The sequence below is a fragment of the Mercenaria mercenaria genome, unplaced genomic scaffold, assembly GCF_021730395.1.
Source record: "Mercenaria mercenaria strain notata unplaced genomic scaffold, MADL_Memer_1 contig_3190, whole genome shotgun sequence".
In the NCBI taxonomy this organism is placed as follows: Eukaryota; Metazoa; Mollusca; class Bivalvia; order Venerida; family Veneridae; genus Mercenaria; species Mercenaria mercenaria.
This window is the reverse complement of record NW_026461308.1, coordinates 1-69,503: the sequence shown is the minus strand read 5'-3', so window position 1 is coordinate 69,503 and position 69,503 is coordinate 1. Positions and strand designations below refer to the sequence as shown.

At 35.1% G+C, this 69,503-nt stretch overlaps 3 protein-coding genes, 1 long non-coding RNA gene and 1 pseudogene across 4 annotated transcripts; 1 reads left to right on the top strand and 4 right to left on the bottom strand.

Moving 5' to 3' along the window:
• Positions 1 to 290: 290 nt before the first annotated feature.
• LOC128552822 (flavin-containing monooxygenase 5-like) lies at positions 291 to 1,302 on the bottom strand. Its single transcript, XM_053533887.1, has one exon. It carries the CDS (start codon positions 1,078 to 1,080, stop codon positions 670 to 672), a length of 411 nt encoding a protein of 136 aa, XP_053389862.1. The 5' UTR covers positions 1,081 to 1,302; the 3' UTR covers positions 291 to 669.
• Positions 1,303 to 4,529: 3,227 nt separating this feature from the next.
• Positions 4,530 to 7,416, top strand: LOC128552819 (uncharacterized). The gene is made up of 2 exons (XR_008369176.1): positions 4,530 to 4,605; positions 6,451 to 7,416. It is a non-coding gene; the product is annotated as an uncharacterized LOC128552819 (long non-coding RNA).
• Positions 7,417 to 18,719: 11,303 nt separating this feature from the next.
• On the bottom strand, positions 18,720 to 35,420 carry LOC128552820 (flavin-containing monooxygenase 5-like; annotated as a pseudogene).
• Positions 35,421 to 40,101: 4,681 nt separating this feature from the next.
• Positions 40,102 to 49,157, bottom strand: LOC128552821 (flavin-containing monooxygenase 5-like). The gene is made up of 5 exons (XM_053533886.1): positions 48,467 to 49,157; positions 44,799 to 45,095; positions 43,838 to 44,386; positions 43,146 to 43,311; positions 40,102 to 42,669 (listed from the first exon to the last, which is right to left on the bottom strand). The coding sequence occupies exons 1-5, from the start codon at positions 48,788 to 48,790 to the stop codon at positions 42,422 to 42,424; spliced, it is 1,584 nt and encodes a 527-aa protein (XP_053389861.1). The 5' UTR covers positions 48,791 to 49,157; the 3' UTR covers positions 40,102 to 42,421.
• Positions 49,158 to 51,789: 2,632 nt separating this feature from the next.
• LOC128552818 (flavin-containing monooxygenase 5-like) lies at positions 51,790 to 63,041 on the bottom strand (the record flags this gene model as incomplete). Its single annotated transcript, XM_053533885.1, has 5 exons — positions 51,790 to 56,307; positions 56,715 to 56,880; positions 57,976 to 58,527; positions 59,195 to 59,491; positions 62,949 to 63,041. Coding segments are annotated over 5 exons (1,356 nt in total), but the record flags the coding sequence as incomplete, so codon positions are not given.
• Positions 63,042 to 69,503: the final 6,462 nt, after the last annotated feature.

Below are 69,503 nucleotides of genomic sequence, written 5' to 3'. Positions count from 1 at the left end.
CCAGGAGCACTGCCAGGTTAGCATAACTGCCCGCCGTTACGTAACTGCATTCTATTGGAAAACGATGCTTAACAAAAAAAAACAACAAAAAAACAGACACGCAAACAAACAAACATAATCTTTCAATGGCATATTCAATGCATCAATTTACCGCACAAATATGCGAGGGATATATCGATTTGATAGTACAGAGAATGGCAATATAAAATTCAGACACACGCAAGCTGTGACTGAATCATTAAACGGTACTATCTCGTTGAAATGAAATATTCAATGGACACTTAAATGATTTCTTTATGTATTTTTTTTTCTTTTAATTCCTATATTATACTGAGTCTGAGTAGTAGATCAACCTTGTTGCTTTTACATTACTTTAATATGCTAAGCAAAAGTACAGACAAAATACAGCCCGTGAATATATGGACAGGCTCAAGTAACATTTTCAGCCATTATTTGTTGCAGTATTTTACAACAAGGTGAAATAGATAACGTGCTACAAACCAATATATTGTTCCTCATTTTCATTCATAAATTGTCCTTCAGTTGGGACGTTTTCCCCCAGAGGATGGTATATAGGACAATGCTAAACTTACTTGCATTTTGACATAGTATCAGTCACTTTTGTGAAAATGCACTAAACATAAGGTCTTTTTTTATTTTCCCAAATATTCAATAACTATAGAAGAATGTCAAGGCATTTAACGCCCAAGGAACCCGTTCTAAATGCGGTACTATTAATGATTCCGTGTTACTTACCTCCGTATTGAAATGTATGTATTTCTGTAATCCAAATTTGTCAGCATACATATGTAAATACTGGTCAACATACTTATGGTGCATGAATATCGGGTAATCTGCCGGTGTAGGAAAATCACTGTAGCACATCATCTCCTTCGATGTGTTGATCACCGTGGATTTCATAACACATGCCTGACCCTCCTCCACCTCTTCTGTGTAATGCCATAATCCGCTGATATAGTTTGTCCTCTCAAAACACACGGGTTCAAGTTCCTCGTCAAGGCAACATTTTATAGCAGTTAGACCACTAGCACCAGCCCCAATTACTGCAATGCGTTTCATTTCTTTCGTTCCAGTTCTTTTCTTTACACTGTATAACAAACTTTTTAGAGAACCTTTATAAATTCAGTAAGTCTTCTTGGACAAGATTTGAAAAAAGTTATGAAGAGAACTGATAACGTCCAGGACTTTATACGCATTTCAAAATGTTTATATTATGCATTAGCACAAAATGCAAGGATACCACGCGACAGTGTTTATTTGCAAACTGCGTGCAAGGTTAACGATCTATAAATACTTCAGTAAATACACAATAACTTGTTTACAAATGCAATTTAAAAGGTAAAATAAACACAAAATATTTGAAAGAAACCGTGTGTTTATATTTGCCAGTAAGAGAAGTAGAGCATAGCATTGAAAGGGCATATTTGATTATAATTTTAATATACAAATCTAAATGTGTTGTTATATTTTAATGCGAGGAGCATAAATCTTGCTTAATCATCATTTCCGTTTACTTATTACTGAAAGAACTGTCTATATTTTGGAATCATGACCACCGTCTTCAAACAGTAACGCAAATTTACTGTAATGACGCCTACTAAGTAGCGCTAAATAGCAGTAAAGTAAATGGTAAAAACAGCACAAACAATGAGCAGGTAAGGAATCCTTTCAATATTGCAGTTACTTTTAACAGAATTGAAGAAAACACATATGTACATGCAGTGGAGAGACAATAATACAATGTTCATTTGTTCGATAAAAAGGCTGTTTGCTAAAGCATTCGTGAGAACCAGAAAACTTGAGACGGATTTAGTAATATTTAACATGTTTTATACAGAAATACCGCTTATGGCGACAAACCTTTAATGTTAAAAATGACTCTTCGGTACCCATCAGCCAAACGTTGGTATCAAAATTTATATATTTTTAATACCATGCATAGTTTTGCTTTCGTTTTATCCGTTTACAAAGCAATGTAAGCCTAGACTACATTGGAAAATACGAGACTGGCTTGATTCTGTAGTCGGAAAGCTTGCTTATTCATGACATAATGATACAAGAAATGTTTTATGACTGCTTCTTTTCTTGACAACATTTTTTTTATATTACAACTTTTTGAGACACATCTCATCTTTTGGAGTTCAGCACTTCTTTGGACTCAACCGTTCCTAACGAGGCAAGAAGAATGATTGACAGTTCTTTAAGTCCACTGAGACGACCTGCTTTGATACCTTTTTTCTTGCTTGTTTCGTCCTTAATGATGTTAATCTTCTTGCTCTGCTTTCTGCAAAGGCATTTAGTATATGCGTATTCGGTTCTTTAAGTTTTGTTTGATATATTATATATTCAGTTCACGAACTTTTACATTTTTTATACATTGTGTTGCCCGTATGTATGTAAGGAATTAACCTGGCAGTGATAACTTTTATTTACTCTGTCCTGGAACTTCCCAGTTGGAATATTGTGGGGATATGAAAGTCTGGAATCGGCATAAGCCTCTCTGTAATGGCCGTCCCAAGGTGCACCGCTGAGTTCCTTAAGTTATTTTCAAAAATTTAACTTTTCATTAAACCTCGTTTTTACAAACTTTCAGAATATACTTAGAAAAATTCGGCAAATAAAACAAGATAGGGTTGTGTGCATGATTTTTGCTAGGCTGTGTTGAAACATTTGGTCCTCACAAAAGTTTTCATAATGGGAGTCTATCCAAGATAGCAAGTAGAATTTTTATACAATGCAGTTTTTAATGCTTTTTCTCTCAGTAGTAAATAATTTTCTATTACATGGTGAAGTAAAATATAAAAAAAAATAAATATGTCCGCGTGCTTGTTTTGGCACAGGTGGTAAACGCGCAATCCAATTCCCGCCGGGAATACGCTTAAAATGGGTTGCGCAACGTCAGATGCTGGTGTTGCGCGTAAAAAAGACGAAATTGAGGTATGTGAAGTTATGATTTTGCTTAGTATAAGACAAGAATAAATTTTCTAGAAAAAAGCAAAATGCTATTCGACACAAATATGATAATACATCATATATATGTGTAAAATATCTGGCTTCTAATTTATGATTCGGCTCTATTATCACAAAAACTCGGGCGACACGAAGCGTGAAAAAAGTATGAAATCAACAAAAATGGAAGTTTCTGGCCTCATGTGCCTAATCTGTGGCCATCTGATGCTTTTTATGATAACTCAACTGTTATAAAGTAACCAATATCAAAATTATTACGGGGACATAGATGACAAAAAATCATCGGGAATGGGGTTGCGCACCGGGAATGGAGTTGCTCGTATACATCATAATGTATTAATGTATACGCGCAACTCCATTCCCGGGGCGCAACCCCATTCCCGATTTTTTTTTTTGCCAATCTTCCCCCCAAAAGCAACATTTCATTCAAGTGTATGTAATATTCATGACTGTTGTACACGTGTTTGATCATTAGAAGCGTCACATTTCCAGAAAGAAGGCACAAGAGTTAGAAAATTTTCATTTTTCATGATTCCATGCTTTTTTGACAGTTCGAGCCAGCAGAGCTTTCGTGATAACAGAGCTGATTCTTAAATTAATAAGTTGGTACTTCACACATATGATATTTATTCATTTTTGTGTCGAATAGCATTTTGCTTTTTTTCGAAGGCACTCGTAAATGTGTCATTATTTACAAAAACAAAAACCCACCTACCTCGATTTTGTATATATTGATGCGCAACACCAGCACTGGAAGTCGCGCAACCCATTTTTAGCGTATTCACAGTGGGAATTGGATTGCGCGTTTACCACCCGTGTTTGGAATATTTGAGCATGAGTAAAGAGATCCGCACATTTCAAACCGATTTTCAGACATTATTGGAATGATTTTACATTTCAGAACTTTGTTTATCATATTGTGTCTTTTTTTAGCTAAACCGTTGCCGAATTAAGTACCGGAATGCCAAGAACTCGTGCAAAGTATTTCGTTTCTTCAATAAACCGACTCCAGACTTTAATGTACGTTATCCTGATAAATGACGTTATGCCATTACAACCCAAACGTGCAAAACTGCATGCATGTGTTTTATTTTTCAAGTTATCTATTCGTTTTACTTTATTTATGTTATATATTTGTATCTCTATCGTTTACACATACATATCGACGCTGATGTGGGGTTTTGTTTACTTAATTGTGGCTACTGCTATTGCATCGTTGTTATAGCTTTTGTTGGCGTATACAAATAGCTAGCAATTAACTACAAACAACCTATCGCTATCAGATGTAAATTGTAAACAAACAAAACTATTTCATGTTTATTGTATTTTTTTGTAAATAATTAGGATAGCTTTGTATATTCAAAAATTATATTCACCCTGATGCTCATTTAAGCAAAGTATTGCATAATTGGCTTCGTTGACTTTTTCGCATCGTAACTGTTTTTTTTAAACAAAGATAGAAAGTAATATTCCTACATTTAACAGGGAATTATGTAAACCATACACTTGTCAAAATGATGTCTGGTCTTGGCCTTAGACACCCTTGTTACCCGGATAATACAAGATGATTTGATAACTCCAACATGCTACAAACTGGATGAACTGTCAAACTTGGTAAGGACATTGTTTATTTCAATATTTTCTAATTACTCATTCTGATCGTTTAAAGTGTTATAACTGATTCAAAATAGTTTACAAGCTGTACCATTTGCACTAAACAGTTTGCATATCGGACATATTTTTCACTTTGGAAACGCTTTAACAATGTTTATATTTTGCTTTTGAGAACGAGTTTGGCGATTTAAACCGTTGTCAACCTTATTTAATGGACTTTCGGTAATGAATGCTATTTTGTAATTTTTAGTTAATATATAAACAATGATATGAACATATTAGGAAGTTTTTATCTTAGATCAAATAACCCAAATTTACAAATATATAAGCATATGTGTAAGTCGATGGATACTGACCAAAGTGTTCGCAGAAATTTCGAAGATAAAGCCCAAAATGTTATATGGATAATAGTCAACATTGTAAAGTGACACGAAAAAGAAACGCAACAAGTACTGTAATAGTCAATATTTATAACCTACTGATGTTTAGCCATACAAATTTATATGTGTAATCAAAGTAAACATAACAGAAAAAAAATATCATCAAAAAATTAATATCGTCTGAGATCATATTTCTTTCCATGCTTCAACATCAGTGCAGTCAGTAACGCGTATAGCCACCATTTCTCTGTATGACAGACAATACAAGGGTGGTCTTGAAGGTGGAATTTATTGTTGTCCATACTATGACTCTGTCACCATTGTACGGATAAACCTCACGCACACAGTTATTTGCGAAACGTTCGTTGCGGCGTCCGTATATTCTGACCTATCCGTCAGCGTGATGGAGATTAAATCTTTATTCGTCGCTTAATACAACAGATCCCCACAGACGTCGTCGGTTAGTCAGAGCCCAGCGTTGCTTTTCTTGACGATGACAAGAGCCTTACATCGAGTTGGACGACGAAAATGAATCCCGCGTTTACGCAAACAATTTATGACTGTGTCACGGTGAATTGGTCGTCCGGGATTTCCAATTATAACATGTGACGTGGATTGCGACGTCACAAAGCTGTCACGTAAATGACGTTGACGTATCATATTATCTTGACGTATGCTTGTCAGACGCGGTGCAACTGAACGTTGACGGTCACCAGCTGTTACTGTAATGTTAACACGTCCAACTAACGTTCATTTTGAAACATTGTATCTGTGAAATTCCACCGGTTAAAAGTCCCAAAATTAGATTTCTCTCTGCCATATTTAGCCTTGGTATTTGAATAAGGAATTAAATCGGTGTTGAGTATACTCCTTGTAAATGAGGCAATGTATAGATCAACTTCATGCATCGAGGCGTGTCTGCACTTTAAGGTCATAACAATACTGCTGTAAACACCGAAAATAGCGGTTAAGTCACGCCTAATTGGCGTTGAATTATACACTGCAAAGTTTTATTGATTCGCCTCGTGGTATAATAGCACGAGGTTCACGAGCATTTTGTGCAGCGCCATTTAGATGGAAGCGGAATATGGAATGTAAGTATTGATGTATGCTCTTAAAACAAAATGGTGAGGAAATGTAATTGTTGCGTTTATTTTTCGTGTAAGTTTAGTTTGACATTTGCATATGCTATTCTTAAGGTACAATTTTGTATATTAGATAAGTATACGCATGAAATGTGGTAACTTATTGATGTAGCACGCTCAATGCAATGTATTATACAGGTGGTCAGTACCAGAAGTTCTTGAAACATTTCATTATCAGTCGTCGCACTTTTAACAGAATGTAACAATTTTGGTTTGTTTCAGTTTTTACCACGCTTAAAATTGCTCTTTGTAAATAATTGCTTGTCAACTAGTAAACAAGGTTCAGACTTCTTGAAACTTGTACACATCTTTAATTACAGGTATTCATTCCAGAATAGAGATGGATGAAATAGACAACATTGACGAACAGGTAGAGTTGGCTCCTTTGTTGAAGTTTCAACAACTGATGAGTACCCTCATAAATGTACGGTTTGTAGAAAGGCGTATAAGCACAGCCAGTCTCTCATCAGAGAGGTCTTGGTGTACCACTATGTACACCTAGATATTCAGAATGTGAACAGGGTTTGTGCTATTAGTGATTATAAAAGGTAGTTGACAATCAAATACATGTATGTACTTTATATGGAATATAGAGATCGTGGGGTAAAAAGGGACAGCGGGGGAAATAATACTTATGCACATGTGTACTTGAAACAAGGAAGGTGCAAGTTGCACACTGTGCCTGTTACCAGCATAAAAATGTTAACAGGCTGATATCATCATGTTTTTACAAAGTAATTTATCAAAACATGTCCACGCACACAAAAGTGGTCAAGCTGTTATGGGATGTCAATGAAAAAAAATCAATATTGGCTATTATCAACTTTCAAGGACAACACATGTAGGGTGTTATCCATGGTCATTTTTGGCTGTTATCCATTTTTCATACATAGATCAATATAAATGGTTTTGACATTAAAACGGCAAAAGTAAACAACTTACTGTAAACTATGACAGATAATGAAATGGTAGAGTCATACATACAGTGAATTACAAGCGGGTAAAACAATTCTAAATATTTTTTATGATTTTTCAAACTAAACTTACATGGTTTTTGTAAACTATTTAACATATTGTGTATTGTATTCACAAAAATACAGTAAAATAGTTTGAGTTCCATGGAAACAAATCGCCATTCGTTCTTTTTGCAACATCTGGGGGTTAAAATCACTTATCAAGCCACAGCAACTTACCGAAAAACGTGAAATTTTCAAAATAGTTGATCGGCCATTTTATAGCATGTTGGAGTTATCACATCATCTTGTATTATCCGGGTAACAAGGGTGTTAGATTCGACATGTTAACACCACTACTAAACTATGACACTGCATAAGTCAGAACACCCACTGTTTGAACTTTGGATAAGAGATCCGCATATGGATTGGTGCTTTACCCCTGACACGCCAAGGAACTAATGACACCTCCGAAATTGGGGCACCTACTATATCTTGTGCTTTCCTCCGACAAAAAATACTTCATTCGCCTGATGGGTGAATTTCGGTGCATACTAAGGCCTAACAAATTCTTTGTTTCCGGTAACATGCTAAAAAAATTAGGGTAGGTAGGTCGGTAATTTTTTTTTTTTTTTGATTTTATTTTTTTATTAAGGGAGACTTTTCGGAAATTATTTTTGTGTCAAAAAATGATTACAAATAAGGGGGTTATGCCTTTAGAGCATCAATAAGTTGATTTCTAACATCACTGGCCGTGTTTAAAGCATAAAAGGTGCAAGGTCATATTTAGGGTCGGGCAATTTAGGGTAGGTCGGGATACCGGAAACAAACATTTTTTACGCCTAATAAGCGTAGATACACTTCACATGCCAACTGGATGAATTCTTTTTACACCAGACCGAAATCAGAGGCAAAAGTATTAGGCGAATGATTCATTATGTTAATTACTTTCAACAACAGAATAAAGCCATTTTCTATTTTCCAGCTTAAACTACGCTTAGACTGTGTTTCGTACACGGATGAAACATTAAAGGTAAATATGCCAAATATATTAAACACATATGAACATGTTTACTCAAAAGTTTCAACGATGGGTACCGCACAGCCGAAGTTTCCATTAACCTGGTGTTTCTTTGTAAACATGTCAAATGTTTATAAACCCAGCAGTACCTAATAGTGTTTTAGTTACTGCTGATCGATTTTGCCGACAAAAAGCCTATTAATAAATAAGATCGTCGCAGACAATTGTGATATGCTATATTATTTTAAAAATACCACGTAAACACAATAACAACAATGTGAACACCTTTCAACAGCGGATCTTGAGTTTTTACAGGAAACAAAAAAAACAAAGACAAATATCAAACAGGGAATGCCACGCACCAAAAACGCAGCCTCTTCAAAACGAAACCCACAGCACGCAGACGCGTGCACCACACACACACACACACACACACACACACACAGCCAACACATTAGGACAAAACGAACAAACAATGGAACACACACACACACACACACACACACACACACACACACACACAAAGCCAACACATCAGGACAAAACGAACAAACAAAGGAACATAGTGGGGCACCGCCTTGGAACGGTCAGTGGCAAAAACACCATGGGGAGCTTAAACCGGTTTATGGTGCGCACCCAACCTCACTCTTACCCCCACCATGTTCCAAAGACACGGGACAGTGTAAATAAAAGACTGTTGTCCTCTATCTTCCGTGTGCACATAGGTTTTGCTTTCAGTTCTTACGTGCCTCTCGTTACGGGAGGATTTAGTACTTGCGTACAAGTTAGACCTACATTTTTTATGACATGATCTTTTTGTGTTTTGAGAATTGCCTTTAGATTTTTGATTTAAAAACAAACAAACAGCAAAAATAAACAAAGTAGAATGTTTCTTTAAACCAGATAAATCCAGTTTTGACCTTAAGGCAGTTCGCCGGTCATGTACCTGTCAGTGCTCGTGATATAAAACGTTACGCTACATGCCGCACGTAGCTTCTGTTTTAGATCTTTATTGGGAGAACTCAATGCACTACATTTTGGTCAATGGCCATGCTGAACTTGTTTATGTTTTCTACCCGTCTCATTAGACTGAATATCGGCCGTATTTCCAATGCCAATAAGGCTGCATTTTCCCATCCCAAATAGGAAGAAAATATTGCAAACCCAAAGACCAAAATCCTAACTGAAAGGTTTTTGTTATTAAACAAAAAATAAATGAATAAATAAACTAGCGTAGTGAATTATGTTGCTTATGAAATGAAACAAGTTCTTGAAAGGTCAACCCTTTACACTTTTAAGTAATTAAAAAAGACTGTCTGCATCACAATAAAAGAATGAGTATATAATTATCTGCTGGTATAGGTTTATACTGAGGAAAACAAAACATCGGACACAAAATATGTTTTAATTACCGTATATAAGCACATTTAAGTAAATATTTGATTTGCATACTTTTGAAACATTTTAAAATATATCAACAAATATTTGAAAACGTCACACATATATATACGCATGCTCGCCTAAAAGTATTGAGTATATCATGCAAATTACCTTTGTGACATTGTCTTACATTTATGTATTTGTATTTCTTTATGCGACGCCGTCCGTTCCTTTTTTTGTAATGTGAAAAGCGGACATTTACAACCAGCTTTCCTTCTTACCTAAAAATAAACGCCCTTGAACGTACCGAGCCTGTTTATGTTAGGCATGCAACAAATTATGAAGTGGAGTCTTTGAATGTAGTTTGGAGTGAGATTTTGGAGTTAACTTGGAGTGATACAAATAGAGTGAAAATCAAAGTTTTGCTTTTTCATATCATATATATTTATTACATGATGTAGATCATAAAAAAGACAAGTGGTGGAACGAGGATTTTGTTGGAAATGGAGCAGCTACTGATAATGATGATGACGATGTTCATGCAAAGTATGCTGATATAGCTTATGATAAAAATGCTACTGATGATGTTAATAGCACTGATGATTATGTTGTTATTTTGATAAATTGAGAAAGGGAGGGAAAATAATGACATGTAGTTATGACACTTCTTTATGATGATTTTGTTGTGCTTTGGTTTTGTGTTATTGCTGTTGCTGCTGATGATAATAATGATGATGATGATGTTGATGATTTTGATGACAGGATGATGATGTTCTTAGCGATGAAAATGTTTTCATGATAATGTTGTCAGTACAATAAGAATGACATGTACATATCAATGATGATGACTTTTGTTATTGATAATAATTATCGATGTTGGTGATGTTCTTAGCGAAGAAGATGTTTTCGTGATAATGTTGTCAGTGAAATAAGAATAACATGTATATATCAATGATGATGATTAATACTTTTGTTGTTGATGACAATTATTGACAGAATCGACATCATCACAATCACCATTGTCATCATCCTTATTATCAGTCATTGCATCATCATTATCATCGTTAGTTTTACTAATAACGGTTTGTTGTCTTATTGTTGATGATGAGGATTACAGTGATGGAGGTGCTTGTTTTGCTGTTAAAGATAATGATGATGATCCAAATTTAGAAAATTATTTTCCTTAGAACTTTTTAATGCTTTATCTGTCAAGGGTAATACATTGGTTGATAAATTGGTTTTCAGGATAAAATTGACGATGACAATGATAACAATAACATAATTGCTGATAAACATTTTCATTTCTTAAGACAAAAACAACAATTTATATATTTTTTGTTGTAAACATAAATATATAAAACAAATCCTTATATAACCCGTAATCATGAGTATAACTACTAAATATCTCATGCTACGTTGAATTTGATTCTTCATACCAACAATCACCGTACAACAACAGCAACAACACCATACATTAATCAATATTGTATTTCCTCTGATGGAATTTCACCAGTAATACCACTGCTTCTTATCGCAATAACTTTGAACGAATAACTATATTATATTAGACTCCAAAATCTCAGCCCAAAGTTAAATTCCAAGGTCACTCCAAAATCTCACTCCAGACCTCACTCCAAGACTCCACTCCATATTTTGTCGTATGCCTTTATTTAACATGATGTAAAGCAGATAAAATGTTTTCTCATTCCTTCACAAAGAGCGTCCTTCAATGCATGTATTTAAATTGTATACCTAGAAACAAGACGAGACTAGCGTCCTAGTTTTCCTCATTTGACGAAAGAGGAATGTCCTGGAAGATATCGCCTTACTTACCTTGACCTGCATGTTTACAACGTTTACATTATTGCATGATCAAATTAATTCGGTTATGAATCATCGAGACGGTACAACAGCAAATAGTTATAAACGAGGACATGTCCGGCTGAAAAAAGCCTGTGATAACACAAATGCCGATTCGTTCTTGTTACTTGCACCATTCTATTTTAGGAACCGATGACTTTTTAAAACTAATCCATATTGGATCGAACTAGAGAAACCTCGATTCATAATTTTTAGTTTAACCATGAATTCAACTGGATAACTTGGCATAATTTATGCACATATCACATTGGTTGAACATTAATTGTCAAAAATTAAACCTGCAAAAAAAAAAAAAAAAAATAAACGGAATTCTAAGTGACTCTGAAGTGTAATAATACGATAATGAGACTACTTCAGATGATAATGTTGACTACACTCCGCTCAGAAATAGCCAATACCATTAAGATCAAGTTATTTCCCATTAATTGAAATAAACGCCATTTGTAATACAGAATCAATGAACAAATCAAGTACTTAAAACATTGAATTATAGGTATATACGAGGAGTGTTCGATATGAATTGCTTATTGTCCTCTAGCTCGATATCCACGTGGGGCACGATAAAATCCAATACCTACCTGTATAGGGTTATTCAGTACCTACACAACGGTGTATAAATGTACATGTTAGACTAAGTGTAAGACATACAATTTGCCATTTGAATACACGCAATCATTGACTACTGTAGTAAAAATGGTTGGTAGAAGCGTCGACAAGAAAGATGAAATACGGGCTTACATCAAAGCTCGCTCAAAACTTGGTTGTTCTTTGAAGCAGCTGATGACTGAACTTTCTACTGCTTATGGACCTTCTTGTGTGTCTTATGACACAGTTCGGCGGTGGAAAAAGAAATTTGAGTCTGGTGTAGAGTCCATCAAAAATGCACCGAAATCAGGTAGGCCAAAATCTGCATCTCGTAAAGAAATCGTTTCCAAAATAAAGGAAATCATTGAAGGAGATGCCAGATTTACAGTTTGTGATACTGCACGAAAGGTAGGCATATCACTATCAACGGTTCACCTTATTTTGAAGAAGCATTTGAAAGTCAGAAAGATTTCTGCTAGATGGGTGCCACATCTGTTGACAGATGAGCAAAAGAGGCAACGGGTTAAAGTGGCCTAAAAGCTGCTTCAAATGTTTCCAAAATATGACAAAAAGCAGTTTGCCAATGTCGTCACAGGTGATGAAACCTGGGTCCATTATTTTAAGACCGTCAGAAAGGTTAGTAATAAGATCTGGGCCACTAAACACAGCAAACGCCCAATAATTGCCAAACGTTCTTTGAGTGCAAAGAAGGTTTTGTATGCAATCTTCTTCTCTGGTGAAGGAGTCGCAATAACAGTGCCGGTGAAAAAGGGCAAAAGCATCACCGGAAAGTACTACAAAGACGTAGTACTGAAGAAACCGAAAAAGTATTATCAGAAACGACGCCCTGCCATTGGTTTTAAACATGTCCGTCTTCTACATGACAATGCCCCCGCTCATACCTCCGAAATAGTTACGGCGTTTTTGAAGAAAGAAAAAGTAACTGTTTTGCCTCACCCCCGTATTCCCCAGACCTTGCCCCATGTGATTTCTTTTTGTTTCCGAAATTGAAATCATTCCTTGCTGGGCGGAAATACCAGTCCCGACAGGCACTTCGATCTGCCATTCATCAGTACCTTATTACTTTGCCCAAATCAGCGTACCGTGACGCCTTCAAGAAGTGGATACATCGGCTGAAACTTTGCATTTCTAGCCACGGGAAGTACTTCGAGGGCATGAAGTGAGCCCTTTTGGGCTAACTTGAAATTTGAAGTCTCCAGATAGAAATAAGCAATTCATTTCGAACATCCCTCGTACAAGGCAATTACCACGTCATATTTATATGTTAATTCACAAGTAATATTCATGTTCATCTTGCAATGTATAAATGCCCAGTTTATTCTGTATAGTATGTTAATTAGCTTCCTGTATGTTTTCAGACGTTGTTCATTGGTCAATAATGTACAGCTGAGCTCAATATCTAACTTTATATCATATAAAGATAAATTCCCTTTTAACACGCGAAATCCGATTGTTTCGTGACCGAGATATATGTTATAAAATTGGATTTTCCAATGGTCAAATTCGATAGATTGTGTTTATTAAATGAATTAGACTGTAAAATTAGTACTTTTTTGTTGTTTTATTAAAGTTATATTTATTTATGAAACCATACAAAAACAAATGTGTTAAGTCAAGAGAAACAACTCGTAACTGCGGATTAGACAAAAAAATAATGCACTCGTCTCACAATCTATGCATTGTTTCTTCTATGCATTCTTATTGAAGTTCACCGTGCAGTAAGAAATCAATTATTTTTGCGATCGATTGTCATTTGATGGTAATTATACCCGAATCACGCCGTTAAGTAAATAGCGACGTTGTCCTACCTGAGGATGTCTCTTTTCAAATTTTCAACCAGACGGATGCATCAAATTATGTCTGTCTCGGTGAACGATTCGGCGGGTTTTAAGTAGTGCAACATGTGGCCTAATTATTTTCTAGAATGGAAAAGTCGGGGAAGTACCCAGAGTCACAAGTTGAAACTAAGTGTTTAATAAAACTGATATAGGACGAAATTCCCGCTTTATATTACATAAAGGCACGAAATTATGTAATGTGCATTATTTAAGGCATGTGCAGACCGGATAAGGATTTTATGATATTTTAAATTTATTTCATATCAAAAATTCATTTGAGGCAATAAACCATATACATTCCCTCAGAATCCTTTCCCTAATAATCGAAATGCAGGCACTGCAAACAAATATTGGCAAAAGCGTAAATAGATGTAGAGGCTATCAGCCCAATGGTGTACTGAAATGTACTAATTGTGGACGTTTAGGACACAGTTTGTATTACTGTAGAAGCGGTAGGTCTAGTAACTGTGCTAGTGCAGCTACAGAGGTATATCAGGAGCAGGAGCAGGAGAGTAGTAAAGGAGAGAATAGAGATAGTAGGAAAAATAGAAGCAGGGTTAGAAGCCGTGACCGAACTAGGAGTTGAGGTAGAGGAAAAAATAGATATAGCAGATAGGAGTCGGTCAGGCAGTGAAAAGAGTATAATAGAACTCAGTGATGTTGAGGAGTTGCGTACGCTGAGTGTAAATTCATGTCCTACAAACGCTGGTACTTTTACTGGTAGGGATTTATGAGAGATACAGGTTGTACATGTGTGATAGTGAAACGAGACTTGTTAGAAACAAATCAGTTTTTAGGTACGGTTGAGGCGTTGTGTGTAGACAGCCCTACAAATGATGTTATAATCGACAATGTATAGGGAGCTGTAGAACCTCAACTTAGCAGCTTAGCGTCAGCAGTCGAAACTAGGGCATAGGCCAAAGTTAAGAAACAAGTTAAACTTAAAGTTCCGTCACAAATTCTAGCTATCTCTAGAGAGGAATTTCTGGAAAAGCAACAGAAAGATTATAGCACTTTAGATTTGTGTAGAAAGAAGGCTGGGGAAAGTACGGGTAAAAGGTGTATAGGTAGTGGGGTAGTAAAGTTTGAAGTAAGAAATATACTGTTGTTTAGAGAATATACCGCCCGGAATGCAGAAAGAAGTAGACAGTTAATTGTACCAAAATATCTCAGGGAGACCGTGCTGAAAGTTGCGCATGATTCGTTATTGTCAGGTCATTAAGAAGTAAGTAAGACAAGTGATGCAGGCTAAGGTGAATTTTACTGGCCAGGGGTAATGTCAGATGTAAGGAGATATTGTTAGTCATGTGGTATATGTGAGCGTACTTTAGCTAAAGGCAAAATGAGCAAAGTTCCTTTAGGAAGGATGCCTATGATTGATACTCCGTTTAAAGGAGTTGCTGTTGACATTATTGGCCCGGCTGAACCTATGACTGAAAGGGCAAACAGATACATTTTGACTATGGTAGATTATGCTACTAGATATCCGGAAGCTACAGCGTTACCTAGTATTGAAACTGAGAGAGTAGCAGAGACACTGGTAGATATGAATAGTACATTGGGAGTTCCAAAGGAAATGCTTATCGACTGTGGAACACAGTTTACATCAGACCTTATGGCAGAAGTTAGTAGGTTATTGTACCTAAGGCAGCTGACAAAGTTAAGTTTCAGTTTCCGTTTAAAGTCAAGATATATGTCGTTTTTTTTTTCAAAAGTAACCAGCTTTAAAACATTAAGCAAACATCTGCGTCTCCTCTCCTTACCTCAAATTTGCATGGGGCGGGTCCTCAGGGAAATACTGCGCATGCGTATTACGCCATTTCCTACTTCCCTCGACATGTAAACTTGCTTCGTGAGTGCAGACGAAATGAAATGTAGCATTTATTGTAAAATATTTAAATTTGACCGTTGTAACTTCGCTGTGTTGCTGATAAGCAAGCGTCCAATTGATCGTAAACAGATGAGCAAGGTTAAAGAGCGAAATAAAGCATTTAAGGGTCTGTCCGGTTTGCTGATCGTCCGGATTTGGTGGTCTCTAACCAGTACAATAAACTTGTTAATGTTGCGTTTATATAGATACTACGAAGAAATTGTTCATGTTTTCAAACATGAATTTGGGTAATTTATGTTTAAGGCCTGTTTGATTATAGTCGAACGACGACAAAGTAATAAATAACACAAAGAGAATGCATATGGAAATTCTATTTATTTAAATATAAAGCCAAATTAAGATTCCGTAGACGAGCAAGCATAATTTTGTAATCAGATCTATTTAAAAAAAAGGCGCTCCGCAGCCGAGCGGATTGGGACTTTGGATGACCCCTCACCGATGCTGGTCCAAGTATCACTTATGGCGTAGACTTCTTCATGTGAGGAAGCATACGGTCAGTGGTTCTACCCGGCGCCCGCCCGCGATGAACCAATGTCCAGAAAAGATTTTGGGCCTTCCTCCACCATCAAAATTTTGAAAGTCACCAGAAGGCCAATAACTGTGTCGGTGTAATGTTTAACCCAACACAAAGAAAAATACAAAACAGCTATTATAATTAATTTTGTTTCGTTAACTCATTGCCTATGCTTAATATTGGACACTTAGTCGTGAAAAAGATAAAGGTAAGGGTAGATTTCTAAGAAGCACAGAACACCACAAACACAGCCTCAGTGCCACGCATTTGCAAAGTAGGCCCACAACAAAAGGAAGCTGTAATGACGAGTTGCTTCAAAAATCCAACACGTACATTTTAATTTTATGCAAAATATATAAAGAGGGGGCGTGGGGGGTGGGGGGGGGGGAGGGGTAAGGGGTAGAAAGAGGGTGGAGGTTGAAGGGGAATGTAGAACAAGGATGATATTCAAAAGGGAATGCTACATGTACAAAAGACACACACACACGCGAACGCACACACACGCACACACACCAACGCACACGCGCACATACGCACACACACCCACACACACACGCACACGCACGCGCACACACACACCCACACATAACTAACTTACATAGATATACAGACAAGTAAGGGCAAACTGTAGGGCACCGCCCATGACACACAGACGCACAAGCACACAAACGCACACACATAAGCAGGGAAAAGCAACAATCGGCCACCGCCTTAGGATTCCGGCAGATAAAATTAAAATGGGCACGATAACTTACTCATAGTTAAAGTAGAGGGGATGCCAAAGCAAGGGAGTGCAACTGCAAAGGGAAAGGATGGGTGTGATAGGGGAGTGAGGAGAAAGAGGAAAGAAACGCTAACAACAAACAAGACAACATACGCAACACAAAATACAAGACAGGCAGAAAAAAAGTTCAAAATAGGGGCACCGCCTGGGAACGGTCAAAAACTTATATAAAGGAAACAGAGGGTTTAAACGCGTTTAGGGCATGCCAACCTCGCATTTACCCTTTTTCCAACAAGTTAGACTAAACAATGTAAATAAAATCATTCCCCGCTGAGAAAGGCTGGCTCTAAAATTAGTGAAAAAAATACCAGATCATATTAAGTAAACCATAAAATTATGGTAAATATAAGAGTTTTAGTTGCAATGAAGTGTTTCCTAAACATGAACTAGTAAGCACAACTGTTGTAAAGCTCGCGGTAATATTTATTTTTGAAAATCAGTTTTCTTTTGTAAGGATACACATCACGGCGAAACATGTAAATCAATCAGACACTATAAACATGTAAGCATATAATGCAAATGTGGCATTATGTAGACGTTTTGGGGATTCCATGCAGATGTTTAGATAACATGTTTGAGATTTCACAATTCAAAATTTACTTTCGATCAATCTGTTAATCTGAAATAAACGCAAAATCTGATTAAGTAACCACAAATACTCGGGAAACAAATATCTCTCAAATCAATTAAGGAAAGAAATAACATATTTCCTAATTCATAAATGACACACTTTTGTAAGTGCCCAAAATTGTACGCATAATTATTCCTCAAATAGTCCACTACTAGTGAAAAGAACTGCGTAATTTGCTACAGAATAAAGTAGATCAGTACAGCTAAGGCAAGCACTATCCACACGTATATTGTCCAAAACCCATTGCGTGTTCCATTTTCACAGGGTCTGGTCTGCAGTGGTTTATAGTTGCGTTCCCATTGTGTCATGATGGCCTGCCTAGCACCTTTCCAGTGTCCAGGTCCCATTAAGCGATACTGGTATGGTGTACAAGGTCCAAAGTAAACTTCAATCGCCAGTTTTGGGTCTGTCAAAAGTTTCCCTATATTTCAAAGGATAATCATATTTTGATTGAGTGATTAACGCAAATTAATTTGCAGAAGATCAAACAATGTACGGTAAAAGATAGCATCTGTGAGATTAAATTGTATTAGCGAATACTTTTTTCCAACTGGAGGCAATGTGGATATTATTTGACAGAACCTTTTCGATACGGAGTTGCGCGATAGTGTTCAAACCAGGGACAATCTGGTTTGAGCTACATTCGTGGTTCCAGCATTCTTGCGTTTATAGGTTTCATTCGAATTCATTTATTTATTAGTGTGAACATCCCGACAATATCAAATCTTGTTCAGCGGAACAAAGTCCTAACTTATTTATATAGCTTTCCAGTTCAGGGATTATATGTGACTGGATTTTAGGCACATCAGTTGTTTGCCTTTTGTCAGTCTAAGGGCACTGTGTGCGTTTAAATTATTTACCCTTCTAATGTACTGGTATTTTCCTATTTATATACATTTAACAGTTTCATCACGAATCGCGGAGCATGCAAATGAAGTTTTCAGTCTTAGTTTAAGCATATTTATTTCGAAAATACATAAATTTAAATTTTTACAGGTAAACATATTTAACACAAATACGAAAGGGATAAGAACGAAAGTCTTGCTTCATGTTTTGTCACACATCTAAGAATGAATGTGTGATATATAATTCAATACTTGCACAAAGTTGGTTTACAGCCTACTAATTCTGCTAACTCATCCGTAAATGGAAACCAATCTACTTGAATGGTATGACGCATTGATTTCTTATATCTCGAAGCCATGGCCCGTTGTTTAGTTTTGATGTCTTTCCACATCTCGTTGCTATTTGGGAAGGCCTTTAACCTCTGGGAATATACAAGATGCTTGTTTGAATCAGTGCAATTCACCAAGTGAATACAAAATGAATTATATTCATGGGTGCAGTCAACAATGCAAATGTAAAATAGTGTAGTGGATAAAACTGGCTACATGCCTTTTCAGGGAATAGTAATAATAAGCAACGGATATAACGTCATAGTACGTTACGTAAAAATTGCGGGAAACTGACAGCAGCATAATAGACGCAACGTCATACCTGATATATGCAATAGTACATTTGAATAAGAAAGAATTTAAATATTAAAACATAAATCAGCGAAGACGTGACGTATATTGTAAAAAAGCATCGAATCAAACTGATACAAAAGTGGCTACGAAAATAAGGAAAAAAGACGAAAAGGAACACACGATACTAATTAATGTTCATGTTAACAAATTTTCAACAAACACATGTCTGCTTCCAGGATAACGTTTAGTTGTTCCAAAGTTTACCTACCATAAATACCCGTGTAGCAAGACGACACTGCATTTCCATGATAGGTATGAACGCCCCAAGAGGTTGGAAACATCCAATAATTGTTATGGTATTCTTTCGCAGATCCGGTGGGAACATGTATTTGTACAGGTTTACCTTGTTCTCCCTCACTTCTAGAACCTTCTTATCGAGAAACGGGAAGCCAAAGATGTATCCTGTAGCGAGTACTACAGCGTCCAGATTATCGACTTTGGTACCATCTTCAAATATTGCTCCAGTTTCAGTGAACTGTGCTACATTGGCTTTTACAATAACACCCCCGGAAAGTATTCTGTTTGGAAGTTCGTCGCTCAGTGTTGGGTGAGCAGAAAAGAAACCATGTTTCGGCTGAAGGCAGTATTTTTCATGATCGAATCGTTGGTTGGCCTTTTTTGTTGCCGCGTTTGCTAATAATTCAGGAAATCTTTTCATTAGTTCTGTGTTGAATCGCGTCGAAAGGACCATGTCCCACGGAACCCCGTTGTCAGCTATACGATTTAGTATCCATGATCCGGAACGGGTGCTCAAATATACCTATAAATAAAAGATTATGACGATCTTATATCGAGTTCAAAGAGATATATCAAGGAACATTACTGCAAAATTACTTTGAAAACTGGCCGGCTGGTGTAGAGGATCACTTAATCAAGACGATGAGCAAAACTCATGAGTCGCCTCATGTTCTAGGTCACAACTCATGGTCAAAGGTATGAGCTTTTCGTTTTGTGTAAGCTCTGTATCTCCTCAACCCCTTTTCATGAAACATGGGTCAAATGATGACTGTAGGAAATAGCACGAAATTACATTTACGTTATTTTGATGCCAACTTATGCGTGACGTTAGACGTCACTTACGATGTATTGTTTTGTAACGGATATAGTTCACAGAATAGATTTGTATGAATCAGACCTGAGTTTGTTTCATTAAATACAGAGTTTACCCGCAACCTCCCCCCCCCCCCCCCCCCCCCCCCCCCACACCCCCCATGTTGGTGCCGTGACCAAAGCAGCAATGAAGATAAACAAACTACGATCGATCTGAGAGGGACAACGCAAATCGAATGCAAAAGATAGTTCGTCGATGTCGGAATTTCGTGCGATATTAGAATCTGTGACTGGCAAATTCGAGAATCTTGTATCATTGAATGAAAAAATACTTGAACAGGCAGAAATCGGGGAGATTGAAGAAGAAATCATTAACAGTGAAGAATATTCATTAGCGATACAGAACAAACTTCGTGAATTCCAAGAATTCAGTGAAAGTTGTGAAAAATCGTCAAAAAATCAAAGTCAGAGGGGTTGAATGCACTTTAGCGGTCCCCGAAAGTTTACAATGCACATGCGGGGGTGTGGGGGCGGCAGCCCCTAAACATATTCATCTCTTGATAAGGTTACCCCTTTCAACCTTTAATATTTAAGAAATTATTATACTACTATTATTATAGGGACCGCTAAAGTGCAAGTGTTCCAGTCAGAGAAATAATTCATCAACACCTGGCGAACAGCAGATGATAACTGTACAGGATAGAAATAGTGCGAGTTCGACGCAATATTCCCGCCTTTCAAAGTTCTCATTACCTACCTTCAACGGAAACAAGCTTTTTGGGATTCATTCAGTTCAGCAGTGCATTCAAACCAGAATTAAACGGATGTGCAAAAATTTAATTATTTACGTTCACAACTGGAGGATGAAGCTGCTCGGAAAATAGATGGAATTGCTCTAACGAACGCTAACTACAGTAATGCAGTTGAATTATTACATGAACAATACGGACAGAAACATATTAAGATAGTACAGGCTTACATACAGTCTCTTCTACATCTTCCGTCACATATCAACACACTTCCAAGTCTGAGAGGTTATTACGACAAGCTAGAAATATACATCAGTGGACTTGAGTCACTTGATCAGCATGAGGATTCATTTGGGACGTTCTTCGTGCCTGTGATATTTGACAAACCTCCGGCAGAAATACGCAAAAACTTGGCACGTGAACATAAAGGCAGAAATCTAAAATTACAAGAGATGCGCCGCGCGATCTACGAAGAAATCAACGTATTACAAGCAGGAAGGTCAATAGTCACTTGTACGAGCATGAAACACCAGCCACTATGTCATTGTCAACTGGTTCAGTTCAAGACCAAATGCACGACAGGACAGGGATAAGAAACACGTGCATCCAGATCAACGTGAATAACAACAGCAACAACGTTTTACAAGCGTTAAGGTATGTGTTTTTTGTTCAAGCAATGCTCACTTTGCTAATGATTGTAACATTATGAGGGACAATGAAGCTTGAATCGCAGCGATGAAGAACAAACGTCTATGTTTTAACTGTTTAGGAAAACACCAAGTGTCTAGATATAAGTCTCAGAAAAGATGCAGAAACTGTCAGAAAAGACACCATACCAGTATATGTCAGAACTCATCTCAAGCTCAACCGCCAATACAGACGCCTTCAGCATTTGCAGTCAGATACAACTAGCTACAACATCAGACTACAACGTTGCATACTTACGATCATATTACATTTGAGCAGACGACATGTGGGCAACAAATGCCACACGTGTTACTTAAGACAGCGATATCTCCCGTAACATGCGGTATCATTTCAGCAGATACTAACATTATTTTTGATGAGGGTTCTCAAAGATTATTTATCACAAGAGCATGCAGACAAACTTAGACTTACATCCACAGGAACTGACACTTTACTCTTGGCGAGTTTTGGAAATTCGAAGAATGAAGTGCGCCACCTAGACACTGCCAGTGTTTTTGATTACGTCCACCAAAAAGAAAAGACCGATTAATGTGCTGATAGTACCAACTATTACAGTACCGTTTCAGAAATACAACAAAAATGTTTGCCACTTACAGCACTTGAAAGGTTTCAAATTAGCGCATCTGCTGACAGACGACACAACGTTCGAGGTCCAGCTTCTCATTGGTGCAGATAAGTTGAATACGAAATCATCCGAGGTCGAGGACCTACATCAGTCACTTCCTAGATGGGCTATCTTCTGTCCGGTCCCGTCCCTTTTCATGCGTCATCTAGCAGAGCCACGACTAGTTTAACATTGGATGTTATTACGCAGTCACCCCAAGATATTGACCTAGAAATTGTTTGGAAACTTGAGAGCCTTGGTATTCAACAGAGCGAAGATGAAATCCCATAGAGGAGTTACATGGCAGAGTATCAAGACACGTCAATTACGTTTACTGGAGACAAGTATGTAGCGAAATTACCCTGGAAATTAGACCACCCCGCCCTTCCCACTAACTACGACATTGTGAAACGCCGAACTGAGACATTGGTCAGTAGATTACGTCAAGACCCTGTGACATTGAAATATTATGGAGATATTATCGAGGTTTCATAGAAGAAGTTCCAGATACAGACCAACCCCGCAACAGTGTCGACTACATTCCACATCACACTGTGAAGAAAGAATCATCTACAACACCTGTACGCATTGTCTACGACTGTAGTTGCCGCATGTAGCGGAATCATCCGAGTTTGAACGATTGTTTGCAGTCGACACCCCCAGACCTCAACGATATTACAGCCATACTAGCAAGATTCAGACTCAAACAGTACGCCGTAATCACAGACATAGAGAAGGCTATTCTTCACGTTGAATTACACGAAAATGACCCAGACATGACGAGATTTCTTTGGCTTTCAGACCCAACCAATCCAGAGAGTGCACTAAAGACATATCTTGGCGCGGCATGTTCTCCATTCATTTTGAACGCAACGCTCTTGAAACATCTACAGATAAACGCAAAGACATGGGTCAGTGATAGACTACAGAGTGACTTATATGTAGACAACTTCTTATCCAGCCTTGACAAAGAAACATGTCATCAGTTACTTCCATCAAACACGTGATCTCATGTCAGAAGCAGGATTCACACTTAGGTCATGGAATTCTAACCGTCACAAACTGAGAGATACAGCGAGACAACTTAACGTTCTAGACAAAGACGAAGTTACCAAACTGTTAGGATTGCGCTGGGAACCAGAGACAGATATCATGAAATACCCAGAAAGACCAATAGAGACAACCGCAATTACGACCAAGAGATACATACTGCAAAGCACATCCCGGATTAACGATCCACTTAGTTTTCTAACCCCAATTACAGTGAAAGCCAAGATACTACTTCAAGATATTTGGAAAGACACAATGCTACCAAGATCCTACCAACAGAGGTGGTTACAGATAGCAACAGACTTGAACACAGCAATGAAAACCCAATTGCAGAGATATGTCTTTGCCGAAACAGACGACAATCAAGATGCAGCAGACGACACAAGACTTCATATATTCGTCGACGCAATTTTTCAGTCCTACGGTGCAACAGCCTATATTTGCAGAAGAAATCACTCATCATTAATAATGGCTAAGAACAGAGTTGCACCATTGAAACCCCTCACCCTACCAAAACTTGAACTTATGGCAGCTGTAATAGGAGCTCGACTTTCCCAACATCTACGAAAAGCAGTAGGAATAGAAAAGATAGATTACTGGTCAGATAGCCAGATTGTTTTACACTGGTTGAGTAACCCGGAAAAAACCAACCGATTTATACGGAGACGAGTTGAAGAAATCAGAAATCAGACCGGAACCGCAAGTTGGCGATATTTTCCCACACAGAACAATCCCGCAGATCTACTTACCTGTGGAATATCGGTAAGCCAATACCAAGACAACAAACTATGGTTTACAGGTCCGCCTTGGTTAACCGACGAGATAAAGTGGCCAAAATGTAAAGTTCAAGACACACCTGTGCTATCTACAATATAACCCGAAGGTGACCAGCATACTCTTATTTCCCGACAACCAACGCCCCAGATTCCAGCTACGATTGACGTAAGCAGATTCAACAATCTTCAGAAGCTACTTCGAGTTACGGTCTACGTCCGGACATTTATTGACAACTGTAGAACACAACACAAAGATAGAATGGTTGACGCTAGTCTACAGTCTACAATGAAGTTATTGAGAACCTTCGACCTGGAAAATCACGACTACCGGTGGTACGACAATTACGACTTTACATTGATAGAGAAGGCTACATCAAATGTGGAGGTCGTATACACAACGCACCCTTTGATGAGTACACCCGATTTCCCATCTTATTACCAGCGAAACACCCACTTACGCGACTTATCGTACTTGATGCACATCAGAAACAGCTGCATTCGGGTATCAGTGCAACTATATGCCACTTACGACAACGTTATTGGATACCGGCGATACGACAATGTGTCAAATCTCTACTACGGAGATGTATTACATGCCGGAAGATCAACTCACCACCTAACAGTGCTCCAGACCCAGCACCGTTACCAGCTTACAGAGTAGAAAGTTCGCCACCATTTACTATCACAGGGGTCGACTTCAGTGGTGCGCTGTTTGTGAAATCAGAAACCGGAAAAGAATCGAAGGCTTACGTATGTTTGTTTACCTGTGCAGCTACCAGAGCTATTCATCTTGAACTTGTGCATGACCTCACCGAAAATTCATTTCTACAAGGCTTTAGACGCTTTGTCAGCAGACGTTCACTACCTAGAATGATCATATCAGACAACGCTGCAACATTCCACGCAGCATCTAACACATTGAAAACCATGTTCCAGTCCCAAACCTTGAGAGACCATATAAACAGATCCGGAACCGAGTGGAAATTCATTCCAACGCGAGCACCATGGTTTGGAGGATGGTGGGAGAGAATGGTTGGGCTCGTAAACACATCCCTAAAGAAACTGTTAGGTCGAGCGTTCGTTACCTTTGAGGCGTTACAGACGGCACTTACTGAGGTAGAAGCTATCCTCAACGATAGACCTCTCACATACGTCACATCAGAAAACACAGATCCAGAGCCGATTACCCCATCACACTTATAACTGGCCGGAGAATTACAGCGATCCCAGATGCGACAGATCCTAGCACCATAATCAGCAATCAACATATAATAACGAAACGAGTTCGAGTCCAGCGTGAGCTGATTAATCGTTGGTGGGCGAGATGGAAGTCAGATTACCTTACATCACTACGTGAACGTCATACACAAAGTGGTCGCAACGAGCAGACGATACGTGTTGGAGATATCGTGCAGGTGCACGATGACAGTTCTCGGTTGCTATGGAAACTGGCTGTGGTGGAGGAACCCGGACGAGACGGACTGATCAGGGCAGCAGAAATCCGTACCGGAAGTGGACATACTACCCGACCAATCGTGAGACTTTACCCTTTAGAGATCAACGAAAACGAGATACTTTAAATAAGATACGAGATCGATGAAATATGAACAATGCTTTAATCTAAGAGTGTTCTTCAATTTCGTGAAATTTGTGATTTAGAGACAATGACCAGAAATATTCAATCGGGAAAAGAACGGTATACATTGTTAAGTGTTCTATAATTGTTTTCATATATTTTAGAAATGAAACTTTCAGTACTTCCACTTTTTGCGGGCCCCAGAATGTCGGAAATAGCGCGAAATTACATTTACGTTATTTTGACGCCAACTTATGCGTGACGTTAGACGTCACTTGCGATGTATTGTTTTATAACGGATATCGTTCACAGAATAGATTTGTATGAATCAGACGTGAGTTTGTTTCCCCGCAACCCCCACAATGACCTCATCAAGACGATGACTTGTGCAGAACTTATGAGTTAGCTATGTCGGCTCAAGGTCAAGGTCACAACTCAAGGTAAAAGGTTTGAGTCTTCCATTATGTATTCGCTCAGTATCTCCCAAACCCATTAAAGGATTGTCATGAAACTTGGGCCAAATGATTACCTCATCAAGACGATGTGCAGAACTTATAAGTCAGCCATGTAGGCTCAAGATCAAGATCACAACTCAAGGACAAAGGTTTAAACTTTCCATTTTGTGTCCGCTCTGTATCTCCTAAACCTAAACCCCTTTAAGGATATAGATATGGCATGGCTGTAATATTTCCCTTATCAAGACGATGTGCAAAACTCAAATGCCAGCTCAAGGTCAAGGTCATAGCTCAAATGTTTGAGCCTTCAATATCCTTTCCCCTCTTTTTCCGCTAAACCACTTGAAAGATTGTCTTGAACCTTTGGTCAAGTGTTCACCTTATTGAGATGGTTTGCAAAACCAATGCGTCAGTCATGCAGGCTCAAGGGCAAGTTCACAACTTAAGGTAATGATGTCGTAATAAATGGACTATAAAATATGCTTAACAACGTCCATGCTTCCATGCAATACCATCAACCCTTTCACTATCCATAACAGCGACGGGGGATATAGCTGTCTTTTAGACTGCCTTATATCATTTTTGCTGCTACTTGAATCTGTATTTATTCCGATTTTAAATTGATACGTGGTCAGTTTTTATAACAGTTTCACACAGTATACACCGTACCAAAACTAATCATATTTGCGGTAAAATCAGGAAAGTACCATTGTTAAGGAAATGATTGGAAACAACAGATATAAAATATAAAAGGGTATTCTGCCTATTCGGTCCCAATTTAAGGGCGTATAGATGATGTCGTTCGCACAATGTTATTGGTGAAACCATGTTTCGTTAAGCTATGAATGATTGCAACTGTTGCGATTTGTCGCTGTTACCATATGAAATGCACCATTGCTTGAACTCCTATGTCAGAAGTTTCGGCGATAATCATTTATCGTTTTAGGAGACTGAATATTATAACTTGATGCTTATGAAGTCTTCGCCTGAAATAACATCGAATTGTCCGCATAAAAGCAATTGAAATAACTGAATGAAAGATTAACAGTATAAAACCCTAACACAATGACAGGTGTGCTACTGAACGTTGAGAGAACCGCATTTACAGGATTGACTCGTTTTGATACATGTTCTATCCTTTGGTTCTTCGTGTTTTTTCCTCTTGCTCTGCCTTCAGCAAAGGCATTGAAAAAATTAGTACATGTATATGATTTCTTTTCTAACTGTTTTACTTAAATTGTCTATGTATATTTGTGCGAATATAATTAATTTAACTTTGCAAACATAAACTGATGTATTGTATTGTTTCGGGTTGGTTTTGTTCTTTTGGATCATTATCCTTTCTTGGTATAATTTGTATTACCTAAATGGTCCTAAGAAACTTAACTGTAAACTGACTAGAAATATGTTTGAATAAATGAAAAAGTTGAAAATACCTGCGACGATATGCGGATAAGATCCATTGCTACATCACCACCAGAATTTCCAATACCGATGATTAAAACATTTTTGTCCTCGTAACCACGGTAATCCCTGTAATCATGGGTATGCGTAACCTTGCCCTTGAACTTTTCTAATCCGTTGAAGTATGGAATATTCTTTTCGGCAAGATGTCCTGTACGGATAAGAACACCATCAAATATTTGTTGTTCTTCTTTCCCATCAGAATTTTTTATTTTAATTTCCACTTGCCGTCAGTGTTAAAACTTTCTGCTTGTTTCACAGACAACACCTGTAATTATTTATTAGGCATCAAAATTGACTATAGCAAATATCACATCAATCGACATTGACATTAAACATACGACAAAAATTGGAGCCAGTGTAACATTAAATATTGATCCCGTTGAAAAGTGACCCCATGGGTCCTTTTACAATGTTGAGAATGGACCCCGCCAACATTTCAACATTAAATTTTGATCAAAAGGTCGTCGAAAAAAAGATCAGTCGTAAAAATGTGATCAGTCATTTCTTAACGGTTAGTTAAATCCAAGATAAACGTCGGAGATCGTCTGTTTGTAGAAGAGAAACACACTGGAAAGAACCAGAAACTATCGCAGGCTTTCTATATAGCTTCTTTAAACATAATTTCACAAGGCCGTGCCCGGGCTCAAACTGACAACTTCCCAGTGGTAGGCGGGTGGGTATGGTGTGGTCGGACTTCGACAGGCACATCGAGACTTCCACACAGGAAGTATCTTTTCCGATCATAACAAGATATTTATAAGGGATGTCTCTGTAAATTATAGTGATACTTATCCCCAATGATAACGTGATTAAAACTAGAAATATTTAGATATTAACATGTTAGAATGATGTTGAATTCCCTCCCTATGTTCCATTTTAATCTATTTATAGTCATGTTTGTAAACATCAAGTTATCGTTGGGGCATAGTATCTCTTTGACACAAAGAGATGGTTTTTTTATGTTTTCAAGATATATCTTTGTGTTAAAGTATGGACGCATCCTAGTGCCAGATTTGAAAATTTTTTATCTCATAATAAGGAGTTACTAAGTCCTAATTACAAGATACTAGAACTTCTAATTAATAAGATAAAATTATTATAATATCATAATTTTTCTAACCTTTTATTAGTTTTATTTTTTGTATAATAACAAACAATATACACCAAATATTCTTGTAAATACTTATTATAGGCCATTTTACGAATGTATATAATCCACTGTTTTACATTCATTTACCAAATGTACAGATATGGCTTTTAGATGTAGTTTCTTATAATTCTGTTTAGAATGACCACATGTTCCGAATCTTTGACACAATCGAATTAACTATTACAATAAAACAAGGACCGTACTTTGTATTATATTCAAGCACAGGTTGTCTAACTTCATTGCTTTAATAGGTTTGATCTCTGGGAAGACCATCCATTGGTTAATGAGATATGGCCTTGATAGTATTTGCACGCAAAACCTCAACCAGAAATTTTAAGACGAACAAGGGTCATAATTTGAATTATATTCAAGCAAGAGTTGTCTTAACTTGATTATTTTAATAAGGTTGATCACTGGAAGGGCTCGTGTGATGTTTTAATCCAGTACATCAATATGGCCTTGATAGCAACTTGCACGTTAATCCTCAACCAAGGTGTGACACAGACGGCGACGCCGACGCCAGGGCCAGTGGAATAGCTCTCCATATTCTTAAAAATAGTCGAGCTTATAAAATGTATGACTGTATGAGCATATTTCAACTGGTTATTTTTAATTCATAAAATGTATCTTCATACGACACTAGGAATGGATGAGCTGAAGGGCCTCAAATTTAGATACTTTAATGATTACAATAACAGGATTTTAACAGCTAACGGTGCCCAATCGGATTTGACCTTCTTTTCTCAAAGTGTAGATTTACACATAATTGTATCCCTCGTGTATATCTGATTATAATCAGACAAAAGGAAAGTATTTGTTTTCATATTTAATAAGAGAAATTGCCTAGTGTATTTACTATAGACATATAGGAAAATCATTTCGTTCTTAGAACACTATCTCAGTCAAGTTTTCATCTTTTGGTGAGCAATTTTGGCAAAATGTTTGGAAAATATTTCTCTAGTTCCTCGCCAAAAAATAACTGTTTTCCTTTATATTTCAATGATGGTATTTATTCATGATTTGCTGTATTATACCAGCTCACGTACGAAGAAAAATTAGGTCACTAGGTTGTGGTGGATATTTAAAGAGGCACCACAAAATAACTGTATTCTTTTGTATTTTCATGATGGTAATAGCACATGCTTTGCATGAAGAAAATAAGAAATGACAGGTATCTAGTTACAAATTGACAGTGATATAAGTATCTAGTTACAAACTGACAGTGATATATATTAGGCCAAGACAATGTGTGTAATGTCTTAACATTTTATTGAATTGCTGTAGCAATATGTACAGAAATCAGTGTATTTAGTTAAATTTTAATCACATTTTGTTTTTACAGTGTAAGATAGTTATCCACCTATATGTTTGAAACTATGCTGAAAAGCGATTGACTGAATAAATTTGCAGATGAAATTGTCAAAACACATTTATTCAGGAAAGGCCTAAACTGTTCACCTGAAAACTTGTAGTATAGCTGTATATTACCTGCATTTTAAGAATGATTTAGGTAGTAGGTCACTAGGTCATGGTGGGTCTTTAAGTCAAATGAAACAGAAAATGACTTCAGTCATCAGAATGTTTCAGATTTGAAGAAATTATCCGATTGGGCACCTTTAATCCCCATGCTTTTCCCATGCAATGACCATACATTCCTTTTAGCGGAAAGTAGGACATTTTATGTCTTTAAGCAGTGATAAGGCCAGCGACATAAGCGATCTCGCTAGAAAAAGGCATGTCAAATAGGTCAAAGTTAGTGGTAACATGTAGAAGATTTGGATGTACGATTTCCACAGTATATTATTCTGAAAGTTTCGTAATGTGCGCAATACTATCTCATTTCACCGAGTCTCAACTGCGAATGGTTTGACTTGCTCCACCCATAACATATTAGGCATTCGTATCCGTTTTTGTTTTATTTTCGATCATGTAAAGATGGTGTAACGTTATATTTAGACCCCGCCAGTAATTTACAAGGGGGTCATTTTACGACGTTGAAAATTGACTTCATGGGCCATTTTAACGTTATACCACCATTACACAAGAGACCCATAAAACAGAAACAAACAGGTCAGTACTCCGATTTAAACAAACGGCTCTAAATCGATGAGAGCTTTTGAATTTAACGTTGAAATATGACCCGGCTGAAGTTGATCAGTTTTCAGACATCCCGTCCATGGGTACATGACACGTATAGTCACCAATTTTACATATAGACGTTAATAATCATCTAAAGGTGTATAGCTGGGATTTAATAAGATGAATGAATTGGCAAATAATTAGATGTGGCACGCTCGAATGTATAACTAAACGTTTATTACTTACAGTCCTGAAAAATACAGAAATGTTAATCTGTGCTGTATCCTAACAGGCAAATTGCATAAGATTATTGGGACCAGTTTTCAACGTTGAAATATGATCTGACTTTAGGCGATCAGTTTTCAACGAGGTTTATTTCACGCGTGTATGGATCATTAAATAAGGGGCGGGGTCAATTTTCAACGTTGAAAATTGATAAGTCATCCGTTGAAAAAGGACCCATGGGGTTTATTTTCAACGGGGTCAATATTTAATGTTACATCGGCCGTACTAGAGGGGGTGGGTGTAACGTTTTCTCACTCAACGGTGAGATATATTCCTTATACACAAAAAAAAACAAGCATATTTTCTTTTTTACATACTCAATTTACCATGACATACACAGTTCACAATATTTCAATCTGAGCGCGGGAAACTCAAGCGAGAAAACGAAAATGTTGTCAGACGTGTTGTGACCTTACAAAGTTATTAATATCCCAAAAAGTGATTTGTCGTTGAATGAAATTATTATTTGGAGTTCAGTTGCAAATAAAATCACTGTTTGAGATATACAAATAATTATGAGGAACAAACTGTGATTCTGATGCATAAAACACAATTTCAGTCTTCTTTGTGTTTTACGGAAAAAAATCGGATCGTGTTAGAATTATCACTAAGTAACGTTAACATAACAGAGAAATATACACTATAAAGAACAAAGTGCATCTACAGTTCTATTCCGCTATTAACGCCGAAAATTTGGTATTAATTAAGAAATAATAAGTTCCCAAACATGGTTTATTGTAGAATAACCCGAGTTTTGAGTTCTTATGCGTAAGAATATATCACGAAGGTCGTAGGCCTGAGTGATATATTGTTTCGCATAAGAACGAAAAACACGGGTTATTCTAAGATAAATCACACTTGGGAACTTATTATTTCGATTCTAACACGACATACTAGTGTCAAAAGTGTTAGAAAAAATGGTAACTACTTTTTACGACGGTGCTACGCACCTGGATCGGATGACGTCATTGCACGCGAGTGGTTTATTGCAGAATAACCAGAGATAGATTTTGCTCTACATGTATGTAGGTTATTTGGTTTAAACAATATTTATTCATATATATTTACAACATGAAACGTTACATAGTTACAGCATGAAGGATTGAGTAGAAAGCCAAGCTTATTTGAAACTCTCTCCTTATGTAGGTTATTTGCCGGTCGTGTTAGAATATACAGTATACTTGCAAATCGGCAGAGCTTTAGTACACGCAGTAAATTACTTTTCACTGATAAGTCAAAGTATTTCATAGTTTATTTTAATAAAAGTATAAATTCAATCAAACAAAAACAATACAACAAAGGAACTGGTTTTGTCGTCTGTTAAAATGCAACCTTTAATCAGTCATCTAAACATTTCTTAGAGTCTACGCTTATTTTGATTATTATGTTTTCTAAATTCATTTCGATAGATGCCTTAATGATTTTCCATAACATATCTTAACAAGATACAGAGTATACCAAGCGTAGTCATGGACGAGTTGCATGATATGCCACTAATGACCAATGGCAAAGATATAGGTCAAATATTGTCGTAACATTTAAGGAATGTTTACCTTGTCCCGTTATCATTTAGTTTAAACAATTTTAATGTAATCACAATAACCTTTCTGCAGAATAATCAGATAAACTTGATCTTTAAACGGGGCCCGCCAACACAGCTCAATAGATAAAGCGCAGGTCTTCGGATCGCAGGTTCGTGTGATCGAGCCCTGGGCAAGGCGTATTGTCTACGTGACGATATGATAAAAAAGAGATTGTATGAAATCTTTCGTCCTCGTACTCTGAGTCATGAGGAGAAGCGGAGAATACGTTTGTACTGGTACAGAATCCAGGAGTACTGGTTAGCTTAACTGTCCGCCGTCACGTTACTGCATTATGTTGAAAAACGATGCTTAACAAAAAAAAACAGACAAGCAAACAAACGAACATAATATTTCAAGGGCATATTCAATGCATAAATTTACAGCAAAATGATGCGAGGGATACCTGTACGAAAATAGGACTTGTTTTACAGCTGTAAAACGTCTGTAAAAGACCTGTATTTTGAAATTACAGCTGTAAAAGACCTGTAAGTGGAGAATTACCAGAAATACAGTTGAAATGTACAGGTGTAAAATAATTGCAGGTCTCAAAAATACAGCTGTAAAAAATTTTAGTTGAAAGTTACAGCTGTAAAATAATCATGTCTCAAAATATCAGCTGCACCTTTTTTTGCAGGGAAACATGAGTACTGTCAGCCATCTTTAATGCATTTTGGCGGGATATAACTGAAATTCACAGAGACACCACATCATCTAAAATGTTGGAATATTAGCCATTATGGAGTAAGTGCAAATGTTTAATTATCTAATACTGTTGTAAAAGGACACATGTAAGCACATGCATTAACAATTTACTCTTTATGTGAAAATGAAGAAAGTTTTATAAACAAGATATGATGCATAGTTTCTACTTGGTCTCCTACTCTTTAACTTTGCAATTGCTATACTAGAAACATATTTCATATTGTTCTTTACTTACTAGATCATTTTTTTTTGCCATTTATGTAGTAATTGCTACCCTTTCTAGAGAAATACAATTCATCCTAAAACTCTTTGTACTTCTGATTTCGTCCCGTAAAATAATGTACTCTTTTTCAACGCCTGTTATATTTCTACAGCTGTAACTTTTAGGCATATTTACAGCTTTAACTTTTTTACAGCTGTATCTCATTTGCATAATTCGACCTGTTTTACAGTCGTTTAACAGCTGTAAATTGAAATCTTCAGCTGTAAAATGAATGTTGTTATATAAAATATACAGGTGTCAAACTGAGATAATCATGACTGTAATTTTGAACAAAAATACAGGTGATTTACAGCTGTAAAATTTCGTACAGGTATATCTATGTGATAGTACGAGAATGGCAATATAAAATGCAGACAAGCACATGCTGTGACTGAATCTTTGAACGGTACTGTATCGTTGAAATAAAATATTCAGTGGACACTTAAATGATTTCTTTATGTATGTTTTTTTTTCTTTTCATTCCCAAATTGTATTGAATAGTAGACTGCTAATACAAATTACAGGAAATACAGCCTGAGTGATTATATAGACAGTAAGACAATAAATCGCTCAAGTAACCTTTTCTGCCATTATTTGCAGCAGTGCTTTACAAAAGAAGAAAGTAAAATATATAACGTACTACAACCCCATATGTAAAATGTTTTCCTTAGTTACTGCTAAAGAAAACTTTTCCTTCTTTAAATCAAATTTCTTATTCTTAAGTTTTGTATTTTTTGCAGAACTGCATTTGAGTATAATTAACTTTATGGAATAGTTGACTTCTATATGAGTCCTTACTGTAACTCATCAATTGTCCTCTTCCCCAGATAGCATATAGAGCAATGCGAAACTTACTTGCATTTTGACTTATTTATCAGTTGCTTTTGTGACAGTGCACTAAAAATAAGTTAGTTTTTATTTTCCCAACAATTCAATAACTGTAAGAATGTAATGACATTTAACGCTCAAGGAACCCGTTCTAAGTACGGTGTTAATAATTATTCCGTGTTACTTACCTCCGTAATGAAATGTATGTATTTCCGTAATCCAGATCTGTCAGCATACATATGTAAATACTGGTCAACATACTTATGGTGCATGAATACCGGGAAATCTGCCGGTATAGGAAAATCACTGTAGCACATCATCTCCTTCGATGTGTTGATCACCGTGGATTTCATAACGCATGCCTGACCCTCCTCCGCCTCTTCTGTGTAATGCCATAATCCGCTGATATAGTTTGTCCTTTCAAAAAACACAGGTTCAAGTTCCTCGTCAAGGCAACATTTTATAGCCATCAGACCACCAGCACCAGCACCAATTACTGCAATGCGTTTCATTTCTTTCGTTCCAGTTGTTTACACTCTATAACAAACTTCGTAGAGAACCTTTTAAAATTCAGTAAGTCTGCTTAGGCAAGTTTCGAATAAGGTTATGAAGATAACTGATAACTTCCAGAACTTCATACGCATTTCAAACGGTTTATATTATGCATTTAAGCTGTTTTGGAAGCAAAAAATTCAAGGCAACAAGGTGACAGTGTTTATGTGCACACTGCGCGCAAGGTTCATTGCCAAACGATCTATAATTCTAACACGACCAGCAAATAACCTACATACATGTAGAGCAAAATCCATCTCTGGTTATTCTGCAATATACCACTCGCGTGCAATGACGTCATCCGATCCAGGTGAGTGGCACGGTCGTAAAAAGTAGTTACCATTTTTCCTATCACTGTTGATACTAGTATGTCGTGTTAGAATCGAAGTAATAAGTTCCCAAGTATGATTTATTGTAGAATAACCCGTGTTTTTCGTTCTTATGCGAAACAAATATATCACTCAGGCCTACGGCCTTCGTGATATATTCTTACGCATAAGAACTCAAAACTCGGGTTATTCTACGCTAAACCACTTTTGGGAACTTTTATTTCTTAAATAATATAAGATTCTTTCACTGGTTGTAGGTGCAGATGGAAATTTCCGGTCTCGAGGGTAACTGTTTAGGCAGTATAGAGGCTCCTGCCGAGTTACCGCGTAAACAGTTGCCCGACAGCCGGATATTCCCATCTGCACCTACAGCCAGTGATATAATCTTTTACTTGCATACCATATTCAACAAATAATAGTAACAAATAAATTGAAACAAATGATTTTCTTGCAGCACTTTTTTCTAATAGTAGCGTATTAACAAAGCTCGGGAACTTTACGTCCGTAAACAGGAAGTACGTCATGACGTTACAAAGACGAAAACAACGTAATAGTTCCGTTTTTTGTTTTATCATCTGTAGCGAAACGTTATGTTATTTCCGTAAAATGACGTTTTTTGAATCGAGAAATATGTTACAAGGAACAAAGAGAAACTATCAAAGGTATTTGATTTTTGTCCTGTTTTACGTAAAACATTATTATTACTACCCACAACTTCTGTACATATGTAGTTCGTTATACGTCATTTACAGCACGAGAGTCATCTGTGTAAGATGGAGTTATCCAGCACCGGTGAAATCACCAGAAATCCCAGTGTGGTATGCAAGAATTCAGTAAAGATGCAATAACCTATTTACAACTGCACTTTAAAAGGTAAAATAAAAACAACTGAAAGAAACCGTGTGTTAATATTTGCCAGCATTGAAAGGGCATATCTGATTATAATTTGAATATTGTTAAAAAAATAGAAAAGTTTTATTTTTTAATGCGAGGAGCATAAATCTTGCTTAATCACCATAATTTCCGTTTACTTATTACTGAAAGAACTGTCTTAATTTTGGAATCATGACCACCGTCTTCAAAAGGTTACGCCGATTTACTGTAATGACGCCTAGTAAGTAGTACTAAATAGCAGTAAATTAAATGGCGAAAACAGCACGAACAATAAGCAGGTAAGGAATCCTTTCAATAGTGCAGTTTTTTTTACAGAATTGAAGGAAACACCTACGTACATGCAGCGGATATACGATAACAGTTCGTTTGTTTGATAAAAAGGCTGTTTGCTCAAGCATTCGTGCGAACCAGAAAACTTGAGACGGATTTAGTAATATTTAACATGTTTGATACAGACATACCGCTTGTGGCCACCAACCTTTAATGTTAAAAATGACTCTTCGGTACCTATCAGCCAAACGTTGGTATAAAAAGTTATATATTTATAATACCATTCATTTTATCCGTTTACAAAGAAATGTAAGCCTAGACTACATTGAGAAATACGAGAATGACCTGATTCTATTGTCGGAAAGATTGCTTATTTATTTGGATTATTGAAGACATAATGATACAAGAAAATTTTTATGACTGCTTCTTTTCTTGACAGCATTATATCATATAACAAATGTTTGAGATGGTGTTCAGTCCTTTATCAGTTGGATGCAACCTTTCCCGGCGAGGAAAGAATAATGATTGACAGTTCTTTAAGTCCACTGAGACCTGCTTTGATACTAATAAAATCTGGAAAGTAGATCCCTTTCTTGCTTTCCTGCCTGTTTCGTCCGTAATGATGTTTAACTTCTTGCTCTGTTTTCTGCAAAGGCATTAAAACATATGCGTATTCGGTTCTTTAAGCTTTTTTTGATGTATTCTATATTCAGTTCACGAACATTTACATGTTTTATATACTGTGGTATCTGTATGTATGTAAGGGATTAACCTGGCAGTGATAACTTTTATTTACTCTGTCCTGGAACTTCCCAGTTGGAACATGGTGGGGATATGAAAGTCTGGAATCGGCATGAAGTTGTTTTCTAAAATGTAACTTTTCAGTAAACCTTGTTTTTACAAACCTATACAAATATACTTATAAAATTTGGCAGCAGAAACGAAAGTAGTTGCATATTCATATTAGAAATTATTTTTACTATAATTTCACCAGTTATTCCAAGTCAGGTAAATCGCAGGTGTTCAGAACGTGACTGTGTATAATTTGTTTTGGACACAGCGTTCTTCAGAGATCTTCCATTGTGTCATTAATTAAGTCCAATATGCAGTTATGTACTGTAACTACTAATCTTACGATGCAGTAAGACATTTACTATATTCATTTTGTAGTGTTATGGATTCTCACAGTGTGTTAAATTTCAACTATAACCAGCTCAAGTTCATCTATAGGTCATTTGGTAGGTCTAACGAATGTGTGTATGAACTAAATGAGGTTATCATGTGGGCGGCAGGACCAAAAATATTGTTTATTTTGGTTTTAAGTTTGAAAGTGAAGGTCATATGAGATTCAAGGTCCTTCATATATTGGTCAGTTTGTAGGTCTTGCCACAAGGAGTTGAGTGTGAATATGAACTAAATCGGGTCATTAATGTGGGTTGTTTGCGAAACTGTAAAATATTGGATAGACTTACGGACAAATCATTAGCTACATGCCCAGGGACATAAACAGCAATCAGTGTTTTGCAGTAATATAAGATACCAATAGGACCGAATTTTGAAAAGTTTTTTCAAAACGTCATTTAGAAAAAATCAATTGCCATATATATATATATATCTTGATACCAAATGCGCAAAAATGTAAAAAAAAAATCTTTAAACATCTTGACAGTGTCGTACGGTAGAAGACAAGTAACATTGAAAAAGGCTCAACTGGATACGTCCATTTATTTATTTACGCTCTTCCAACTAATGAATCCAGTTTTGGCCACCGGCTTAGTGTAGTTTAAAGCCAGTCTAAATTCCGGGTTCACCGTCCATAAACCTGCCAGTGCTCGTAATATAAAAGCTACGCTACAAGCCGTACGTAGCTTCTCTTTATGACCTTTATTTGGAGAACACAATGCTTGTTGTTCAGTAGTCATGAGATGACCTTGTTAATGTTTAACCCTAAGACTGGCAGAGGGCCACTTTTGTGACCCGGCTTATGTACTAAAATTGCCAGAAGGCCACTTTTGTGGCCTAAAACCTGCTTAATTTAGGATCGATGTGGAACGTTTAATTCAGTTTTATATTGCTAAAAAGAAGGTTTGACGAAATGTAAATAGTTGTTGTTCTGAACAGTATTGACGTCATTTCCGCCGTGACGCCGTCTACGTGATATTTCGCCGCCGTAAAGTTTCAATTACGTTGGTAATTGAATTTGTTTGTAGTTTTATCTGATACTGTATTTCTATAAAAATTGCGTGGAAACAAAATGTTCGATGCACTGGGCCCTTGCAAGAAATATGTAATGGTTAATCCTGTAATTTGTAGGATACATATTGTACGAAACGATTAATTCATCCTTCGTTCTGAGTGAGCTCTGTGCCAATGCAGACAGTTTACTGAGCTTCATCGTTGAATCTAGACAGTGAAGTTTGTATAAATATGAAATATTTTCTACCCTACAATTGTATTACACACGTGTGAACGTTTCAGTTTGCGCAGTCTAAAAGCAGTTTTTCTTGTATGTTCGTTGTCTAGTAATTTTTCTCCGTCCAGGAAAGACAATTTCACGTGTAACTCATCTATCTTCGATTACTTTTTAACTCCCCTTTCGGATATATGAACAGACGCACAGCCAGTGGAAGAGAAATATTTTTACAAAAGTATTGGCGGGAGATGTCAAAGTGATATTGAAACAGTTAAAAATGTTAGATAGAGTAGACGATAGAATAATTTGGTTGATAGCACACTTTGTTACAACTAACTGCATGTATGGCAGAACAAGATGGAAGATTGTTCCATATGACGAGAGTATTTGGAAAAAGGAAAATTTATAATTATTGAAATGTATGTGGGAGACGTTACACACGTGGACATTTATATTATCATAAGCGTCACTTTTCCAAAATGGCGAACATATGAATGGATGTGTTTCCACCGGAGCAAAATAATAACGTCAACGTTGTTCCAGATGAGAGTGGCTCCAAACATATGCCACATCGTTATGCCAAGCCTGTAGTTTCTTTCATGTTCATTTTCGCAAATAATTTGATGAGAAAAATTGTGACAGAGACGAAGAAGTAACACACTGATATTATTTTAATGACATGATGGTGGACGGATAGCTCAGTGGTTTGCACACTGGCCTTCCAATCCTGAGGTCGGGGGTTCGATCCCCGGCAGCTACTCGGGAATTTTCAGAAACGCTTTTCAGTGTTTCCCACCCAACTAGAGGTGTACTGGTCAGGAACCCAGGCAATCCTTGCGTGTATCAATGCTATACACTGGGCACGTTAAAGAACCAGGCTGTCTATTCGCAACGAGCTAGGCTAAGTTAGCCGGACAAGCCTGTATCTGATTTCTGATCTCTCTGTCGTGGGGGCTTTGTCTCACTCTGTCCCTCTGGTCAGGTCGCTCTGTGTCTGTACTAGTAGAGGATGAATTATGCGCCCTGTGTGGCTGCATTTGAACTATGTAAAGCGCCTTTGAACGTGAAATTGGTCATGAAAAGGGCGCTATATAAATCTGGTATAATAATAATAATAATAATAATAATAATGAAATAAGTTATGTTTATACCAGCTGAACTATTACTTCCACGTTTATGTTTGCCAAGTTCAAAATGAATAATTCTGTTACGGGTTGTAACCAGTACCCCGAATATCAGCGCATAGGGTTTGTGACAATATGGGGAAGGGGAAGGGGCAGTATACAGCAAAATAGGTTATAGCATAACAATCATCGGTTAATAACGACTTCTCATTCTCTGAATTAGCTCATCTTTAACTTGTGATTAGCGAACTTCGAAGCATCGAAAAATGTGTTAAATAAGGAATGACAATTTTAGCAGATAAATAATGAGTTCTAACGTACAGTTTCTATTTGAGTTCCGTCAACCATTACATTAAAATTGCATTAAAAGCATGGTAACAAGAACATAAAAGAGGGAAAATAAACTTTGTAATGTAGGCAAGCACAATGTTTTAGCGACTTTTAAAACCACATAATAACAAATTATTTCCAACACACATACACACACGCACGCACGCACACAGGCACACGCACACATACGCGAGCACGCACACACGCACACGCATTTACTTCCTGTATATTATCAAAAATAGTCCAAATTTTGATAAAAATGGTTGCGAGTTTGTGCAGTGATTAAAAAACCGACACTAATGTAGAACAGATGGTTTTAAAATGCAAATTGTCTAATATAATGAGTTTTTGAACGCTTGTGATAACATACTGCCTATACTAGTATAGCTCTAGTTCATTCGTACACAATCCCAGGCTTCGGCACACAGGCGCTATTCAAATGTCCATTGGTTGACAGAACTAATGAAAAATCGGAACTGAAAGGATTCATTTCCGTGGTACATTGGACTGATCAATAAGCCCAGAAGGAACAGTACTGGCGTAAACGAGATAGCCAGAGTACTTCGTGGTTTAGAAATATGTTTACCCACACTATAATCCAAAACGTTTTGAAATCATTTTGTAACCGTTGAACAAGGAACCTTATTAAACAGATTTTATCATATATATTGTGAGGTTTTTCACATCCCCATTAGATAAGCCCGTGAACCTTTCAAAATATTTTGACGGGAACATTACGTCAAATAGTATGATGCCAAATGCAATCAAAAGCGCAAAGCTACGAAACCAAGGATCAAAATTTATGAGAAATGGCACCGTTTTTGCATTGCATTCAAGGAAAAATAACAAAAACAAAAAACAAAAAAGTAAACATGTTGAGTACATTCCACGCTGCCAACTTGGGAAAGCCAATATCATACCAAATATAATAAATACATAGGTGGTGTGGACCGCAGTGATATGCTTTCAAAATTTTATTCAGAGCTTTTTTGTTTCTGTTTTGTGGGACCTTATATCGGCCCTATTTCCAATACCAATTAAGTTGCCTTTTTCAAAATATGAAGCATAATTTGCCAATCTAAAGACAACAATCCGATTTGAACTGTTTTATTATCCAAAATATACTAGCAAAGTAAGTTTTGTTGCTTATGAAAGGGAAATGACGTCAGAGTGATAAAACAACGCTGATATTCCCGCGCATTTCCCGGAAATTCAATGACGTTGATGCACAATGTATTCATTTCTTAGATTGTTATCACGTTTTATGTTAGGATAGCGTTGGCGCATATTCATTTAAAGCTATATTCTAACATGACTCGATTTGATTTCCAATTAAACAAAGAAGGAAATCAACCTCTGTATATTCTGCGATAAACAATGGTTGACGCGCGAACCGGTTAGAGAGCATTATGACGTCAAATATGACGTCAAATTACCGCATGAAGTCCGATACATTACTCCTCGAGTAAATGAAGTCCAGCATAATATTTATTAAAATTTGTCACTGTGCATGTCAGAATGAAAACAATCAAGGCATTCTTGTGATTTATCGTTTAGTTTACCACGGTTCATCGTTCAGATGCTTCAGTATTTAACCATTCGGGCTAACGCCCTCGTGGTTCAGTTCCTACGCATCTAAACTCTGAACCGTGGTAAACTAGGCGATAAACCACTCGAAGGCCTTGATTATTTGTTAAACATCATTCTGTAATGTTTTAACACGAAAAAATACATGCGTTATCCCTATATTCATTTTATTTTTACCAGTTAAACTTGAAAAATAAAGCAGACTACTAAACTGTTATAATTAAGTATCCCAAAAAGTTATGTCAGAAAAAATGATTGAAAAAGCGACAACTTTTAAGTTAGTATAATACAGATGTCTAAAAAATACTGAAGTACCCAAATGGGAAGAGAGCGTTTCAAATGGCAAAAATATAGACATTAAACAAGGTCAGTCGCACTCATGTTTCTGTGTAAAATGAAATATAATATGTTCAAACTAAAATTTGTTGAATGATGCAAGGCTACAAAATAAGGTAAAGCAGTACAGCTAAGGCCACAACTAACAACATATATGTTGCTCCAACGCCCATGCTCTCTTTTACAACACAAGGTCTGGTCTGCAGCGGCTTATACACTCGTTCCCACTGTGTCATGATGGCATGTCGAGCACCATTCCAGGGTCCCGGTCCCATTAATCGGTACTGGTAAGGTGTACAAGGTCCAAAGTAAACTTCGATCGCAAGTTTGGGATCAGTCCAAATGAGTTTACCTGAATTTCAAATACATGAAATATTGTTAAATCTTTAGATTATGATAATAAATGTTACTGAGTTTGCAACTGGCTCTTTGACGAATATGCTTAATCTGTTGCATTTTTTAGTTTTTTAAATCGATAAATAGTACATTATGACTGGCTAAACACAAATTTTAGCAATTTACAGATCTTCAACGACAACAATTTCTGTTCAGGCATAACTATACAATTTAACTAATGATAATATTAACATTATTCCATTGTATTTGCATAGTCATAGTGATTACAAAAAGAATAAATCATAAACAATGGACTGGACCACGAGTTATTTCAACTCCAGCTAAAAGAATTAACTAGAGGATGATCAAACATGACATATATTATCTATTTAAAAATTTCGATTATCAAATTGTCAATACTTCTAGTTTTTAGGGTATTTCAAATATATAATGAATATATCTATATGATTTTAGTAATTGCAACTTAGTTACTTAGGTCTGGTTTACAGCCGATCATTTCTGCTAGTTCATCCATAAATGGGACGTAATCAACTTGTATAGTATGTCTCATTGATTTCTTGTATCTCAACGCCATGGCTGTCTGTTTATCTTTGATGTCATTCCACATACCATTACTATCGGGCAAATTCTTTAAACCCTGAAAATATAGCAAACACACGTATCTATTTCCATTTTGTTTAATTTGCTATTTAAAGATATGTTCAAGGACATTTATTTATTACCGAAATCGGATATTAAAATAGTTCAAAACAAACATCCCATTAAACTTCGTAATAAATCATGAAGCTCGGTTTTGTTAAGATGTTCACAAAATGAAAACGTTTTACGTAAACTACAAAAATAACACCATGTATACTGAAATGATGGCATCAATTATTGTAAAATATAATCACTTGAATGTCCAAAACAATGACAGAAGTTGCCTTGGTCACAACAAATACTGATTAACGAACAATAAATTCTCGTAAATCATAAATAGAATACAAAAGATATCTGTTATAACAAGAAAAGAGCGATGGCTTCGATGCCTCAGATAGAACCTTAGATGAAGAATCGCAAATGCACGCCCAGTAAGAAGTTCTAATATAAGATGTAAAATTTAACAAACTGAATATTATACACGTGTCATCCAAAGCAAACTTCCAAATATAAGTTCAACATACCTTAAATACTCTAGTAGCTAGTCGGCATTGCATTTCACATATTGGCATTATTGCTCCAATCGGTTGGAAACACCCAATAATCGCCAGAGTAGTCCTACAGAGATCAGGTGGAAACATATATTTATACAGATTTACTTTATTCTCTTTCACCTCTAAAACTTCCTTGTCGAGAAACGGAAAACCAAATATGTATCCAGTAGCAAGTACTACAGCGTCCAAATTATCAATTTTAGTACCATCTTCAAAGATCGCTCCGGTTTCAGTAAACTCAGCTACATTGGCTTTCACAATAACACCCCCTGAAATGATTCTGTTTGGAAGCTCGTCATTTACTGTGGGATGAGCAGCAAAAAGACCGTGTTTCGGCTTCAGGCAATATTTTTCATGATCAAATCTGTGGTTTAATTTCTTTTCTGCCAGCGTCAGTAATAATCGAGGAAATTTCTTCAAAATATTGACACTGAAACGGGTGGCCAACATGTCCCCAGGAACCCCTTTGTCGCCGACACGGTTGAATATCCATGATCCCGATCTTGTGCTCAAATATACCTGAAACACAGCTTATAACTTTAATTTCCATGCAGTTGTTTTCTTGAAATAAAGCGTAAAATGCAAGCAATTTAGTATGTTTCATATTTTTGCTAGTTAATAGTGACCCTGTTTACGTTTTTGTTTTTATCCTAAACGAGTTCTTTTTTAATTATACAAATGTTTTGACTCAACCAGAATTTATCAAAGGTATCTTTTACCGAGTAACCAATTTGAGATCTTAAAATGGTACGAAAGTACTCGCGTTGACTTATTTTGGCCACTAGTTATGACAATTATAGTATCAAATATGCATTACTTATACTATTACTATGCTAAGTAATTGCAAGAACGTTAAATGTTTATTTCAACCATTGGCACTCAATATAAACTATCTAAGTTTTTATTTCTCAAGGGCAATCTACATTCAAACCTGAGAAGATATACGACTAAGCTCTGTAGCAATATCCCCACCAGAGTTTCCAATACCAATGATCAACACTCTTTTGTCCTCGTAACCATGGTAATCCTTGTAATCGTGTGTGTGAGTCACCTTGCCTTTGAAGGTATCTAACCCGGGGAATTTAGGTATATTCTTTTCTGCATGATGTCCGGTACAGATAAGAACACCATCAAATATATGTTTTTGTTCCTTGTTCTCGGAGTTCTTTGTTTTAATTTCCCACTTACCATCTGTCTTGAAATTTTCTGTCGGTTTCACAGACAAAACCTGGAAATGTATGACTTTTGCTGGTATTAAAGACACAAAAACCCTAATCATAGGTCATATGGTGACCTTCTATGTTTTCTTGGTAGAGGAACCCTAAGTGCCAATATCGGGGCATTATGTCGTCACTGGCGGGCACCTGGATAGAACCACTGACGTTCGTTAAACCAGATGGATGGCTTCTTCATGCAAGATTATTCCACTACTTCTGTTATTTATCGCATACTTTTGAGACATATTGATTAGTGATGGACATATGTAAGGTTAACTGGTATGACATCCGACATATACCTGATAATTTCGAAAAATCTTAAGTTACTACTTTGTTGTGCTTACTTTCATATTATTTTATAAATTTGCTGACTTACGATTGAATATAGAAATGTTTGTAATAAATAAATATTTTAATAGTATCAGAATGTTGTTGATGTTATTTAAATGAAAACATATTGATGTATAGTAGCACTGCAATATCATGCAATGGGAGAAATGATGAAAAAACATTCTTGCGTGCACCATGTGCTGACAAGGATACATTTTTCACTGACCTTCTCGAACGTATTAGAAATGTTTATAATTAAAGCCATTCTTTTTCATCGGAGACCGTTCACACAAGACATTTGACAGTAATGGACACAAAAATTTCATCTCCAATTATTTGGACTTAATTTCACAAAGTGCTTCGTAATGTTTATTTTGTTTCACTGCCTACGATTATAGTATGATGTTTGCAGGTACAATGGGCGTATACCGTAAAAAAAATCATTAATGACCTTCATTTCTGTACTGGCAGCTTTGTCCCTGTTTCCTTCGCTATTGCGATAGATATTTCTCACTGAATTAGCTATTGACTATAATATTACCAAATCAGGCGACAACTATAGGTTAGAGACCACAAATTGTTTTCTCATAGATTATGGCGTGTACGGCTTTCCATACATCGAAACATGTACGAGGGGCGTTCAATAAATAATGATACTCCGTGTATAGTTCCGTAACTGGTGGTTATTTTCAAATGCGGTTTTCAGCACATTATAGAGCAATTTATTGGAAACAAAACGCCATAAGAATGATAAAATCGGTAGATCGTAAGTAAAAATATAATCATTTGAGTGAGCTGTACTAAGGTATACTGGTCCATTTTGTGTCCAAAATTATTGAAATTGTAATATGCAATTCCTTGATTATACTATTCAACAACTAGAAATGTAGTTCCATTTTTAGTTTAAACAGTTAAAACAAATCATCATCTTTACATAAACATTTGAAAACTAAAATACAAAAAAAAAAAAAAAAAAGATAACAGTATTAAATGGAGTGTGTATATTGTTTTTTCTCGAAAAATGATAAGCTGAGTACAATATACCTCTGCAATTTTGTCAGATGTGATGTTCATCGTTGAAAGAATTCTTGTATTTTAAGTTGATACTAATTTCTTAATTCTCGATTGCGAAACAATTTCTTACAACTTAGATTAATCGCTCTCGAGACTCATTCCAGATGGAATCAACCTCGAGTTTAGATCTTTTAGTTGTGTTCTAAAATGAAAAACGCAATAAGTAGTTAAAACAAACTCAAACTCATCACAAATTATTATTATTATTATTATTATTATTATTATTATACCACATTTATATAGCACTCTTTTCATGCACTTGTACACGTTCGAAAGTGCTTTACAGAATAAATTGCAAAAATACAAACAAATACGTATACAAAGATAATGCATTACACATTAACAAAAATCATGAATGAAAACAAGTATAATTTAAAAAAAAAAATGACAAATTGCAGTACCTCGTAGAAAAATGACAGAATGTTGTGATTTTACAAGCTATTCTATATTTTGCGACACTGGATGCCCAGGACAAACCTAAGTTATAATTATTTTTGCTATGATCCAGTATACCAAAGTGCACCTCACTCAAATGATTATATTTTTACATTGAATCTACCACTGTTTATCATTCATACGGCATTTTATTTCCAATAAATTGCTCTATCATGTGCTGAAAACCGCATTCAAAAATAACCACCGGTTACGGAACTGCACACGGAGTATCATTATTTATTGAACGCCCCTCGTATATCTAATCACATATTTTTCAAGAACTGGTAACAAGGTACAGTTACCTGCCCTTCGTTACCCAACTAAAGGAAGTGTATCCGAGAGAAAAGAGGTCCCTCATTTCATGATGGATTTGATTGTAAATAGATATTCTGAGCTTCTGAAAGTAGCCAAATTTTTTAGATCTGATGTTAGTAAAGAGAAAGGGGTAAAAAATTTCTGGAAAATCATGGTTTCTTGTGCAAATGACTGTCTGCGGATTTGTACAAAAAGTAGGCTGGACCGCTTCACTTTGTAGAAATGCAATACACTATTCATTCTGACAGATGTGAGGAGAAAAGTAGCAGGTCAACAGGTCACTTCAAAGTGACTTTTGTGTTTCTCTCGGGTAGATTTCTAAAGAGAAGGTATTTGCATTTGTCTTCAGAACATTGTGTCAAAGCCTTGCATTGATATAGTTGTATGTAACCCTATGGGAAATTAATTGTACTTGGGGCCATCTGCCATAGCTCCACCATATCATAGGACGAAACACACATGAATAGTGATACTTTATTCCAGTATTTTTCGTGTGTATGAGATGCCCCCTGTTTACATCGTTGGCATGGCGGGAGTAATTCGTTTAAAAAAAAACGTTTTCCAATACACATAAAATGTAGCAAATTTTGTCAAAATGTATAATAAAATACTGTAAATGCAATAAAAAAATAAAAAAGAATCACTTCTTAGGTTCGTTAACACGACTGACCAACACACTACTAAAATATGCCAGTGAAACAGGAAACAATTGCACAGACGCAATATATTGTCATAGAATGTGCAGAGTTTAAAGAGGAAGAGTAATAATATCGTCATTTTGTTTTCTCTTGACAATTCAAAATGATTTCGTTCTCAGTTAGGGTAGTAAAGACGCTCGGAAAAGTATATATATTCATTACACATCTTAAACATAGCTAATCAAGTATTTTAATTATTGAAAGTTTTGATAGTTTTTAGCTTGAGGAATTCATGTTTCTTTCGAATTATGAAATCGTCATTATTTACGATATGCAGTTGATACATACAATATTGGTAGCTGTTTTAGTAGGAGTACATGGTCCCGAGCATGGAACAAAAGAATCTACTTAGTACAATATACATTCATACTTTACATTATCGGTTCACATTTCGATCTGAAATATTTTGGAAATCAAAGTTTTAAGCACAGCCATGTTAGAACATTTATGCGTTTAACTTCTAGAGCTCGGATATTAAGAAACAATACTTCTGTAATATAAAAATGTTATTTACAATATGTTATTCCTACCTCTGTATTGAAGTTTATATGTTTTCGGAGTCCAAACTTATCCGCATACATATGAAAATACCGATCGACACACTTGTTGTGCATAAAGACGGGATATTCGTCTGGTATAGGAAAATCACTGTAGCACATCATCTCCTTCGATGTGTTGATCACCGTAGATTTCATAACACATGCCTGACCCTCCTCCACCTCTTCTGTGTAGTGCCATAATCCGCTGATATAATTTGTCCTCTCAAAACATACAGGTTCAAGTTGCTCGTCAATGCAACATTTTATAGCAGTTAGGCCACTAGCGCCCGCACCAATTACTGCTATACGTTTCATGTTATTTCTTATAACCTATGATTAATTTACGTTTCCCCATCAAAAGTACTCAAAACTTTACAACTGATTATTGTGACTGGTATTGTTGATTTATATACATAGCGAAGGAGAATACCAAAATTGCGATATCAATTTGATAATGCAGCTATTTATAGACGATTTACTTCAACCGGTGATAAGAACCACGTCCTGACCTACTTGTTTACCCTGTGATTGCAAATATTGATATGTTAGAAAATAACCGAACACAAAACATCATCTCTTGTCTAATGCATTACATGAAAATATTGACACAGCAATGATTTAACTCAAGAAAACGTGTCTTTTAATTAATACACAATGCGACAAGAACAGTTAAAATGGCAATGTAACCGTAATGCACTAGGTAAAAAAGGAAACACTTTTCCATTCACTGAACCATTATATTGTCCAATAATGTATATTATCACGTCGATTACATGCTTATTAAAAGACAATATTTACATTCGCCCTATTCTTTTCCATTGAAAATTATGACGTTCATTTTGTATGAACCGCAAAAGGAAAGGCGCGAAAGCTACTTCATTGCTGCTTAGTGATAACCGACCGCTGTTTTGACTACGTCCGCGTATAGTCAGGGAGAACGTTCCTTAGATGACGTCGCATTTGTTCCGTCTGGTGAACGAAATGGCCGGGAAGCTGATTTTAATGTTGAATGCCACAAAATATGTGCAATTTATAATATTATCTTGTTTACAAATGGAAAGGAAATATAATCTAAATATAAGAAATGAAACTATTTTTTTCGGTGTTCATGCGAAGTGAACGACATAATAGGATCGGCAAATTAAACAAGAATCGCTAGGATCGGCAAATTAAACAAGAATCGCTAGTGCGATTCATGGATGTGCCGATCCTATTCTGTCGCATGAACTCCGAAAAAAATAATTTCATTTCTTAATTGGATGCCGTCATGCTGCTCTGCATGCACATCAAAAAAATTCATCGTATCGGGCATCAGCTTAACCTTTTCACCACTCATACAGAATTAGCAGAACTAATAAGAACATGCCAATTATGACGAATTACTGTCCAGTAATAAGGCTTAAATTGAAATGAAATAGAATAAATTGGCATATTTGCTTAAAAATTAAAAGAAAACATCAACACTTAAAATTCAAAAAATGTGTTACCCATTATGTAGCACCTCAATTGCGTTACTACTTCCCAGTTATAAAGGTGATCGTTTTTCTATTAAAGGATTATGATTTTCAGCGATTGTGAACATAATATGAAAAACAAGGTCCAATATATTCTGTAAATAAACCGAGGTGTGTTGTACATAACTGCAACTCAACCATGTGAAGATAACACTGGATAAGGCTATAATACATATACGTAAATATAGCGTACCCCACTAGCTTGTTTGTTTTGTTAAGGTTTAAAGCAGCAAGCCTCCAGATTTGGCTAAAAAGTAATCTTTCTTTCAAATTGAAGTTTGGTCATATTATGAACATTAGAATATGATTTTTTGTTTCTAAAATATTTTAAAAGTTCCAAATCAAGAAAAAAAGATGACCGCGCCGGGAATCGAACCCCGGACTGCCGCGGAAATAAAGACATTTTCTCGTCGTCGTAACCAATAGCGCTATAGCTGAAGTAGTGAATAATGACTTCAAACTATAGATATTTATAATCGAGACCGTTTACCTGGAGTAAATGCGTGACAAACACTTTTCGATTTTCATCGTAAAAAGTAGTAAAAACAGCAAATTCTCATGTGTTTCCGTAACATAAAGTTTGTCAGTATTAAGTTTTAAAGCCTTCTTAAGAAATATAGCAATTATTTCAAGATATCTAAAAAAATATTTTTTTTTTGTTGTCGAACGATCTGGAGGCATGCTGCTTTAACGTCTTACAGACACAATTATAGGCCATTTGGACACTTTCCAGCTTTTGACCTCAAGTGCCTCTCTAAGCATTATTTCATCACTGGCGGACACCTTGGTAGGACCACCGACCTTCCATAACTCAGCTAGATGGCTTCCTCACATGAAGAACTCAACGCCCCGAGCAAGGCTCGAATCCACATCGGTAAGGGCAAGTGATTCGAAGTAAGCGGCCTTAACCACTTCGTCACGGAGGCCCTAGAATACACTAGTCGGTCACCTTGTTTGATATGGATAATAAAGGCAATAATTTTTATACGTTCGTTTACAAAACACACCAAACGTATCAATAAATGAAATAAAAACATCTTTGAAATAACAGCAGTCCTTTATTTTTCTAAAACAAACGCCGTTAAACATGTAAAACCGAATCACACGTGCAGCAATTCTTACAAACATTTTCCGCCTTGTTTAGTTTAAGAAGTAATTCTTTTAAGAAGATTAACATTTTACATGTACCTGGAAAGTATGTATATATTTATAACTAAAATATAAACATCCGTTACTTACAATTTCACATTATTCTATCTATTTTATACATTACCGATTCCTCACAATTATAGAACAGAACAGAACAGAACAGAACAGAACAGAATTTTATTAAAGACTTGTACATAGTACATCGTCAAGCATAATAAACAACACAATATTATAATACATTGTCACGTTATCATGATCTTTTAAACAAACAATGGTGATTATTCAACAAATAGTAATGTTTGATGATGGAGGATGAACAGTTATAATATAACATTCATAATATATTTAAAACAAGCAAATTCGATGAATTGGAATCCCCCGCCGAAAGGGTCAGAGTTGAGGAACGGCAAAAAAATATATCCAGCAAAAAGTTAAGAATGTTACCAAGAAGCAAATAATTTCATTAGTCAAAATCAAATTAAAAGAAAATGAATGGTTTGTTTGGGTGGGGGGTGGGGTGAGGATACAACAGTTTACATGTTGATTATAAATATTGATAGAAAACGAAAATGAAAAAAATCAACAAAAAAAAAAACAACGAAAAATGAAAAAAAAAAAAAAAAAAAAAAAAATGGGGGGGGGGGGGGGGGGGGGGGGGGGGGGAGTGTGGACCAAGGTAAGGTGGTGACCAGGTGTAGGTACACAACATCACATGTTAATAATAAATGTTCATGGAAAAGAATGGAAGAAGTTTAATGAAATTCTTCCAATTGGTTGGTTTGTTATGTACAGATCTGTGGATTTTTAAACAATTAAAGGGCAATAACTATATGGAAAATTGACCAATCGAAAAAAAAACTTGAAGGGCATCGTCGCAGTATCTTGGTTCATGTCTACTTCAAGTTTGATGAAATTCTACCTGCTAGTTACTGAGAAATGGCTGCAGACGGACATTTTTCATTAAATCAAGGGCAATAACTCTGAGGGAAATTGACCTATCAAAAAAAACAAACTTGACGGGCATCAGCGCAGTATCTTGGTTCATGTCTGTTTCAAATTTGATGAAATTCTACCTGTTAGTTACTGAGCAATGGCTGCAGACGGACATTTTTTATTAAATCAAGGGCAATAACTCTGAGGGAAATTGACCAATCAAAAAAAAACTTGACGGGCATCATCGCAGTATGTTGGTTCATGTTTATTTCAAGTTTCATGAAATTCTACTTAGTAGTTACTGAGAAATGGCTGCGGACGGACGGACGGACTGACGGACGGACAACGCCATTTCAATACCCTCCTCCCGATTTCATCGGCGGGGAATAATAATTCTATCAACAAATAGGCATAAATATGTCCTTTAAGTTACTAATATAAGTCGAAAATGTTAATATTAATTGTTAACATTCATAATCATATTTCTAGTTTTAATAAATTCTTGAATATACTTTGCAAGATTTAATAATGTAGTCTTTTTAATTGTAGTAATAAATTCAATAAATTTATACATCGATGGTCTGCTACAATAATACTTCTTAATGTATTTTCTCCTAATATCTATATAACATGGGCATATTAAAATGAAATGGTATTCATCTTCAATATCTATCGTGTTACAACATAGACAATATCGCTCATTACGTGGTATTCTATTTATACAAATAAACACTACGTGTAAACAGAATCAAGGTCTTTGACGGACAAGCGTATTTTTCAAACTATGGGTCGGCTAAGATTTGATGAAAGATGGGGACTTTTGTAAGTCATATTTGATTTTAGTATGATGTGTAACTCATATCGAAACCATGCAAATTCATGAAAACTCTGAAACAGCTTTGGCGGGTAAAACAGTTAATCGGATCTAACACAGTTTACTAATTTTCAGCAGTATATAAATTTCCACCCGATATGACTTTACCCTTATTGTCAGTTTGTAGACTGATCGTTGAAACTGTTGCAACACTTTATTAATATTTAGACAGATACAAAACGATGTCATTAAATAGTATGATCAAATACATTAAACATTACCAACTAAATTTCAGTAGTCAGATTCTCCTCACGCATCGGTGAGTTGGCTAGAGTCACTGCATTTCGTGGAGAATTGAAAGGCTAAGGCTTATAATAAAGCATATTTATAGTCTCCAATGGTATCCCGTGATGACTTGAAAACTCATATGGGAAAATTAGACCCATCGATTTTTCGCACGAGTGAAAAGATTTTATATAGCGCAAAGAAGGAGTCCTTTACTCTATTTAAATTTTTGGAAAAAGTATTAGGTATTTTAGCTTTGCAAACGATGTGATAATATTCAATGTAATGTATTGTCTTTCTTATGAATATTTTATTTTTAAAATGATTTTAAAAGAAAATGGTCTTTTTTTGGCGTATACTTTCTGTCTGTCTATCTACAATTAGATACATAGTAAAATATGGATAATTTGCTGAAATTTCTTCTGTTTAACAAAGAATAAATAAATTCCTTGAAGATCATTGCAAACGACTTAGCAATCTATATTCATTTAGCTATTGTTTCATATTAACTTCAGTTTTCTAGGCGAAGAAGAAACTGGTCTTTTTTAAGCATTTTGCAGATAAGTATAGTTTTGTTTCCGTTTTCGGAAAGACTCGAACATTCTCGTATACTTCCGTCAATTCTTACGGAATTTAAGCTACTTAACGATAAAGACTGATTTCTTCTCACCCGCTAAACTGCATATATGTACGGATTTATAAATTAGTGGACGCTCCATAATATGATTTTGTTTACAGCTAATAGTCAATTTTAAACTGCTTGAGGAACGAAATTCAGAATTTCAAAAAGAATTTCGAGTTTGCATCGAAACTGGATTTTGCTCGAAGCTCGAAACTGAATTGTTCGGTGTTTTACTCAAGCCAGCACTGAACATCGAGTCTGTCGAAAATGGAAATCTTAAGAAACTGATTTCGAGCTTGAATTAAATTTCGAGCGTGTAAGAAAAAAAAACTTAAACGTTTCAAAACGTTGACATTTGAGGCGGCATATTTCGGGCAAGTTAGAAGTAGAAGATCGAAATTCAAATTTTCGAAAGAATGACGTTGAATTTCGCTGAAACTGAATTTCGCACAAACTCGGAAATCGAAATTAAAATCAAAAGAAATCATCGAATTTCGAGGAAGAATTGAAATTAGAGCCAGCAGGATGTTCAAAATTTAAATATTTTGAGCAGGCATCAATTTCTAGTCAATAGGCATTTTAAAACTTTAAATTGCGATCTTTAAAATGGCTCTTAATTAAATACCTGCTCGGTATTCAGACTGAAAATTTGACTTTGATTTTCGAACTTGTTCGACATGCAGTGCTAAATTTTCGAAACGTCGAGCGAGCTTGCAAATAAAATCAATGCAAGATCGAAATCCAGCTGTTTCAATCCTAGCTTTAAATTCGATTGTTCTAAGACTTCGAGCAGGCTTGAAATATAATACCGGGAATAATCTATTTAGATCTTTGAAAACTTGAATTTCGATATATCCGATCTTGCACGATTTTTAGTCTTTGAATTATGATCTTCAGCAGATCGCAGTTTTAGTATTATATTGAAATTCAGCTTTTCAAAATTTAAAGTACGATTTTCGAGCTGGCTCCACACAAATTGCTTGCTCGAAATATTTGACTTTAAAAATCAATATCAGTCTTGGAACAGGCTGTTCATTCAATACAAGATCGAAATTCGGCTTTTGGAATATTATGAATTTCGATCATTGATCTGGCCCGAAATTAAATGCAGTTTTGAAATTTGACGTTTTTCGATCTTCAGGGGTAGCTTGGGATCAAAATTCGACAAGTTACGAAGTTGAATTTCGATCTTCGAGCTGGCATAAGATTCTAAGCTTGTTGGACACCGCTTACGACACAATGATAAATGTGCAGTTATTTGATCACACAAAAAATATTTAAAACATTTATTTCATAATCATCAAACAAAGTATTACAAAAGCGAGCTTCCACCTGATTGTAAGATTTGAAATTTTCTAATTTATCTTTGCAATCACGTTTCAAGTTTATTCAATACTCAATTCATGTAGTACATGACAATATGAGCTATAACATATATACATATTATAATATATAAAAGATATGTAAACATGTACGTGTCTCGTTTTGTCAGACTTGACAATATTCCTGAAATCCATATGATCAAAAGTATTAATGTAACGGTACATTGGCGAAGAAGGAATTACTTGTTAGACATCGGCCAAAAATACGGAGTTGACTGAAATCTAGCGAACAATCTCGACATCAGATTTACCCGGCAAAACTTATTATCGGCTTTTGTGGTGATTTTCACGATGGGTCTAATTTTCCCATATGGTTAGCAAATGAAAGACACAGAAAACACTCAAATTCCGGAAGCCTCCAGAGTTCTTTTGCGTGCCAGATGTAAAACACAAATACACCGGACGCTTAATCCAGTGTTAGTTATATTACTTCGTAGTCAGACATTGTTACCACTGACTGTTGTTTAGCAACACTTCAATTTATCATAACTTTATATTGTTCTAAATCCCCTAATTCCAATGGGTCACATCTTACAACTTTGATATTTTTAAACATAATGGGCATGAATTTTTAAGTCAGTGAGCATAACCTGATGTACTCTGTCTGGCTGGAAATGATTTTATCACACTGTTGTGTTTTAAGGTAACGTAAGTAACCCGTTTCTACGAACATCAGACAAACGAAAACATGCATACATGCATGTTTGTAAGAGCCTTTGACCGTTACTCTTCACAGATAAGGCAGTAGTATATGCTGGTCAAATGTAATGAAGTATGTTTAAACATTTACAATATAAACAGAACTATATGTGTGCAAATAACTTACGCAGATTATTGACCACTTGTCGCTAAGCTAAAAGATATATCATATTTGTAAGTGTACGGCTACAAAAAAAGGTAAAGCAGTACAGCTAAGGCCACAACTAACAACATATATATTGCTCCAAAGCCCTTGCTCTCGTTTCTAACACATGGTCTGGTCTGCAGGGGTTTATACACTCGTTCCCATTGTGTCATGATGGCCTGCCGGGCACCTTTCCAGGGTCCAGGTCCCATTAACCGATACTGGTAGGGCGTACAAGGTCCAAAGTAAACTTTAGTTGCAAGTTTCGGGTCAGTCCAAATAAGTTTCCCTATGTTCAAAATACATTTAATAACAAATCATACCATGAAATTAACATCAAAATAAGAATCTTCAAAGGAATCAGACAAACTGTTTTAATAGAAGTACTTGCGGTGGGTTTACAGTAATAAAATTGATAAATGATAAAACGTGTTTAACTACATACGAGTTAAGCAAGTCAGATATCTTAACATATATCCGTTACACGAAGAAAATTTGGTCAATATCCGACAAATTTAACTGTTGTAAACCAATCGCCCACCTTTTAATTAAAACTCTAACACAATGTTACTTGCTATTTTAAAACATTCTGATGAAGTATATGAAGATATTTTGAATTCAGTCTAGCTAGCAATTATTGTAATAAAACAATTTATGTATGTGTAATAACTAATTGGATCTATAAAATATTTTTACTTATGTCTGGTTTACAGCCTATCATTTCTGCTAACTCATCCATGTATGGAACGTAATCCACTTGAATAGTATGTCGCATTGCTTTCTTGTATCTCAGCGCCATGGCAGCCTGTTTGTCTTTAATATCTTTCCACATCTCATTGCTATCCGGCAGGCCTTTTATGCCCTAGTAATATTTGCAAGGAAATTACCGTTATAGCTGACATTTCAGAAGATACATACAATATAAAATAATGGCAGTAAGTAAATTTTTAAAGTATGGTGTTAACAGGGGAGTAAACATGTGTTCACTAGATGATCACGTGCAGTAAACGCACAATTTTGTATGTGTATTTGTGTGATCCATGGGGTAACGCGGACTTATATTGTCCCTAAAATGCATACGCACAACAAATTTGACAGGAAATTAACGTTTCTTGAAAAAGCGTAAACACTTACTGTTTTTTTCTCTTGCAGCCTCTGAGGAAGTGGTTACCTAAGCCCTAACCAACTACTCCCTCGGAGTTCTGCATCAAACACGAAGCACAAGACTTAGTGATATCCTAACATAAACGAATGAACAGTGTAGTATACGTCCAATCAATTGACCAGACGCCAGGCTCCGCCTACAGGTCACGTGGTACCACAAAATACAAAACCTCCGACATTTAGATCAACTGTCTGTGAGGACGTCCGCAAGTCTTATCCAGCGAAGATACTTCTCCAAACTTTACTTAGGTTTTGGAAAAGGAATAATCTAGGCGTTCTGAGAAGCGACTATCGGACTTGCAAAGTCCCCACTGACACCTTTTTACCATTTCTAATAAGTTTTACTTGTATATATAATCATTTTCAAAACGAATTTATCAGTTTTTTTTTATCGGTGTCGAGATCGCAATGTCGGAGGGTAATATTAACATTAACACCATCTGGAGGTGTGCGTCGAATCAAGCGCATTGATTGGTTGATCGCTTATCGATTTATTGGTTTGACTGACAGCCGGCGTCTGGTCAGTTATCATGCAGTTCATTTTTTCCGTTAAAAAGTCCAATACAAACAGTAACAGCTATTATGCTTAAAGTCATGCACGGATAATATCAGGTTACTACAATTACCAAACGACGTTTGCGGTATGTTTCTGTATGGTAAAACAAAATCATGAGAAATCCGTAAGAAACAAGATATAAAACAAGCACCTAGAAATGGAATAGTACAGCTCTGTCAAAGACTTTAGACATACGAATCATTTGTCATTAGACGTGCATCTACAAACTCAACTTACCTTAAACACTCTAGTAGCTACACGACACTGCATTTCGCTCATTGGCATAATTGCTCCAAGTGGCTGGAAACACCCAATGATTGCCAGGGATTTCTTTTGCAGATCCGGTGGAAACATGTATTTATACAGATTTACCTTGTTCTCCTTCACATCTAGAACATTCTTATCGAGAAACGGGAAGCCAAATATGTATCCCGTAGCAAGTACTACAGCGTCCAAATTCTCGACTTTAGTACCGTCTTCAAATATTGCTCCAGTCTCTGTGAACTCTGATACATTGGCTTTTACAATAACACCACCGGAAATTATTCTGTTTGGAAGTTCGTCGTTCACTGTGGGATGAGCAGAAAAGATACCATGTTTCGGTTGAAGGCAGTATTTTTCGTGATCAAATTTGTAGTTCTTTTTCTTTTGAACAAGATTCTGCATCAAATTAGGAAATGTTTGCAATAGAATGGTATTGAAGCGAGTTGAATGGTTCATGTCCCCGGGAACCCCATTATCGTCAACTCGATTGAATATCCATGATCCAGATCGGGTGCTCAAAAAAATCTGAAATATACATGTACATGTAAGAACAAACTTCGAAGCATCTGTGTTAGTCAGTATGTCAAGCTTCATTATTCAAACACATACGAATATAGGTAATTTTGTTCCTTGGCAATTTCTAATACTAATTTTGGTCTAACTCATGTTGTATCTGGCACGATGAACCTACGATTGTCATGAAATAAAACTCATGGTGATTCAATCATGACGCTAAGATGATGAAAGTCGGAAGCCGAAAACACGACGGCAAAGTTCGAAACACGATGGTGAATTCACATTCTAACATTGAAGACAACAGACAATCCCAAGATAAGGACTAATCGGATTTAGACTTGTATAAACATGGTATCGTCTTTCGATTTCGTATTTATCCATTATGTTGACTTTCGATATCGTAGTTTCGATTTTTCACCATCATTGTTTTGACATCGGTCACTGTACTTTGAATTTCATTACACTGATTTTGATTTTTATGATCGTACCTTACTTTAATCACACATATTATACTTTTAGTATTCGATCCTCCGCCACCCCAATAATTTTTTTTTTCATTGTGGTGGTATTGTGATAAATGACTTACGTGGCACGGGATTAAGAATTAAAATGAACTAAAACAGTAGTCTAAACGGAACGCCGTATACTTAATGCAAAGAGCAAACTACTTGCTAACCTGAGACGATATTCGACTAAGTTCTGTAGCAACATCCCCGCCAGAGTTTCCAATACCGATAATCAGAACATTCTTGTCCTCGTAACCATGGTAATCCTTGTAATCGTGGGTATGCGTCACACTGCCTTTGAACGTATCTAACCCGGGGAAGTTCGGTATATTCTTTTCGGCATGATGCCCGGTACATATAAGAACAGCGTCAAATATATGTTGTTGTTCTTTCTCGTTTGAACTCCTTGTTGTAACTGACCATTTTCCGTCCGTCTCAAAAGTTTCCGTTGGTTTCAAAGACAAAACCTGTAAATTTTCATTGACTTTTAAACATTTGGGTTTACAGCAAAAATTACATATGGCTTATCCAACGCCTTTTCCCAAATTGTTAGGTCTATATCAATATGAATTATATCGTTGCAACAAAAATGCATTTCACATATTCTGTTGAATATCTAGATTAAACGTCAATGACTGATTTCTTATCAACCCTCGTCTCCATTTAAATATCGATTCTATGAAAATATTCAGCAGCTATTCGGGAATTGTTCTTGGTCTACGGATCGCGGGGTCGCGAGTTCGATCCTCAGTCGGGGCGTATGTTCTCCGTGACGATTTAATAAACGACATTGTATCTGAAATCATTCCTCCTCCGCCTCTGATTCATGTGAAGAAGTTGGCTACTTCAGCTATGGCGCTATTGGTTACGACGACGAGAAAACGTCTTTATTGCCGCGGCGGTCCGGGGTTCGATTCCCGACGCGGTCATCTTTTTTTCTTGATTTGGATTTTTTTAATATTCATATTCTAATGTTCATAATATGACCAAACTTCAATTTGAAAGAAAGATTATTTTTTAGCCAAATCTGGAGGCGTGCTGCTTTAAACCCAACACAAAGCATTAACAAGATAATGGTCAGCCCAATGTCAATGTGACTGGGTGGGGTATCATGCCCAGGGCATGATATTCCAATGAGGCAGAACTATAAAGTTAGGCATTGTACTCACCGCACCAGATATAGAACAAAAACAAGGACGAATATCCAACAGGGAAAGCCACGTTCCAAAAACGCAGCCTCCTCCCAACCCCACCCCACCCCACACCCCCCAATAAACACACAAGGACAAAACAAACAAATACAGGAACACAGTTGGGCACCGCCTTGAATCGGTCAGTGGCAAAACCACCACTGGGGAGTTTAAACCGGTTTATGGTGCACCTAACAGGCCCGTAGCCAGAGGTAAAAAAATAGGGAGGCATTTGGTAGGGGGTCCAGGGGCATGCGCCCTTGGGATTTTTTAGGATGCCATTTCGTGCGTTTTTCTGCATTTTGTTACTTTTTGAAATAGCCAACCTATTTACGGTTATTGTCACTCTAAAACGCCAATTTAAAGGCATATGGTCATGTTTGCTTGGTTCTTACATCTTCAGTTAAGTAAATGTATATATGTTCATGAATTAACTTTTTAGCATGGCTGACGTGAAACGAAAACACAGTTTATGCATATACAAACACAATACAGAAATGTAATACAAAATTAATGTACTTAATACATAATATATTTTGTCAATCTTCTTAAAATAATATTACATTTTTGAAATTCAGCACTTGGATAAATAGTGCGTATGACATGTCAGATCTAAAAGATCAAATGTTGTCATAAAGTTGTACTTATAAGTTAATCAAAATCTAAAATGTCACACATTTATATATAAAAGTATAAACGGGAAGATTCCATACTTGCGAAAAATTAATAAGTGTATCTGATATCAGTTCTTAACGTTTTAGTGACCATATATTTTGAGAGAAACCTTATAACGAATTTTTGAAATGCTGTACATATAATTGTGACGTTTTAAAAATGGTATGTTCAACGGCGTGTAAAGAACAAAACCGCATGATTGCAAGACTTCATTCTGTTGTAATGTCAAAATGAATCAATTTAGAAAAAAATATCAGCATTCAGTCAGATAAACACCACGTTTTATTTAGGTATGCATACCATAAAACTTCTTTCGCAAGAACATGAACCAAATGACAGCGACAGTGTAAGCTGGAATATAAATTAATGTGCGCATAGCTTGTGCGAAAACTATGCTATATAGCATAGCGACTATATAGACAACGGTCATTTTTCTGCCTCATTTGCCTCGGTAGTTTTTTATTATCTTTAGTCTCCGGCTTTCAGTTTGCCTCAGCTGTATGAATTACCAGGCTTTCCGGTAGTGTCTAATCTAGGTTTAGTAATATGTGTCACACCCTATATAGCGGCAATGTTTCGTAAAAAGCTCCTGTAGAGCTATATTCTCCGTATATAGCTCCCTTGCTAAAACTGGAGCTATAAACGGAACACCTGTAGCTTTGTTCCGTAAATAGCTCCTCTGGGATGTTTATGCAACATGGACAACGTGGCTTATTTAGGACATTTCGTTATGTCGCGTTTTTAAAGACCAGATAGTGTCAAAATATTTCAAACATGATGCTTTAATTTTGATGCAAGGGTCATAACTAGTACTAAACCACTATTTGCCAGTCAACATTTCTGGACAGTCTTGGAACTTTGGGGCAACTACCTTTCGTCAAGTCCGACAAAAAAACTAAAATCTTCAGATACACCTAATTAACATTTGTTCCTTGATAATTCTGTCACATAGTACAGAAGATGAGTGCCTGTCACAGTATGATCAAGTATGTATTTGGAATCGAGTTCATATTTGCTAGACCAGATACAAAATTTTAAACCCATGTTTCTAACTTCCATTGCCAGTTATTATTTTTTTATACAGGTTGGCGATTCTTGGTGTAATTATATCCGTTTTATATCGTATATCAAAATGACACTCTGCCAAATAATCATGTTTTGTATTACCCGAACATTACCGTTATAGGATTTTAATTTTTCCATGTTTAAGGAGTCATATTCGGGTTTGTCGTATACAGCTCCTCTGTCCCAAGGAGCTATATACGAAAACGTGTGCCGAATACAGCTCCTCGGGAAGCTATATCCGAAGGGAGCTATATGGGATGTGACAAATAATTATTATGTCTTCAATTTTCATTTTCGAATAGGTATGTTACAATGTATATGACAATAGCGTAAAAACACGATACGACGTTACAACTATGTGATGTTTGTGAGATATTTCAGTATCATACTTCAGTTGGTAAGCGCATTTCAGATATTTTAATGCAAGTGGTCTCATATTATAGAGATAGTACCCAAATTTTAAATTATGAAAAAGCAATTGAAACATTCATGTTTGTTGCTTATATATAATATGTAAGACCAAAAAATCTTGAATTGATCATTTTGAGCATGTTGTTTTAATGTTTTTTAATTTCCATTTAGCCGCTCCTGCAGATAGTCCTACCTATCGAGCTATTGATAAATATTTAATCCCGATTATTGCGGGAATAACTTCTCTCAATGACGGAAAATTGTAAGATACATGCATATTGTATGATATCAGAAAATGTTGTTAGTCTAATAAAATAAATTCAGATCCACTATTTAATCTGAAATTTAGATATAATGTTATTCGAACCATATCATATATCATATATAAAAACAAGAAAAAACTATTCAGTATTTACCATGAAAATTAACATTACATTGAAATGACTTTTCACTAAGCTGTGACATACAGATGTATGGATGAATGCAAGGTAGGATTATTATCTGAGTCGTTGAGTGTTGTGGTCTCTCAAGCAAGTTTGACTGTACTTAAAATTAAAAATCTAAGTATAGCAGTGAAGCCTACCTTCCACCCTACATCCCACTCACATTCTTTACTGAAGTTAAATTTGTACAGTGAAAGATTTTCAACAAATGATTTTACAACAATAACAATAACCTGATAGTAGTATAAGAACTGTTTATTTTGGCGTTATTTGGCCCCACCTGACCCCTTACCCCTTTTTTAAAAATTAAAACCGGCCAATTCAAATTTAAAAATCCAAAAAAAACCGTTTTAAAGAAACAGGTTTTATCTCAAAAATACTAATCGGGTTTTTGTCCCCTTTGAAAAAACTATTTTTATTAAAATTTATTTCATTTAAAACTAAGAAAAAAATTTTTTAAAAATTATATTTTTTTTAAAAAAAACTTTTAATTTAAATCGACAATTTTTATAAATTTTATTTTTTTAAAAACACTTTTTAATAAAAGTATATTTTTTTAAACAACAATTTTTAAAAACTTTATTAAAAATTTTAAACTGTTGTTCGTTTGCTCTTTGTTGTTAATTTTTTGTATTTTATCAATAAATCATACAACGGTATTTTATCTTGTAACATTTTTATGAAAAAATAAACAATAGTCCCCACAGAGTGTACTTGTTTTGTTGATATTGAACTTTTGTTGTATTTTATATTTGGTAATTTTAATTTTCCCCCTTTTGGGTGGGGAACCCCCAAAGGATCGAATACTTTTTTTAAAATAAAACCCCAAATGTGTTCCAGGTCCAACAGAGTCATCAAAATTTGTTTATTCCAACTCGTCATTTATTTTAATTTTGTAAATTATTTCTAAAAATAACCCAAAAGTTTTTAATTTTTAATTGTTTTACCCTTTGTTCTATTTCAAAGTTAGAAATTGGTTTTTTTTTAAAAAATTTTTTTTTTTTTAAATTTGTCTGTACGGTCTCCGTGGAATCAATCTGTATCCCCGGACCATATCCCTTCCTTAAAAAAAGATGTAAAAAAAGGTATTCAAGTGCACCCAACTGCCTAAAAACCCCCCCGTTTTGTTTTTGTTTTTGTTTTAAAAATTTAATCACTCCATAGCATAATGTTGCCTTTTTTTTTAGGTGTAATTTTGGTTTATCATATTTTTTCATTAGTACAAAAATTTCATACTTTCCCAAAGTAATTTAGACACCTATGGCGTCCTGTAAAGCACCGTTTCCTGAGGGGTAATTTTTGGGAATTTTTTCGCTCCCATTGGGGGGGAAATTGTTTTTCTAACCCAAAACCAGCCAAAGCCCCTAAAAATCCCCATTTTGCCTTAAATGGAATTTTTTTTTTTAAAAATTGTAATTTCAACCCCTTCTTTTTTTAAATAGACTTTTCAATTTGATTTTTGTTTTTTTTGTTAAAGTAAAGGAATTTTTCCACGTAATTGTTCTTTTTTAAATCTAAAAGTATATGGGGGGGTTTTTTATTTATAGCTTGTGAAAATTTTTTCTTTGTCCTCTGTAAGTTAACTTTTTTTCAATTTTTTTTGATGATTTTACTTTATATTTTTTTTAATTTTATTTTAAAAAAAATTTTTATTTTTTTAAATCAATAACAAGTTCTTTAAAATGTATTTATTTAATTTTCCTCTTCAATAAAATTGCGAAATTTTCGATATCTTGCTGGGGGAAAGTGTATTTTTTTAACTTTTTAATTTTAATTTTGTTTGGATTTTCTGTTTTACTTCTTTTATATTCAAAGTTAAAATGAATAAACCCATAAAAAACTTTAAAAATTTAAATTTTTTAAGGACTTCCAGTATTTTTTGTTTGTTTTTTAATTTTTATTAATTAATCGTATTTTTCTTGATATATTGGTTTCGTTTTGGTTTAAAAAACCTTTTCCCAACTTAAAGACGAAAGTCAAAGTGCAATCATTTTTTAAAAATTTAGTTTAAATGTATCTATAAAAGCGGTTTATTGTTGTTATACTTTTGTAGGTGTTGAAAATAAAAAATACTGTTGTGTTTTCACCACCCGTTTTTTTTAAGTTGTATTAATCTGTGTGTTCAGTTGTTGTGTTCCCATTTCCCGAAGGTTAAACTTCTTGCTTTATAAATTTTTTTCAAAAATTTGATTAAGTCCAAATTCATGAAAAAAAAAAGTGGAACCATGAATTTAAATTTTGTTCAATTCCCTCCTGGGTTTCCCCCCTCTCTAAAAATTAATTCATTTTTTGTCAATGCGTGTTATTGAATTTGACTTGGGGGTTAAAAATTATTAGTTTCAAAACCGAAAAAATAAAATTTATTTTTTTAGGGAAATCTTAACATTTCCCTCTTTATTCCCCGGATTAATCCTTTTCTAAAAGCAAACCTTTATTATCAGCAGCAGCGCGTAGCAGGTTTTTAAATAATATTTCGTTTGTTCCTTTGATTTGCTTTTCTTAGATAGTTAAACCAGTTCTTTAAATTCTCCTTATAAAATTTGTTAAAATCTAAATAATTTTTCCCTTTTTTTGTTTAACCACTAATGAATTAATGAAGCGCATTTTTTAAATTAAAAAGCGATTTGATCTCCATAGCATTTTTTACCCCCCCCCAAGTTATTTATTTAAAAAATTACTTCAAAAAAACCTTTTAACCAATCAAAAATTGGTTCTATTTAATTGTAAAAGTGATACCCTTTTTTTTTGTTGTTAACTTTAAACTTCCAAGAAGTATTAAAGCTGTATTAATTGAATAGGATTTTTAGTTGTTTCTTTAAATTTTGTTTTGTTCTAAACTGTATATTTTATTTTTTTTTTATTTTTTTAATTTAATTTTGTTTTTTACTTTTACGCGTCCCGATCCTGACAATAATCTATTTAATTTTATTAATTCCCCCTCCTCTTACTATTTTTACTGTTTTTCTTTTTTGAAATTTCCCTTTAAAAATTAAATCACCAACTGCCGGGCAGGTTTTCTTTTTAAATTTTTCAACAATTTTATTAGCAGCTTTTTTTCCCAAATTCCGTTCCATTTTTTTTGTTCCACTTTAAAGTGCTGCTTTTCCTGCTTTTTTCAAGTTTTTTTTTCCGGGCTGTGTAAGAAGTGCAAATCCACTTGAAAAAAAATTTATTTTAAAGTGTCAAAGATACTTTTCCCAATTTTTTTTTTTCCCCGTGTGGCATCACATAAATAAATACCCCTTTTTTTTTTAAAAAACTTTTTTGCATTATAAAAAACAAAAAATTTATATTTTTTTAAAAATTAGGAAAAAATTGTTTAAACTTCATTAAAAATTTAAATTATTTCCCAAAATACATCTGAAATTTTTTTCTAATTAAATTTAAAAATATATTTATTAATTTCAGAATATCCAATCTTTGTGGTTCTTTTGAAAAATTGGTAAGTCTTGTTAAATCTGCGTATTTAAAGAAGTAATATCACTGAAATTCCTAACAAGGGTGAATTTCAAAAAGATCACAATGAATTAAATTGTATCCACAGAGTTGTTTTTATTTGGTGTTGTATTTCCCCCTTTCAGTTTTCTCAATGCTTTTTTTCAAACCCAAGCAATGTATAAAAATTTGGGCATTCTTAACAAAATAAAAATTATCTTTAATTTGAATCAAAATCTTAAAATTTTAAAATAAAAATTAAAAACTTATTGGAGCAATGTCTGATTTTAAATTCATAATCATATTATTTTAGTTTCCCTTTGTAATTTTAATACGTGAAAACTTTAAGAACCCATTTGTAAAAAAATTTTCCCAAACCCTTACCATTATTTAACGAATTTTTATTTAATTCTATAATATTATCCCAAGAATAAGTCATTTTTTTTAAATTTCTACCCAAAAACCAACACATGGGTTTTTTTTTTATCAAAAATTAAAGAACGCCAAATCGTTTTGAAAAAATCCTGGATTTTTTTTATTATCCCCTTAAAACCGTTTCAAAATTAATACTATTTTTTTTTCCATTTATTATTCAAGAAAAATATTTTTTATATAAAATTTATTTTTTTTTGGTAATAATTTATCCCATTTTTAATAATTGATCTTTCCCTTTAATACCTTTATTTTTTGTTCTTCATTATTATTTCCAGCATCAATTAAACCCACAAATTTAACTCAAAATCATTAACTAATTCTTCTGGATTACACGGAAAGCCACCCAATTTTTTTTTAAATTTCATGATTTTTTTTGATAGGTAATCCTGATTTTTTTGTTAATTTCTTAAATATTTTTACTGAATGGTTTGAATGTTTTTTATTATTTGTATTTTGTTAATAAAATCAATTAAATCTTATCTCTTTAGTATTAATTATTTCCCTTTCCTGTTTTTTTTTTTTAGCGATTAATCTTTTTGGCCAAAAAAGTTTTTTAAATTAATAAACAAATTCCCTAATGACCGCTTGGCGAAACTTTATAATATTTTTTCCCTTTTCCAAAACCGCAGATTTTAAACCAAAAATTGTTCTAACTGTTTTTTTGCTTTATAAGTTCAGTACGTCATTTTTAATTTCTATTTTGCTATTTCATTTGGGTTTTTTTTTTTTTTCCCCTTTTTTAGGCTATTGTACCATTTAAACTTTGGATATCCTCGTTTAACATTTTTTTTCTGCTTAAAATTTCTTTCATATTTTTTTTTTGGTTGTTTTCAAAATTTTAAAAAATAAGACTTTCGTTGGGGGTTTTTTTCCATATTTTTTTATAACACCAAATTTATCCCAACATCAAAATTTGGGTGTAATTGGGCCTTTTTTTTTTTTAATCTTTCAACATATTTTTAATTTCATTTCTTCAGGGGGATCAAAATCTCACCCTAGTTCTTTAAGATATATTTAATAGCCCCGTTTCCATTTTTTTCTGGCCGTAATCTTTTTTTAAAAATATTAATGTTTTTTGATAACCTCAAAAACCTCTTTTGAAATTTCTTCCTAATGGATTTTTTAAATTTCTTTATTTTTGGTGGTTGGGATTTGTTAATCTTTCTATATATTCTGGTGTGGGTATAAGTTTAATAAACCCTTATATTTTGGGTGGTTTGTATTTTTTTTTTCTTTTTTGGTAATTTTTCATACCCTTTTTCGACCCACCGATCTGCTGGTGGTGGAAAATGCTTTTCTGCAGTTATTCCTAACTTTTTTCCCCCATAATCTTCTAATTCACCCCCCAAATTTTTGGGTTTTGAGCTTGTTGTTTTTCTTGGAATAACTCCGGAACCCGATTTGTTTCTATATTTTTATTTCATAAAACCCGTAACGCTTATTGCCCTTAATTCCGGTAATGCTTTTAACTGACTTGAAAATTTTTCTTTTTGCTTTTTTTTTTCCTTCAGTAATGGTTTAAAAATTTCAGTGACATAACGATTTGTAGCTTTTTTTTTTTTCTTTCATTTTTCTTCTCTAAGGCCTCATCTTTTGCCCGTTTTAATTTTTTTTTTATTTTTTTCAAAAATTTTTGATTGCTTTTTATTAATGAAAGTAATGAAAAAAATGAAAGATAATGTAAGAAAATGTATATTATATATAATGGAAAAACCCCCAAATTTTTCAAAGTTAATAAATAATAATTTAAACAAAGGTTTCTTTTATGGGGAATTTCATGTTTTGAATTTTTATTGAGGATCTTCTGGATCTGGAAAAAACAAAATACATTAATGATTTTACGAGAACCTTTTATATATTTGTAAATTTATGTGTGCAAAAAACCTGAAAAATCAAAATATCGGGGATTTAATTAAATTTTAAAGGGAAAATTGCAGAAAAAAAAAAAATAAATCTAAATGAAAATTTAAATTTTTTCAGTTATCCCACCCAAATTAAAACCTTGGGGAAAATCTTGAATCGAAAAAAAAAAAGAGAAATTTTTGATGTTTTTTGTTGTGAAGAAAAAAGTTCAGAACGAAATAAAAAATTTTACGCATTCGGACGTCAAAAAAAACTGTTGTGTTTTTATTTAAGTCAGTCTTATTATAAAACCCCAAAAGTATTCGGATTAAGTTACTTTTATTTTTTATTTGAAGCCCAAGTAAACGAAAAAAATTATATGATTGCATAAAAAAAAAATTTTAACCCCTAATTTTTTGAAATGCCAAAATAAAAAAATATGATTTCTTATATATTGACAAAAAAGGGAAATTTTTTTAAGGAAAAAATTTTAAAAAGGAATTTATAGTGGGAGTTTTTAAATGATGTAAAAAAATTAATAAACCTACGTAAGTAAATTTAAAATTTTGATTTAGTTAGTATTATGCAAATAAAAAACAAAATTCAAAAACTTAAAAAAAAATCAAAATGTATCTTCACAGAAATAAGGAATTTGAAAAAAATGACGGCATTGGATATGGGAGGAAAAAACCCTTTATAAACCTGGGAAATGCGGATAAACCCAATGATGCAATTTCGAGCGATTTATGTTTAAAAAAAAATTAAAGGGTGTAATAAATGTTTAATCTGAAGAGTTTAAAAGTTAAAAAAACATAGAGAGAAGTAAAAAATATTGAAGAATTAACAAAGATTTAAAAAAAATTTTCGTTTTAAATAGTTGATTACAAGAAAAAATTGAAAAAGAAAAAAAGTAGGGTTGATTTTTTAAAAGAACTTGAAGAGAATTGATTTGACAGACAAAAACTAAAAGAAGTATTTCGATC

Coding starts and splice junctions, on each gene's coding strand:
- LOC128552822 (XM_053533887.1), bottom strand. CDS start 1,080: ATGAAACGCATTGCAGTAATTGGGGCTGGTGCTAGTGGTCTAACTGCT.
- LOC128552821 (XM_053533886.1), bottom strand. CDS start 48,790: ATGAAACGTATAGCAGTAATTGGTGCGGGCGCTAGTGGCCTAACTGCT. Junction 45,096..48,466: donor ATATAAACTTCAATACAGAG/GTAGGAATAACA, acceptor ATACATTTCCAG/GTTTTGTCTGTGAAACCGAC. Junction 43,312..43,837: donor TAGCTACTAGAGTATTTAAG/GTATGTTGAACT, acceptor CTATATTTTCAG/GGTTTAAAGAATTTGCCCGA.